We start from the raw sequence: 72,089 nt of genomic DNA on the forward strand, positions 1-72,089 counted from the left end.
CTTCTGGTGTTAGGAACTTTAGGGAGTTTTGTGGACTCCTATTTAGGGTATGCATAGAGTAGGCAACTGCTTCAGCCCAAAACTTCTCATCAAGAATATCAGATAAAAGACACCTAACCCTTTCCATAATGGTTCTATTAAGCCTCTCAGCAACTCCACTTTGTTGAGGAGTGCGTCTAAAAGTTCCATGCCTAATGATTCCATGCTCTTTACAAAAATTATTAAAGTCTTCCCCACAAAACTCTAAGCAATTATCAGTCCTTAGATACTTAATCTCTGTAGCTATTTGTTTTTCTATCATTACTTCCCATTCTTTAAATTTTCCAAAAACATAGTCTTTGGTTTTTAGGAAATAAAGGCAACTTTTCCTAGAGTAGTCATCTATAAAAGATAGTAAGTACCTTGAACCACTTAGGCTTGGAGTTGATGTTGGCCCCCATAAGTCAGAATGGATGTAATCAAGGATGCCATTGGTTGAGTGTTGAGCCTTGATAAATGAATGCCTTTTAGCTTTCCCTAACACACAGTGCTCGCAAAATGACATCTTGTTACTAATTTCTTTAGTTAGAATTCCTTGTTTAGATAAAGCTTCTAGGCCTTTTGAGCTGATGTGGGAGAGCCTTTTATGCCGTAGGTCAGCCTCTGATAGATTTGTGGTATAGACAGTGCTTGCTTCACTCATCATTTCAACACCTCTAACAATATACAAATTATTCACCTTTTCCCCCACTAAAACCACCTTAGAGTTCTTTAGGACTTCTAGACTACCACCTTCCAATATTCACATCCAAGGGAGTCAAGCATACCTAGGGAAATGAGATTTCTTTTAAGATTAGGGACATGCCTTACATTTCTTAGAAGTATCACTGTTTCATCCTTTAAATTTACTGAAACAGATCCAATTCCAACAATGTAGCATGCCACATTGTTCCCCATGTATATTGATTCCTCAGTTATCTCTTTGTATGTTTGGAACCAAGTTTTAAAGGGTTCATATGGTATGTACATCCTGAATCAAGCACCCAATCATGCTTGCCAAGGGGACTTATCAAGTCAGTTTGATCTTGAGTGGAGGCTAGTGCATCAGAATATATGTAAGACCCTTCAATTATGGATGCTTCAGGTTGTTTACCTTTTGCATCCTTTTCCTTCTCTTGGTTCTTTTTCTTCAAAAAGAAGCAGTATTGTATTAGGTGACCCTTCTTTTTGCAATATTTGCACTTCAACTTCTGTTTGGCTTTCTTTTCATCACGTGTATGTTGTTTATTCCCTTTCCAGTTATTTGTTTGTGGTTTAGCTTTAACAAATAGACCTTCACTAGTAGGCTTGTCCCTTTTTTAAGATTGAAGCTCCATTTCTCTGGTTTTTAGTGTTGATATGATTGTATCTATATTTATTGTTTCCCTACCATATTTTAAAGCATTTTTGACATCTTTATATGCTTTTGGTAAGGAGTTTAATAGAAAAAATGTTTCATTCTCTTTTCCTAGTTTTTCTCTAAGGCTTTTAAACTCTGAAGCCAGTCTTTTATATTCATCTAATTTGTCTGTCAAGGACTTTGATGAGTCCATCTTGTAGGTGAAATTTTTTTCTCTCAGATACATTTTGTTTGGTAGATCTCTCTTGGCATATAGTTCTTCTAGCTTTGTTCAGATCTTATATGCTATTTCTTCTTCAATTATCTACCTTAGCACACTGTCACTGAGATTTAGAATTAGAGTACCATATGCCATGGATTCCAAGTCTTCTTGTTCTTGAGCTATAATAGTGTTTAGAAGTTTTGATGGGTCAATGAGGGCCTTGAGAGCCTTTTGTTGTCCAAGAACAGCTCTGAATTTTTTCCTTCCAAAGGGTAAAATCACCCTTTCCATCAAACTTCTCAATTTCCACTTTTGCCACAACCATTACAAGTATGAACTGGGGATCTTGATTCTCCAAGAAATTAAATCTTGGTTGTTTAAGCGCTCTGATACCACTTTTTGTTGGGTTGCAGGTTGCTTACCAAGAATTCTGGCCTTTAAATATTAATTCAAATGAGGCCTAAGATTGGTTTGCTAGCCCACGATTGAAAATTGGGTCGGTGAAATTAAAGTAAGAGGTGAAGCCATGTCTCACCTAGCTTCTTGATCACTCATGTGGTTGATCTTTCTGATGCAACTCTGAGCTGATTGATTTTGGTGATGGAATCAGACCTACAACTCACTCTCTTTCTCTCTCGACTGAAACCCTCTATTTTCTCCCTGGTTTTTCTCTTCTCCTCTCTAATGGAGTTCTTTCTATTTATACCTATTTTGCATGAAGCTCATGCAGCTCAGTGATGAAGAATGAAGGGAGAGCAACAAGATACACAATATTTTTATGTGGTTCGGCCAAGAAATTGTGCCTACATCCACGAGAAGTCTCTTTTTGAAGATTAAAGATGATATGAGTATAGTTTACACTTTGTATTTTTCCTTTCCTTTTTCTCCTATCTTGCTTTCTAATTCTGAGAGCTCATACATGTATTTATAGAGATACACAGGTAGGTAAAAAACAAGAGGATGATAATACAAACATGTAACTGACTCTTGTACAAAAATATTACAAAGGTTGTATTTAGACTCTTTTACACAAGTTCAATTTGATTTGCGTTTGACTAATCCCCCATATACATGATATCCCTCTTCACCCATGTCGAGCAAGCGATGCTAAAAAATTTGCAACAACAAGACAACTTTTCTTTTTCTTTTCATTTTTAATTTTTTTCTTCTTTTTCTTTTCCATTTTTTTTTTTTTTTTTTTGCATTTCAAATAAAAAGACTAATCGATTCTTCTTTTTCCTCGTAGATTATCTCAAGAAAAAGGAAAACTCAAAGAAAAACAAAACAAAAGCAAGAAATTCTTTCTCAAGTAAATAAACGATCAATTTAAAAAACCAAGGAAGTTTCTCTCTACATCCCTTACTTTTTGTTCTTGGACATATTTACATATTTTAAATATTGAGGACAATGTTCCATCTTTAAGTTTGGGGTAGGAAACATTGCTTGCATGTTTTTTATATTCTTTGATTAGTATTTTAGGTTTAGAAAAATGAGCCTTACTAAAAATTTTGCTTTATGATAATGCTCGTTTGGAATCCTTGAGCACCTCAGCTTGGGTTAGATTTTGATTTTATCATTTTGATATTTTGATATCTTGATTAGGTTTTGTGACTCTGATTTGACATATCTTGATATATTTGAGGCTCTGGTACGTTTTGATAGCATAACGTTGATTCTCTGAGAACATACTATTGAATTCTTAATACTACAAAAGACTATTTTGCTATAAATGAATAAATGCATGATTGATTGAATGCATGAAACACAAAATAAAAGAATCACATTCATTTTGTTTTATATTCTCATTAGATTTTTACACAATCATTTCTTTCTTATCCATGAAAATTTTAATGACACACTCTTTTTAGTAAAGATACAAACAAAATTTTAGAACTTTTAAAATTTTCTAACAAAATTTTGAAACCCTTTTTCAAAAGAAAAATTATTTTCCTTTTATTTTCATAAAAAAATCGAATACTTCGTATTTTTAGATTTATTTAGAATTTTAAAATTTTTAGAAATGTAATGTCTACTTAATTTTCTTTGTTACCCCTATAGGACAACTTTTATTCTATGAATAACCAACCTGTTTTAGAATTAAGTCTAGACAAAGAGGAATAAAAAAGGTCTGATGTTAACAAAAAGAGAAAGTTGTTAGCAATAAAAATAAAGCAAGCTTGAAAAATCAAAATAACATAATTTTTACTAACGTGTGTACATGGATAGAGGTGAAAAGAGCTACCTCCATCGTGTCTTGTTAGGGCCCATGAGAAAAGAGTGATAGGTTCTCTGCGGTGTGAATGTGAAATCTATCCCTCTATGTAAAAGAAATGCCAATTAAGTTTTGTGTGCGTGAGTTTATAAAGGCACCCTTTTCTTAGAATTGTGTCTCCTTTTTGCAAGTTAGGTATATCTTAGACCAACAACTGGGCCAGTGTAGGGCGAAGAGGAATTGAAAGTTAGATGTCACCTTTCCATTAGTTTTGGCCTTTAAGTAAACTAAAACTTTGTAGTCTTTTCTTTTATGACTTTTCAAGAAAATACATTTTCTCTTCAAAAATAAGTTTCAACCTCTTATTAACTTTTTTCTTAATTTACTAAATGCCTATTTGCATCATTACTTCATTGATTGTTGAGAAAAGAGATGAGAATCAAATCTTTGTGTAAGTCAACTGAATGTACAAACAATTTGAATGAGTGAATGAAAGTTTTGAATAGTCTCAATAAATAATTAAAAAAAATTCACATTTTGCTTGAATGAATGCATGTTTCTATTTTTAACTTTCTCGAGACGACCAAGAGCTAAGTTGAGGGTATTTTGATAGGTCTTGAAAAGAGCTACATTTATAATGTTAAATCCCTCAATTCTATGTTATTTATTTGCTTAAAATGTCTATTTTGTATCCAATCCTGACACCTATGGAGTTATTACAACAAATTTGGAGCTAAATGGAGTTAAATTGAACAAAAAAATCAACTTAGAAGAAGAGGCAATGGCAAATTACCATTCTACCCCTGAAATGAACCAATTCTACATGCTCTCACCATAACTAGACCCAACGTTAGCTCAACACCATAAGATAGAATGCATCAAAATGCTGCAAAACAGAGCAACGTCGCAACGCTATACCCAACGTTGCAATGCTCCATATATTAACATAAAAATAAAAAGCGCACGTGCGCCTGCACGCAACACAACATCGAACCAATGTCATTGTAGGGTTGCAACGTTGCGACTATCAGCAAATAAAACTTCATTTTCCAGAATTCTTTAGCATGGGTGAAAAATCATTTTATGTTTGATAGAGAGGGAAAGTTAGAACAAATTAGATAGAAAAACCCACGAAATGATTTTGTCTTGAGAGATTTATTGTATTTCATCATGTATTTCATCAATTCTTCAGTGGATTCCTTCAAGAGTTCTTCAATTTATGGCTAGGTAAGTAATTTTCTTGGGAAATCTTTAGTCTAGGGTTAAATTCTTGAGATCTTTTGTGTATTTTCTTGAATTTTTGCATTCTTGAATGTTATTGTGTCAAAATTGAATAAAAATTAATGGAAAATTTTGGACGCTCGATTCTATTAATTTCTTGTATGCAAATCTTACTTGGCACTGTTGCATAATAGTAAGATAGGTTGCAAAAATTAAGTTTTCTTGATTTAATTATGACTTCTTTTCCCTAATTAATTCTTGAACTTCTTAATTTTTAGCATTCAAACAATCGTTCTTGAAATTAACTCTATAGTGTTTCTTGAATGTCATAATCATGAGAACCCTAATTTCTAAAGCAATCTAAGGAAAGAACCTGTTTTGCTCAATTTAAGTATTTTTTACTTAGATTAGGGCTAATTGGTATGGTACATGTTAACTAGCTAATAGGGTCTTTAGGGTTTTTACCCTATTGGATTATGGGATGTTGAATTTTCATGTATTTGTTCAAGATCAATGATAGAATTAACCTAGCTAATAAAGATTTCCCAAGAATCTCCCTCTATCGAATATTTACTATATATATATAATTTGTGTTACAATTCTTGTTACAATTTATTTTATTTTGATTTTACTTGGTTTATTTAAAACCAACAACCTCCCAATTGTTACAATTTGGAATTCAAAAGTCAATTCTTGCCAATTAATATAGGTTCCTTGTGAATCGTCCTCCTACTTCCACTATAACTACGTGTTAGTTTTAGTTGTTGTTTGAGCATTATAAATTTTATTTGTCTCCGTTAAATAAAATTTAACCAATTAATAAAATTTAAAATATGGTTCAATTTAGTCAATTCTTGCCAATTAATATAGGTTCCTTGTGGATCTACCTCTTACTTCCGCTATAACTACGTGTTAGTTTTAGTTGTTGTTTGAGCATTATAAATTTTATTTTTCTTGGGTTAAATTGAATTAAAGACATCGATTTCATCTCGAACAGGAGCCTAAGGTAGTATTGATTAAGAAGGGATTCTCACCCTTAGGGGGATCGTAAGGTAAGAAAAAGTTCTCAAACCTAGGGGGAACCTAAGTTCTTCAAGTGAAAGAGTATTCACAAGAAAGATGAAAAACAATTTCGTAGTGAGAGTGATCGAACCATAAGGGTGTTGAATCCTTTCGACCAAATTAAATAAAGTATGAGTCAAATCCATAGGGAACCTTCGTGTTTCTCAGTTAAAATGCTGAAATTAGAAGATAATCTTGGGGGGGGGGGGGGGGTTAATTGGAGTTGTAAACAATGGAAAATAAATTTTATGTGGAAATAAATGAGAGCAAGAGAGATTTGTAAAATTATGATTAAATAGATCTAGCTCGAGTTTAATTTAAAGTTTTTCCATTTAATTTAATTGATCAATAAACTTTAGCTCAAACTTTTTGTTTAAGCCTAGCCAAATTGATTAGAAATCCTAATCAATCGTCTTAATTACCTAATTAACCAATATGAGTAGAAGAATCCATTCTAAACACTTGAACCAATCGTAATAAGCTTAAGGAATTTTTCCAGGATGAATGATTTAATTTTCAAACGCCTAATCAATCCATTCAATACAATTTTACATCAAGGTTGATTAAAACAATACCCATTGGTGGACGAATTCACAACAAGCAAGTTAATCTAATCCTTGCTTTCCTATGATTTATTACCTTAATCAAGGATAAATCTAAAGTATGGAATTTCACAATCAATAACAAAAAATTTCATTCATAATAAAAAATTTTAGAGTAAAACCCATAAGCAAGAGTGTGGGAACAATGAGTGTTTAGATGACCCGACAATCCAAACAACCTGAACTTTTCAATCCACTCTATAAGGTTGGGTTGGGTTAGTTTTATTCTTATATTGGTTTGGGTTAAACTATTTCTACTTTCATCGAGTTGTATTGAGCCTTGCGTTCACTGTTCAAGGGAAGTACTCATGCATGAACTTCTCAACCATTTGTTCCCATGCAGTGATTTCGATTGGTTCAAATGAGTATGCCCATTGTCAAGTCTCATCTTTGAGTGAGAATGAAAATAGCAATAAATGGATCCCTTTAGGTGAGACTCTAGGGTCACAAATATATTGTAGCTTTTTATGAAGCTTTTCAAATGTACGTGTGGGTCTTTACCAACAGTACCTCCAAATTGGCCAGTGGTTTGGAGCATTTGTAATATTATTGGTTTCATTTGAAACCTGTTTCCTTCAAACACCGCACGCATACGCCTGGAAAGAAATCGTAGAGATTGGGCAATGCATACTTCCTTATGGCCTATTTTGATCATTGGCCAACAAGATGAGATTATATTATGCGTCTGCATTTCCTACTCGGTTGGCCACAACCCTTATATTCACTACATCTTGCGACAGATTATCATTGTTGTTGTGTTGGTCTGCCATGTTTTGTTGCCTTAGCCTTCGATGCCTATTCGCTCTTGCCATTTAATGAAAGGTTCGTTTAATCTCTAGGTCGTATATTAGCTTTGGTGTACTTCTATTGATCATATAACAATGGAAATTAATTAGAATAAGCCCTCAGCAACATCACAAAAACTTGTTGTGGAATTGTATACTGAGACAATCTTGCTATTGTTTGGTCGAATTATCTCTTAATTAGACACAAGTTTTCTCTAACTAATTCTAAGTATAAACTTAATTAAGGTGTTCTAGTGAGTGTCAGGGTCGAACCTAGGGACTTATGACAATTAATTAATGTTGGTCCTAATGATTTTCACACTTCAAGAATTAATCAATTACTCTAAGGTATGTCTAAACTGATCAAATGAAAGACTAACTAAAGATAAATAGAAAGAAAGAGAGGGTTAAGTGGAGAAAGTGATGATGGGAGTGTAGTGCGTTGAGGTTGCAATATGTTGAACATGGAGATGTGTGTGCATTATTGAATGTTGTGCAACACAAGTGTAGTGGGCTTGATTTAAAGGAATAACAATCAATGGGTAAAGTAGGGTTAGGAAGGTTCATCAATATTCATGCGAGTTTATACATAAGAGTTTATTCATGTCTTTAACTTAAGAAGGTAAGGCAACCACTTCTCGGTGTTTAAGCTACATTAATTTTATCTCTAAGATGAATGCTTAAGTTAAATAAACAAAAGGTTTTCTTTATTTCTAAAGCCATTACTTTCCTTATTTAATGATTTCCATAGCCACTTATACTCTCCTGAGTAGTTAGCTATTTCTACTAAAGCCAATTGATCAGATGGATTCAATTAATGAAGTTATGCACACATTAAACAAGATGAACTTTTGTTTGTGCAAAACTTGTTAGAAAGTTGATTTATTCTTCCCAACCCATTAATAATTTAGCTACTCATTGTGGAGAAAAGTAAGCATATGGATGGATGAGAGATGATAAAGATCAAGATTTATATTAAGCATGAAGTACAAATAAATTGTCAATTTCCTAATACAAATTTGAAATAGAATAAGAAAATGGATGAAAGGAGTTCGTTTAAAGAAATGACAGAAACTGGTCATAGTCTCTTATTCCGTTGGTTATCTTGATCAGCTACTACATTCATGCTGGTGAATGATGGATGCTTCTCTCCCTTTTCTTTCTCCTCTTCTAAAATTAAAGAATTTCTCCTCTAGAATCGAATAAAAAGAGAGCTCGAGCAAAAGTTAAGCAGAGTAAGTTCGAGGGAAGAAGAAGCTCAATAAAAAACTCAAAGTGTGTGAGAGTTGAGCTATTATAGTTTCATTTGATTGTTCTTTAGAGCTCTTTCTAATGATTTCTGATACATTTTGCATTAAATTCCATACTCTGCTACACTACATTCCTCATGTCATCAGTTTATTGCCTCTGTTCTATCTCTTTCAAATCAGCTCCCAACTTGCACTTTGATTAAACATATCATCTTTCATGTGTTTATCTTTTTCTTGCTACATACTTCTTTTCAACGCATGGTTCCACTTTCAGTGCATGGTTATGTTGAACCAATCTTCTTATGCATCTATCTATTCGAGCATCAACTTCTGTGCTAAGTTCTAATTCTTTGGTATTCCAAATCATGTATTTTTAAAGGTTAGAAATATAGTTTTCAAGAAAATTAGTTTTGCAAGTAATAAATGTAAAGATGTCCTTTTTGAATGATTTTGTTTTATTAAGTTAATGCATTTTCCACTGAATTTTCATGATTATTCTAAATAAGAAACAAGAATAACTTGAAATTCTACATGTTATCACTTTTCTTTTCAAACTTATTTGGAATGACCCATCAAGCTCGTCAGCTGATTTTAGTCTTCCTTTATCTGAAATGCTTCAGGATTAGTAATCCTTAGATTATCCATGGAATTACCCTATCAAACTTCTTAGGGCTGATTTTGGTTTTCCTTGGTTCATAAGCTCCAAGATTTTAAATGCCAAAATTATCCATGGAATGACCTTATCAAGTCCCTTGGGGCTAATTTTGGGCTTTCCTTAGTTTAAAGGCTCTAAAGTTCTCTAAGAAGGAAATGAATCTCAAGGAAAGTGTGTGATTACCTTTTGCTTTGATTTTCTTTTAGATAAGAATTTGGAAACTTGAAAACCTAAAATATATGCTTAAGCATAAATAAGGGAAAGGAAAAACAATACCTATGTAGAAACCTTTTCCTGCATTGCAAAGTTCTTCCTCCAATTGTTTGAATTCTCCTTTGTGAATCTCCCTCAAAAGGTCTTCCTTGCTATGACTCTTGGTAAGAAACCAACTAGTAGGAGTTTCTTTTTGAAAGATGAAGGAAATTGAGAGGGAGAAGTTGAGAGCTTTTCTTTATAAAGGTCTTATGTGTGAGAGAGAAAGGGGTTGTGATTCTTCAAGCAACAAGCAATCAATACCGAATAACTCCTATGTGAATTTGATGTAAGAGTGCAGAGTAAAAATCTCTGCCCATTTTCCCGCTCCCCTTTATAAAAGGGAAATTAATTAATTTAATTAAATTAATTAAATATCTCATATTTAATTGAATATATATTTGAATCATATTCAAAAGTTAATTTCTCTCTAAACCTATAATTTAACATGAATCTTATTCATATTAACTATTAATTGATGTTTTAATATGAAGCTCATTCATACTAATTTACTAACCTATAGTTTTAGTATGAATCTTCTTCATATTAATTTAGTATTGGAATCATATTAAAATATATATACATTAATTCTCCCATATTATATAGTTTAAATTTTAATTCTATTCATAATTAACTATATAATAATGTATCTTCATACATTACATTTTATAATAATTGTATTTGATACAATAAATATATTTTTCCTAAATTAGTTAAAACATTTCAAATTATTCTTTCAATACTTTGGTCCAGGTTAATTTGTTGTGTGAGTTAGGAAAGAGACCTTATAGACCTACAGATTATAGGATCTAATAATCCAAGATTAATTAGTTAAACTTCATTCATTAAATATGGAAAAAACCAATATAAACTCATAATTGCACTCTTATGCACTGTAGGACAAGTTGCATCCATGGATATAATCACTACATATAAATTGATCCTTCACGAGTTATTCATAATTACAGCTAGGCCAAATATCTATTTTATCTCTGTAATTACCTCTATGTTCTTAAGTACCATTGATCCTCTAATGAACAATTTTTTTATGGTGTAGCCATAAACCAAGTCCCTCTTGAGCCAATAAGGGTGGGCCCTATTACTCAAGTTCAAGAGTCAGAACTTAAAGGAATTGTTCATCTACCTACCCTATATAGAAAGATTAAAGAACAGTCAATTGATTAATTGACTTTTCCATTAGCTAATTGTCATGGTGTAGCCCTAATGTATGTTCTTAGGTTAATTAACTAATGTGTGTTTCATCGTTTGTTAATTGACATATGGTTTAATTAGGATGTAGGTGTTAATAAATAATTTAGGATGCTTAATGTCGGATTTTCCACTTAAATAGGTCACGTGCTTGAGTAGATTGAATGAATCCACTTTCATGAACTAAATGCATCGAGTCACTTTACCTTTCAATAGAACAACATTCTTTCTTTAGCTCGTTTATCCTTCAATTATCAATTGCCACTACTAAAACAAATTGTATTAGTTGACATTTTTTCTAAGTCAACTATCAGTGTACTTAACCTTTTAAAAAATGTAAAGTAATCCTACATCATGAATAAGAGTAATATTTTTTTACTAGGTGAAAGCGTCAAACTATTATTTACTTGATATATTAAAAATGTCAAGTAAATAAAATATGTTGACTTATTTAAACTGTTGAGTGCCTAAATTCTTGACATTATGGATCAAGGTTTTTTTATAGCTTAATAATTTTTACTTGTCAAATGTAACTTTTTCTTGACATCCAAAAATGACAACTTAATTAATACTTGATACATTTTGTTTGTCAAGTTCGCATATCTATATTTTTAATCTTTATTATTAGAAAGTACCTATAATTGTTTCTATTTTTAGGTCCAACAATGATATAATTTAATAGAAGAGGATAATCGTTTATTGACCTAATAAACAAACAACACACATATAAGAACAATTTAAGCATCAATCAACCCAATTTTTCTACTAATCTAACAAATTAAAGTTCATATATCTTAAACATATTTTCATATACTTACAACTTCATATTAACAAAAGTTCATAACAAAGTTCATATGAATAATTTTTAAGTTAGAAGACTATGAACCTCATATAAGCAACTTCAAAAAAGATGATCAACCCCAATATAAATTAAGTTCCCAAAAGAATATAATGATCAAACACATGTCTAAACAATTCCAAAAATTACACAATTATATATGTCAAGATTTCGTCTGCACCGACCTTCAAGTCTTTATCTCGTACTTTGGCGTGCTCCATGTGGTATAATATTCAACTATCAAACAAGATTAAGAAATAACATACATATTAAGCACATATACAAAATCATGAATGTAATATGTAGATAACAATAAGCTCAAAATCATAAAAAAAATTGAAAAAAATAACAATTTCAGAACCCACCGAGAAAATGTTTTTGAGGAATCTATATGCCTTCCCAGCTTAATCGTACATATGTTGAGATATTCTCATCCAAATCATTACTTGTATCAATATTTGACATATCATTGGATACTCATTGACAGTATAATATCGTATCTCCAAGTTCATCATCATTATATTAATCTTCAAATTCTCTTTCTACTGAATAAGTACAATTGACTATCTAACATCGCTTGGGTCTTCAACATAAAATACTTGTCTTGCTTGGGTTGCTAGTATAAAAGAATCAGACCTGTGACTTGTTTTATTTAAATCAACTAACACAAAACCAAGGTCATCTATTTTCATACCACTATTGTTCTCAACCCAATCACATTTAAACACATCGTCATTAAACGTATTATAGTTAAGTTCCCATATTTCTTGTTTCACTCCTTTAAAAGCCATATCTCCAATAATGGGACTTTTATCTTTGAACTAGATACTTATATTATTTTTGTCACTAAACTAACTCCACTATTTAGAACACTTTGATCCTTATCACAAGACTTTGTGTGATAACAACATCCATTAATGATGTAATTGTTATATCCAATCACAAAAAGATGAGGGTCATGAACAATCCACCTCAAGCTATCTAAAACTTCAACATTTCTCATCTCAAGCTCAGTTGCTACCTACCATGAAATTACCTTAACACATAATTGCAAAGTTAACCATAAAAAAACATATGTTGTAAGAGAGTAAGTTTAACATTTTACCTCTTCTCGTAACCAAGGTACGATTATGTTCGTCTTGAATCCATTTTTTACTTTCATCTAACATTCAATCCATCCTTACTTTTCCTAGGAATATCAAGAAGCATACTCAATATATCCATGCAAACATTTTTTTTCAATGTGCATCATATCTAGATAACTCATATGGAGTTTCAGAAGTACATAGCAATCTCTACTACGTATCCCCGGATCTAATTAGGCAACTGAGCATAGCTCACTTATCAACAAGTCATGTCTAATAGGATTTTGTTTCTTCTTTCTGATACACCATTCTGCTGAGGCGCTAGGTGCAGAGAGTTGGGACTGGATTTCTTGTTCTATCAAATAGTCTTGGAATCTCATGTCAATATACTCTCCACCTCAATCTGATCGAAGTGTCTTAAATGTTTTACCTAACAAGTTCTCAACTTCAGCCTTATATATCTTGAACTTTTCAAATGCTTCAGATGAATTAGGTAAACATGATCGTACTTAGAATAATCATCTGATGAGATATTCATACCCTTTTCGTGCTTTAACATTTCTCCGTCCACTAAGATCCAAATGCACGAGTTTTAAGGGTTCTTTAGTTCTAAGACCTTTTCCAGAAAAAGATCTTTTAGTCATGTTATCCTCAAGACAAGACTCACATGGAGGTAAAGAGCTATCTACTAACTAGTTTAGATGACACTTTAAACCAATCTCTTAATCCTATTAAGATTAATGTGACCAAATCTTAAGTGCCAAAGAAATGTACTCGAAGAAACATTTTTCCTTTTATTTTTCATTTCAGCCGTTTTTAAATATCTCGATATTTTAAAATAGCCTTCACTTTAGATCATTAAGCATTCTAATTCCTCAATTTTGACATCAAAATAAGCATGTTCATAGGGTATTAAGAGGGTTTCAACACATACTTTTGAAGATCCTCTTCAAAACGAATTTGAGCTACAATCTTCTCCAATTGAAGTCGTGGACCACCAAGAGATCTTCTCTACTATTCTCAGCCTTCAATTTCAATGGTGGAACTCACAATTGAGTTGAATTTGTGAAGGTTTTGGTACGAGTTTGAAGAGAGGGAAAAAAAGTTTCTACAGAAACTAGTTTTCTTTTAATCTCAAAATTGAAGAGTTTTATCATTCCCTTTCATGCAGGCACTCAAGAGACTAGCCGATGCCACTTCAAATGCATGGAATTAATGGGCAATGTGTGTGAATTGGCAGAATCCACCTCCTACTAAGAGAAGTTTGGATGTTTCCATTAACAACTTAATTTCCAATTTCAATTTCTAATTTTAATTAATTCCAATATTAACTAAAATCTAATTTGATTAATTCTAAATTAATTAAATTAAAAATTTCAAAATCCAATTTCTCAAATTGAATCAAATTGAAAATTAATTTGATTTTAATTAATTAAATAATAATTTAATATCAAATATTAAATTAATCACATACCTAATTTTAAACATGAATCATATTCATGTAGTTAATATTTAAATCAATATTTAAATATTATAAACTCTCCAATTTCGTTTAATTTCAATAAATTAAACGTTAATTAATTATATCGAGTATAATTATACAAACGCTAATTTGAATTTGAACTATTCAAATTTAAACCAAAAATTCAATTTGAACATTTCAAATTGAAACTCAATTTGAACAATTCAAATTGATATCATTGCAAATTCACGCAATTTACTAATTCAAAGTGTTCATGTTTTACGAGCTAGTAGAGGGACCTTATGGACCTACAGATCATGAGCTCCAACGATTTGAGATTAATTGGCAAAAACTGTTTAGACCGAATTAATCAATATTTCTTAACTATTGAGTCACACCACTATAGCTTGATAGTTGCACTCTCCTCACTGTAGATATATTTGTGTCCACTTGATTTAACCATAATTAGTAAGTCGGCCCTTCACAGGTTGTTCGTAATAACGGTTAGGTCAAATGTTGTTTTACCCCCAAAATTACGTCTTGCTTCTTAAGTTCCACTGATCCTCTAATGAACAATTGGTTTGTGATCCAATCACTAAACCAGATACCTCTCGGGCCAATGATTATTCAAGACCTAGATTCAGCACTTAGAACAACCTTCCTCCTATCCCTAAATCGGGTAGGTGTGAATTCCATCTTACACCCTATGTCCCCAACTATCTACTCGGTCTTATCCCCACAATGGGAGGTTATTGAGCGGTGTTGTTGGACTATTCTCACCTATGCAAATCAAAGGATAATCCTCAATAAACAGGAGTTCATAGTTAGCTCAGGATTAAGGTTAAGTTACTGAGATCATCGCTATGAAATAGTCAGTCTTAAACAGTAAACAACGTTATAAAGTAAAAATGACTTATTTCTTGGTCCGATCTTATGAAAACTCATTGCACAAGACGCCTCCACTCCTCATTTCACCACATGAACGAATCAGGATCACTTTGTTTGTAGCACTTTACAATTCTTTATAACAACTACAGAGTGGGCTGCATCTGATAGTGTTACCAGAATAAGGCACCCAACCTTATTTTTATACTATAGATCATTTTGACTATTTACTTGAACTTGACTTTTATGTCTCCACATAAATTTCAAGTACTCATATGGTAGTCATGGATCTTTTAGTTTATTGGATCTATTTCTTAAAAAGTAAGCAATTCATAAATTCAATAACAAAATTATTGAATCAAACTTCAATAATAATTGTATTGAATTTCAGAATAAGTTTATTGTTTACAAACCACGAGTTTTAGAACATAAAACCAACAAAATTTTTCTGTCTGCAACTTTAGCCTTGCCTTTATGATCAATAGTAGTCTTCCCTTTCCCCTTACTCTTGTTCATTGGAACATTATTGCTATTCAAAGAAGAAAGGCCATACTTTGTCCTAGAGGAAAATTCTTTGTTGACTTTATTCGTGGTGGCAACATTTACCTCTGCTTCTTGTCCCTTAGATTTCAAGAGGAATTGATAAGTCTGAAGCTCATTGAGAAGAGTAGTCAAGTTATATTCTATCTTGTTCATCATTGAATTTGTGCGGAACTGTAAGAAGCTCTTCGAAAGCTACGTTTACTTCTGCCACATTGAAATGGACCATCATGTACAAGACATGTTTTCTAACAGAGGTCCCTTCTTTCATACGATAGTTATAAACATACTTGATGGCTTCATGTCTAAGAGAGAAGGACAGATGTCCAAACATCGCCTGCAGAGATTCCATAATCTCTTTAGCGGTATGTAAACCATCGTGTTTCTTAGCCAAAACATTAGATTTGTTGGCAAGAATGTAGACTTTGGCTTTTTCATTCGCCCTTATCCACTTGTCATATGCATCGTGAACAGTTCGGTTTGCGTTTGAGCTAGGGTTTGGAGGACACTCCTCAGTTAAAAAAAACCTAAGTTCATCAATTACCAATATTATATTCAAATTTGATTTCCAGTAGCACAATTGTCCCCACTTAGTTTCTCAAAAGCAAGTAGTTGTACTAAAGAGCTAGTCATGCTGAAAATTAAACAAATTCTATTAGTGAATTTCTATAAACCTTTTAATAATATCCAATCAGGTTTAGCAAAAAAAAACAATGTACCCATCATTATTCTTATTGCAACGATACTTCAGAGGTTTAGAGCAACATCTACTGAGGGGTAGTCTGCTACCCCTCCTTTGAATTGAGATAATCTCAGCTTCGCTATTACCAAAGTAAATCATACTCCAATAGATCTTTTAGCTATCATTTGTTTGTCTAGAATATACTAACTCTTAGTAATTCTCGTAAGTGTGACTCACCATTTTCAGACTCCAGAGGTCGCCCACAATAATGCTACCGAATTGGAGAGTCAATGATGGGAATTGTCTTAAGAGATCCTATTGATTTTTTGAGTTTGAGTTGTTCCGAATCCCATGTTACAACCCTTCGAGGGGATAGATGCTGGCAAAACCACTAGCTTATGTCGCCTAAAAATGACAAGCAAGCGCAACATAAGAATCTCACAGTCCAATCTAATGGAGGAGACCATAGGATATGTTGAGACATTTCCTTCACCCACCGACTATGAATTACTTCCCCGATTCATCTTGATATTGACCCATGCAAAAAAATTTTGAATGGAGGTCACTCCCAAGGTGGCTCGAAGCCGAGCATGAATCACATGGTGTGAACACTTAGGGACGTGAGAGCTAAAAAAATTATATCTTATATATTATAAATCTCCCACTAAAATGTTCTAGATGATTTTGTGTAAATGTTTACTTAGGTATATTTCGGCTAATAAAACATACCCTAAGTTTAGGTTATTTTTCTGAGTATAACATTTATACTGTTGGGTTATATGTCATAAAAATCGCAGTTTGTAATGTTGAACATATTCTATATCAATAAAGATGTTATTGACGTTTATTCAATAAAACTATTATTGAATATGTAAATTGCATTTGTAAAGACTAAATCCAATAAACTAAAAGATCCATGGTTATTATATGAATACTTGAACTTTATGTGGAGACATAAGAGTGGATCAAGTTTAGTAAATAGCCAAAATGGTCTATTATATACGAATAAGGCTGAGTATGTTATTCTGGTAACACTATCGGATGCGGCCCACTCTGTAGTTGTTACAATTTGTTGTAAAATGCTACAAACGAAGTGATCCTGATTCGTTCATGTATTGACATGAGGAGCGGAGGTGTCCTATGCAATGAGTTTGCATAAGATCGAACCAAGAAATAAGTCACTCTTACTTTATAATGTTGTTTACTGTTTAAGACTGACTATTTTAAAGCAATGACTTAGGTAATTTAACCTTAATCCTGAGCTAACTGTGAACTTTTGTTTATTCAGGATTATCCTTAAATTTTCATGGTTGAGGGTTAGATTAATAGCACCAGCTCAATAAGCCTCCCATTTCAGGGGTAAGATCGGTTAGATAGTTAGAAACATAGGGTGTAAGATGGAATCCACTCCTATCCACTTTTAGGGATAGTAAAGAGGTTGTTCTCTTAAGTGCTGACTCCTAGTCTTGATCAAGGGGTTGAAACAGTCTTTCTGAATGGCTATCTTGAAGAGAGTATCTATATATCTCAACCAGAGAGGTTTATAGAGCAGAGTCAATTGCAAAAGGTTTGCAAGCTTAAAAGATCCATTTATGGGTTGAAACAAGCATCTCGATCATGGAATATGAGATTTGACACTACTCGACGTGACATGAGCGTGAAAGGGGTTCAAGAATAAGTTTATCACATCTTATGGCTTTGAACAGAACATTGACAAACCTTGTGTTAACAAGAAGATTGTCAATAGGACTATAGCTTTTTTGGTTTTATACGTTGATGATATTCTACTCGTTGGAAATGAAGTAGAATTCCTAACTGACGTTAAGAGATGGTTGGCATCGTAATTCCAAATGAATGATTTGGAAGATGCACAGTTTGTTATTGGAATCCAAATAGTTCAAAATCGCAAGAACAAAACACTTACATTATACCAAACATCTTATATAGACAATATGTTGTCTAGGTATAAAATGCAAATTTCCAAAAGAAGTATGTTACCTTTCAAGCATGGAGTTCATTTTTCTAAGGAAAAATCTCCTAAGACACTTCAAGAGATTGAGGTTATGAAATGAATTTCCTATGTGTCAGTAGTTGGAAGTTTGATGTATGCTATGTTGTGTACACGTCCTAACATATGCTATGTAGTTGGAATAGTCAGCAGATATCAGTCCAATCGTGGATATGATCATTGGACTATTGTTAAGAATATCCTCAAATATCTTCAGAGAACGAGAGACTATATGCTCGTGTAAGGTGCTAAGGATATGATCCTTATAGGATACACTGATTCTGATTTTGTGGATTCTGGAAAATCAACTTCAGGATCATTATTCACTCTAAATGGAGGAGCTATAGTATGGAAGAGTATAAAGCAAAGTTGTATTGCTGACTCCATAATGGAAGCGGAGTATGTAGCTGTATGTGAAGCAACCAAGGAAGTAATATGGCTTAAAAAGTTCTTGACCGATTTGGAAGTGGTTCCAAATATGCATCTACCGATCACCCTCTATTGTGATAACAGTGGAGCAGTTACAAACTCCAGAGAACCAAGAAGCAATAAGCACGGAAAGCACATCGAGCATAAGTACCATCTCATCAAGGAGATAGTACATCAAGAAGACATAATCATCATGCAGATAGCCTCAGAAGACAATTTAGTTGATCCTTTTACAAATGTCCTTGGGGCTAAAGTATTTAAGGGTCACCTAGTGGGATTAGGACTACTAGATAGATCAATCTAGGGCAAGTGGGAGAATTAATGGAATATGATGCCCTAGTTTATTGTATTTATTCTCTCATACTCAACATTGTATGTATTTGTATATATGTAAACTCACTGGAGTTTTAGTCCAAGTAGGAGTTTGTTGGGTTTTATATCCTAAAACTTGTGGTTTGTAAAATTAAACATATTATATTTTCTATAAAGATGTTATTGAGGTTTATTCAATAAAACTATTATTGAATATGTAAATTGCACTTGTAAAAACTAAATCCAATAAATTAAGATCCATGGCTATTGCATGAGTACTTGAACTTTATGTGGAGACATAAGAGTGGATCAAGTTCGAGTAGATAGTCAAAACGGTCTATAGTATACAAATAAGGTTGAGTATCTTATTCTGGAAACACTATTGGATGCAGTCCACTTGGTATTCAGTATAAACAACGTGATCCTGAATCGTTCATGTGAAGACATGCGAGTGGAGGTGTCTTATGCAAAGAGTTTGTATAAGACCAGACCAAGAAATAGAGTCACTCTTACTTTATAATGTTGTTTACTGTTTAAGATTGACTATTTCAAAGTGATGACCTAGGTAACTTGACCTTAATCCTGAGCTAACTATGAACTCCTATTTATTCGGGATTATCTTTAGATTTTCATGGGTAAGGGTTGACCCAACAGCGCCGGCTCAATAAGCCCCCCATTTCAGGGGTAAGACCGGGTAGATAGCTAGGGACAAGGGGCCCCACCTCTCTTTGGCCTGAAAGAGACTCGGTTTGGTGATTGGATCACAAATCAATTATTCATTATAGGATCATTAGGACTTAAGGAACAAGATGTAATCTCGGGGATAAAAGATCTTTTGACCCAACCGTTATTAAGAACAACCTGTGAAGGGTTGACTTACTGATCATGGTTATATTAAGTGGACAAAAATATATCTACAGTGAGAGGAATGTAACTACTAAGCTTTAATGAAGTGACCCAGTAGTTAAAGAATGTTAATTAATTCAGTTTAAAGAGTTTGTTGACGCCGATGATTTGTAGATCCATTAGGTTCCCTAGCTCACAAATGGACTAAACCTTAGAATAGTGTGATGAGAAAATTTGAAAAGTTCAAATTCGAATTAAGAAAATTATTAATTATATACGATATAATTAATCGTTTAATTATTGAATTAAACAAAATTGGAGAATGAGATAATATTTAAATTTGATCTACATGAATATTCATGATTGTGGAATTGATGATTTAATAATTTAATATTGGATATTAAATTATTTTAATTAATTTTATTTAAAATTGAATTTTTGAATATTATGAAAATTCAAATATTTAAATTAATTTTATTTTTGAAAAATTAAATTAAAAATGAATTTTACTGAAAATTCAACAAAATTTTATTCTAGTTCAATTTAAATTTTAAATTAGTTTTAGTGGGTTTTTCCCACTTTGGACAATAAATTCCCACTGTTAAAGAGTTTTTGTGTAATTTATTCATGAATTCTGAATGCATATTAAAAGTTAATAAAAAACTGGAATCAATTGGCTGAGAATTGATTCATACATTTTGTTTTTTTTTAAGAAGAACAAGAAGTTGTTCTTATGTTCCTCTCCTAACACCAGATATCTTCTCCAGTCTTCTTTAATTCAAATTCAATTTTGGATCCTACAATCCAATCTAAGGGCCTAGAGAATAGTAGAGAAGATCAAGTGGTGGTCTAGAAGTATTTGTGGTGAAGATTCGAGCTAGATTTTGAAGATTTGAAGAGTTCTTCAAAAGTAAATTTTTTAAGATTCTATTTCTCTTTATGAACATGTTTGCTTGTTTGCTAAAATTGATGGAATTAGAGTACTTAAGATTCTAGTTGCTTCTACATGTTGAATGTCAACACCGTCACTTTTTTTCTCTAGATGTTTTCAAAGAAAGAGGTGGCTATTTAAGCAATATATTAGGAGTCACTATCAAAACTGACCCTGGATGTTATCTTGGTATTCCTTCATCGTTCTTTAGAAATAAGTCTAGAGATTTCCATTACATTGTGGAGAAGGTTTGGAAAGTCATCAAATGATGGATCAGGGCATTCTTTTCAACAGCTAGAAAAGAAATACTGATTAAAAGCATTGGCCAAGCCCTCCCAACATATGACATGAGTGTTTTTAAACTCCCCAAAACAATTTGTGATGAAATAACTCGTTGCTTCTTAAAATTTTGGTGGGGTTCATCATTGGAAAAAATTGGATTCCCTTTGCCACCCTAAGGTCCTTAGTGGTTTAAACTTCCATGATTTAATTGGATTTAACCAAGCCTTCGTTATTCTCAAGAACCCTTCTTTTCTTGTAACTCGCCTTCTGAAAAGTATTTATTTTCCTAAAGAGTCTATCTTAGAAGTTAAATTGAATTTAAACTCATCTTACCTTTGGAAAAGCTTACTTTGGAGTAGGAATCTTTTGCTACATGGATTGAGAGTTCGTGTGGGAAATGGCAACAATATTATGATTTTGATCAAAGCCTTTGAAGATCCTTGGATTCCTTAGTCAACTACATTTAAACTAGTTTTAATCCTCAATATGGTGAATTTTCAGTAGTTGATTTTATATCCTCTTTTAATTCATTGAAGATTGGCAAGTTGAAGAATGCATTCACTCTCGAGGAGGCTGACATAATTGGGAAGATCCCTCTAAACACAAGACTTAAGAATGAATGATATGACACTATCAAAAGAAAGGGTGTTACAATGTAAAGAGTGGTTATAAACTTTTCATGAATCTAAAAATATGTACAGCACCCTCCAGCATCAATACATATTGAAAATAAATATTCCTAGAAAAATCAAGTTTTTTTTGTTGGAGAGTCATCAATGGTATCATCCCCACTCATTATAATTTACAGAGAAGAGAAGTTGAAATATCACATGTATGCCTTGTCTTCAATGCTGAAGCTGAAACAACTAATCATGCTTTTTTGACCTACAACTGTATCAAACCATTATGGACTTCCATCATAAATTGTTCTCTGGCAATAAATAATTTCAATGAAAGCTTTATTGACATATCAGTGGCTGAATCCAAAATGTTCACAAGAGGAGTTAAACATTATTGTCGTTTTTGTCTGGACAATTTGAAATGGCAGAAATAACTTCAAATTTGATAAACTTGTGCCACCAATTTGATAACAATATGATTTCCTTTTTCGATTTTTTTCAAATATTATATCTGCTTTAATATATATATATATATATATATATCATCCAAATACAATTTTAGAATTGTAATCGGTTTAGGATGTTATCTATTAATCATTTTTTAAGGTTTATGAACGATTTTTGAATTGTATGGGTATTTTGATTTTTGAATCTCTTTGTTATTTTTGTTTGATGGAGTATTTCAGTCATTTGCTATTTATTAAAAAGTAATCCTAAAAATCGATTTATCATTTTTTTCTGATTTCTAAAACTTCTTGTCATTTTTCAAATTGAATCTTTTAATTTGTCGTTCTCTCTTGTCACCTCTTACTCATATCCCTATCAAATAAGTTTGAGAAATATCGCATTGTGAAACAAAAGAATATGGGCCGCATTAGTATGCATCTTTCTTAAGCCCAAGTGACAGCAACCAATTGAAGTCCATAATTTTGCAAACCTATGGCCCTTATTTTTTATGGATATGGAGCAACTTTGTTTCACATTTTTTTTCTTTTAATTTGAAATATTAGAAATAATTTTTAGAATATTTTGAAAGAAATAAGTGAGCATAAGCTTGTGATAATTGACCTCGTATTTCTCTTGTAAAGGTAATTAGAAATTTAAATCTAAGAAACGAAGATTAATAACATGGATGAAAATATCTTTGTTTATGAGTTTGATCAGAAATCTAATGGAGAAGTTATTATTATTATTTTTTTTATTTATTTAAAAGTTGGTCCTTCAATAATTCACCGTGTGTTATCATTGATTCTTTTTTATTTATTTATTTATTTTTTGTTCAACCATTACAAAAGTAAACAACCAAATTATCAATAGATGATAATTGTTGACTTATTCACAAAACTATGCACAAATTAGCACCGTGAGAGTATTTTGTCCAATAATTCTTCATACAACATGTTCGTCAATGAGCAATTTGAAACAATTTTATTTGAAGAAATATTATTTTATAATTATTGAAGTTTAGTCGTATATATATCATGATTACTAGTTCAATGATCAAATTATAGCTAACTAATGACTATCCTACGTTTAATATCTTCTTTGGAGGAAAAATAATTCGCCCAAAATCTTTTAATTGACGACCAAGCCATTCAATATTTCCTTAATGAAAAAAAAGTCAGTCCACAAAGTGGTGATAAAAGGTATAACTTGTACAAATCTTTCCATTTTCCAATTTAATCTGATCCATTCATTCGTCGAGCTATTTACTCAATCGCAGACATTTTTGGACCACCTTATTGGTTGTATCCGAAGACATGGAAAGAGATGTTTTTATGTCAGCAACAGAATTTTCAAATTTCTTAAACTGCAATGAAATCTTTCAATTTCTTAATTGACTATGTTCAACTCTATGTATTCCTTGAGACGTAGAGTACATTGAATGTACAGACATGGCTCGAGCTGGGGTCGAAGGGAATAAAACAAAGCTAGTTTGGCTAAGATAGAGAGGAGGTAGCAAGCTTTTAAAAGGCCGAATAGAGAGATGCACTTAGGTACTAAAGAGATTTCATTTCACCTTTAACTTTAACAGAGATCAGGGATTCCTAATAAGCAGATAGTTAAGTTCGAAAGGAAAGAAAGAAGTCATAGAAAAGATAGCAAACCCCATTGAAGAAGAGAGTGAGGTATAACAAGGCCATTTTTGTCCACCGTCCTTCTCGTAGAACCTATGTGGACGTTACTGCTCATACAACTCCCAGCCAGCAAGCAGTTAACCTTCCTCTACAAGGAATGGAAGTGCGGATGAATCGACATCACATTTGACAATTTGATGGAAACATATTCTCTAACAAAAGAAATCACCTAGACTAAACATCTTTTATTGCATCAAGAGGAAATCTCGATCCCACATTTGAGAAAGCTTAGCTATGCCCACAGCTCTTTCAAAGGAAAGCAAATGTTGTTTACTGAAGGAAAGAGTGGGATACTTAGCTAAAAGGGTGAACAAGGTCGAGCGTGTTCAAACGTTGCTCCGAAGGGGGAAAACGAAAGGTGTTTTCTGGTCCCCTTTGAGCCGAGTGATGCTTGTGTGGGGGGTGTGCCACGATGAAACAAGGGAATGAAAGGTCTCTTTGCGTTGGAAGCTCTTTACCCTCCCCATAATGAGGGCTTTGTAGTGACGATCTCCACCAAGATTCAATATTTCTTCAGATTCAGGTAAAACTGGTCAAATACCCATTCTTGGTTTACTCACCGGCACCACAGAGTGGTGTTTCACCTCTAAGCATCCTTGCAGCTTCCTTCACCAGCCAAGAATAGAAGTTGACTTTGTTGACCCGGATTGAGACCAAGAGGATACCAGTATATCAACAAGATTTTTGGGTCGATATTAATCCAATCAATATCTTTGACTTGTCTTGCATAGATGAAAACAATTCCCGTGAAACTCTTTCATTTCATACAAGTTTATTCTTTTCTTTCTTACAAAGCAAATAACATTTAGGAATAACGAAAGCATCTTTAAATACTCAAAATTTCATATCGAAAGCAAGTTTTCAAGAAACTGCTCGAGTTTTAGCAAAAGCCGCCCTCCGAGGTCGTATCGATTGGTTGAGAAATTTGAAAGAAAACATTGTTCTAGGAGAAATAATAGTCATTGATATTGGATTCAGAGAGATTTTGGATTAGAATCGAACAAAGCATCAATCTGCGGTTGAGTTTGGATTAGAATTTTCATTAAATTAAAAAGTAAGACTATTTATTCCTTGTTCTAAGACCAATAGTTCTAGTGGTCGACTCACTTCTTTCAAATTATTCATATTAACAGCAACTAACGGAGGAATATTTTCATGCTGTAAAAACTAGTTAACAACAAGCTTTCTAGCTCCATAATGTTTCAGGTTATGCTCTTACATATTATTTGGATATACTAAGAAAGATGTACGGTTTAATGAGAAATGTCGACCACTACATAAATAAGTCACTTGTTACTGAGAGAAAAAGCGAACATCACCTTATCTTGTATAGGTTGGGCGGAGCTTGAAGAAGCGAGCCCAACGTAGAGAAAGCCATTCCATGCGAGCCAAGTTAGCTAGCGTTTTTCAGCTGGCTATTAATAGTTCATTTTAAGAAGATAAATTTCCACCTTTATATTGTGTCATATATATTAGTAACCCTATCCCCTCCATAGAAATTAAATTTTAAATCCTTGGAAATTTATGCTAGATATAAATAAATGCGAAAAAAAAAATTATATCTCAAATTCCTACTTCACAAGTTAGAGTCAAATAAGTAATCAATCATAAAATAATAAATAATAAAATGGAAGGAGAAAAAGGAGAACAATACCGAAAAAATATATTAGTTTGTCCCAAACTTGGAACTACGTCCCGTCTTTTGCAACTGCAGTTCTACTGTGATGAAGATTGCAAAGACACCCAACCTCACATTACAAATCTCTCCTAAATAGTCCAATAAGAACTATTTGAATCTAGTACCATAACTCGATATCTTGAAATAAAATAAGAAGAAAAATCTCAATCTCAGTCAGGATAGAAATACACATGGTATTTTCTAAAACACACTTACTGCCTCACAAGAAATAATACACTGCAAACCGGCAGAATAAATTCTTTTTGTTAATCACGACAGCTTTCACAAATCAAACAATACACATATATATAATGTGTAGCCAAATGGGCCAAAGCCCATTAAGTCATTGAAGAAATAAATTCCAGCCAACATGCCACTGCCTTATTTTTCCTTCTTTGTTAAGCCATGCGACCTATCCAATAACCAATTACATTTTTTTTTTTTTACTTGTGAGTTAATTATCAATGAATTGGGCCTCAAATTAAGTCTGGGCTCCAGTTTTGTCTCCACAAAATGACAAAACCTAACATTCACTTCTGGTGAAAGATCTCTGTTCTTTTCATTTATTATAATTCTTTTTTCACAAGTATCATTGGAAAGCAAGTAAAAGAAATCCATATCACACTATTAAACGTCAGAAGGGCTGGGAAAAATTAGAATTCATTTTTGTTAGATAATTTTTAAAACGATGGCATCATTTCCCTTGGGAATTATATTTGAGAAAAAGAATTACAAGACTAAAGATAAAAAAGTTTGTACTTCTCTTCACTTCACTCCCCTTCAAACTCAGAGTGAGTGAGTGTTTAGAAATAAAATTACGTACATTCATTAGTTTGTGGGAAAAAGGTATACTTTTTTTCCCTTAAATTTTAGGTTTAATTTCCATTTGATCCTATGGTTTTGAAATAATGTCATACTTTCAATCCTTAAATTTTGAATTAGATTTTAATTCGTACCTTAAGTTTCAAGATTTATACTTTTAATTGTTAGCATAATTACTTCACATTTGTATTGAATAGATTAACCCTATGATCATTCATGCGAAATTATCAAGAATAATTAACATATAGGATTCCATTGAGAGATTGATAACAGCTTTAAGAGGACTATTGTCTTCCTCAACCAAAACTCTAAATGCCCTTAGTGAGATCTCTCTAGATGAGATTCAAAAAAGTCTGAATGCACATTGTTTTGGTATTTTGGGGACTATAGTCCTAAGATCCTTTAATATTCTAGTTCAATTAGGGTTCTCATTAAACTCTAATTAACTAGGAATGAGCTTCTACCATACTCAATTTGGAATCTAGGGCCTTAATTAATTAGATTACATGATAGGACCTAATCTAATAAGATAACCCAATGTGATAAAATATTAGTCCACACACATAGTCTATACTTTAATTATACGTATTATTATTTAAAATACGTATAACAATCTCCCACTATGTTTGTGTACCTGATGTAATTAAATCACATAAACCTTAAGCGCGCATAAACTAGTTATTTCAATAATAGAATTCCCAGTTAGTTCAATCTGATCCATCTCCTATATTGACATGGAATCAGGGCGACTTTTGTCACTACCCTTGTAACTAAATCTTCCTCGATTATCAGTTCCAATACATTCAATAACATAGATCAAGTATGAATGGATAGCATGAAAACTACATGTAAAGTGATCTAGATCATGCATGTTTCCAATTGGTCTGAATTCCTTAGTGAGATCATTCTTAAAAAACTTTATACTAAATCGCATTTGCAAAACTACATGCATGGTAAATAAGTTCAGTAATAAAACATAAACCATCAACTTTATTCTATATAGAAAATAAACAAATTAAGGTCAAAGAACATCCTCAATAACAAACTCCCACTAAACCAGGGAGAGTGACTAACACCCATGTGAGCAACATGCTCACGAAATAATTTAGGTGGTAAACTTTTAGTTAATGGATCTGTCACCATAGAGTTAATTGCTTTGATACCAATTGAAGGAACTCTTATTAAAGAGAACCCATGAGTGGAAGCAAGATCTTTCCAAGCCCATTGCGACAGAATTAAAGGCATTCACAAACATACCGAACAGTTATCCATCTTTTAACAAATTACAACATGCTTTCAAAATTAAATACAAAAGGAGTGAGAGACTTACCTTTGAAGAACATGTCTTCTGAAGATCTCTCGCTTTCGTGAACAAATGGAACAACAACCTCTCGTTGTCCCTACAATCGCCTAGCCAATCGCTTGGTAATCACGAACAATCTTCTTCAAGAACAAGCAACCTCTTGAACACCACCGCTCAGTAACCTTGGTATTCTCAGACTGAGAATCCAGGAGGTGTGGACTTTGTTGGATTTGTTAGAAGGATAGAGGAAAACAACGACTGAACTATATGATCAAGCAAGTGGGAGAAGGTAATGTCTATCACATAGACTGTAATGCTTGATCGTTTAGTAAAATCAGTAGGTACACGATCATTTAGAAAAACACACTTGATCGTTTAGTAAATCTCGCTTTGCATGCGATCGCTTAGTAAATCACGCTAGATTGCCTACACGATCGTTTAGTAAAAGACACTTTACACGATCGTTTAGAGAAAGACGCTTTACACGATCGTGAGCTAAAACGATTAGTAAAAGCACTTAATGAAGCGATTATTTGAAAAAATGAAAACTCTTTTCATTTTATCTTTCAGTTATGAAAATTGAACATAATCTCCCACTTTCATGCACGGTTAAAGGAGAAACCACCAACAATTATCATATAATTGTTTTAATTATAAATAAATATAATAATAACTTATCATATTATATTTATAACCTATAGTTTTAATATTACATCATATGTAATATTTAAACCATATTTCTTTTCTCCTTAATTTAATATAAATTATATTTATATCAATTCCTCCAATTAATGTATCTCATACATCATTTCAATCATATCATATATAATTGAACTAGTTTAATTATATCATCCTTTTGTTAATTTGAATACTCCAAACTAACCCAAAAGCTGATTCTCAACTTATCCATTGAGCTACCAAGGGGACCTTATGGACTTGTAGCTTGAAGCTCCAATGGTACATGAATAGCCGACTAAACTCTTTAATCACGAGATCCACCATCCGATAACTGTTGGGTACTCCATTAAAGACCGACAACTGCACTCTTCTCACTACAGATATATTTATGTGTCCATCGGATATAACCAATCAATAGTATAATAACTATTCACAGATCGCTCGTAAGTACAACTGGGCCAATTTATTGTTTTTCCCTTGTAGTTATATCTAACTTCTTAAGTACCACTGGTTCCTCTAATGAACAATACATCATAGTCCTACTATGAGTGGACACCTCTCAGGCTATGAGAAGGTGTGTGACGCCACATCGTTCAAGCCTCGGAATCAGCCCTTAAGAGAGAAATCTATCTACTTATCCCTGCTTCGGGGAAGGAGTGAATTTCATCTTGTGTAGCTGAGTTCCCAACTCCCTAATCAGACGAATCCCCAAAGTGGTAGGTTTGAGTCGGCAATCTGGCCACTCGCATCTATGTAAATCAAAGGACCACCCTCATAGGCAGGCGTTCCCAACTCACTCAAGATTATGGTCATGTTACCTATGGTCATCTTAGTAAAATGAAAGTCTCTGTCATGAACGACGTTATATAATGAGACTAAACACTTCGTGGTTCGTCTTATATAAACTCCTTTGTATAGGACACCCTCGCTCGCATGTCTCTACATGAATGATCAGGATCAGACCATCTGTAGCACTTTACAACACTTGTAACATCTACAAAGCGGGTCATATCCATAGTGTCACTAGGATAAAGTTTCTCTCCTTTATCCATATACTACAAACCATTTAGGTTATCACTTAAGGCATGATCCATCTGTATGTCTCCACATACATGCTTAAGTTACAATAACAACCATGGATCTTAATATATTGATTTATGGTTAATGCAAATAAAATATCTCATATTTCATAGAAAATAGTGAAGAAAAATATCTCATATTATTACATCACAAGCGTTTGTTCATACTGGCATTTACAAACTATAGGACCCTACGAGATTTAGGGCATCAACCCCAACAGTTTCTATATGTTCTATCAAAATTTGACTATTTTGAACTTTTTCTTTCAAAACCCAAAACGTCTATATGTTTTGACTTTCTATTGCTTCTATTGTTGTTGGAATATATCATTGTTGACTTATTGTGTCAAAATGATTTTAGCGGTCTTTCTATGGTAACCACTATCTGCAGCTCTGTGATAAAATTTTGCAACCATATTCCATGATTAGACACCTCATAACATGTTATAAATTCCACAACCATGGTACAAGAAGCCATAAGTGTTTGTTTAATACTTTTCTAAGATATAACTCCTCTAGCCAACATGAAGATATAGTGATCCAAATCAGAATACCCAATGATCTTTAAAACTTCTGATCTCTGATAAGTGAACATATAATATTTTCTTCTTTGTAAATACCTCATAACCCGTTTAGCTGCTTTCCAATTATCCATCCTTGAGTAGCTCAAATATTTGCCCAACACTCTAACTATGAATGCAATATCTGGATGTGTACATACTTGAGTGTACATTAGACTTCCAACAACCGATGTATGGGGAGCCTTTTACATCTTCTTAGTATCGAGTATGGCCTTAGGTCATTAATCTAGATGAACTTTATGACCTTTAGTGATAGGGGTATCTCTTGGTACACAATATTTCATGCCAAATCTACTCAAAATCTTTTCAATGTAGTTATTTTTTACAATCTCACAATACCTTGAGAAAAATCTCGCAGTATTTCAATTTCTAATACAAAAGAAGCATCACCAAGATCCTTCATCTCAAAATTCGTTTTGCAAAACCTCTTAGTGTCGTGCAATAAGCCTACATTATTACTTGCTATGAGTATGTCATCGACATATAACACCAGAAAGATTGAATTACTCCCACTAAACTTGTGATATACACAATCTTTCACTATATTCACTTCAAAACCAAAGGAGGTAATTACTTCATGGAATTTGTGATACCATCGATAGAGGCTTTCTTGACACCATTGATGGATTTCTTCAATTTTCATGCCATAGATTTTAAATTACCAGTTACAAAGTTTTCTGATTGCACCATATAAATCTTCTCATCAATGTTTCTATTCAGAAACACTCATTTTACACCCATCTGGTGTAGCTCTAAATCAAAGTGAGCTACAAGTGTCATGATTACTTTGAAAGAGTCTTTCGATAAAATTGAAGAGAAAGTCCCTTTGTAATCAATGTTTTCCTTTTGAGTAAAATCCTTTGCAACAAGACGAACCTTATATCTTCCATTTTTTCCTTGTAAATCCCCTTTGGTTTTAGATATCCACTTACAACCTATGGGTTTCACTCATTATGGAAATTCGACAAGTTCCCAAACGTCATTGTGTTTCATGAATTTTACTTCCTCTTCAATAGCATTTATCCACTTTTGAGAGTTAGAACTTTTTAGAGCTTATTATAAGTTGATTGAATCATCTTCTATCATGCTTATAACATCCTGATGTTCTTGAAGAAACACAATATAATCATCTGGAATGCACTTCTTCTTTTTCTAGTAGATCTCCTTAGTGACACTTCTTAAAGTTGTTGAGTTTGAATTTCAAGTTCAACAATGGGGACTTCAATGTTGTCTTTTTTTATAATTGGTTCAATACTCAAGTCAAGACTTTGAGCCTAAACATCATCTATAACCATATTAGGAAAAGAAACTAATTCATCTTCAAAAACAACTTTTCTTATGTTATCTTCCCCCAAACTCAAAATCATCAAGAAATTTGGCATTTTTCATCTCAAACAATGATATAAAAGCGGGATCATAAAACTTGAAGCCCCAAGAGCGCTCAGAATACTCAACAAAATAGTAGCTAATAGTTCTTTAAGTCCAATTTTCTTTCATTAGGCCTGTAAGTTCTAGCCTCAGTTGTTCAACCCCGGACTATCGACAACTCATAAGGGGTTTTAACTACCACTTTAATAGGTATCCTATTGAGGATATATGTTGCAGTCTTTAGGCTTCACTTAAGAGGGACTATGGTTAAGAAGAATGATTAATCATACTTCATACCATATCCTTAAGTGTTCTATTTCGCCTTTCCGCCATATCATTCATGCTGGGTTTCCCGCTGGGTTTTCCTGGCATAGTGTATTGCGAAACAATTCCACATTCCTCTAGGTATTTGGTAAAGGGCCTTAATATTATTCCCCTAACCCATCGTATCTACCGTAGTATTCACCACTACGATCAGACTTGACAACCTTAATTTTCTCTTTGAAAGGTTTGAAAACTTCCAAAGATTGAGACTTCTCATGAAATAAATATAGGTACCCATATCTTGAATAGTCATCTAGGTACCCATATCTTGAATAGTCGTCTATGAATGTAATAAAATATTGTTGTCCATTCCAAGAAGCAGTGAGGAATGAACCACAAATGTTTGTATGTGTTAGTTCTAAGATGTCTGAGTATCTGTTAGCACCTAATTTACTTATATTTGTCTGTTTTCCTTAATACATCCACACAAACGTCAAGTTACTTAAATTAAGGAAATCAAGAATTTCATCGAACATAAGTCTCTGAATTCTTTGTTTATAGATGTGACCTAAACGTTTGTGCCATAACATAGCTAAATTCTCATTTAATTTATGCTATGTACCACATGAGTGAGATAACATGATCTGTTAAGTGAAGCAAAATAATCAATCATATATAGATAATCAATAAAAGAACCAATACTAATAAACTTGGAATCTTGAAAAATAGAAGCTAGCTTTATTATTTCCAAATGAACAAGAAAAAACAAATTTGTTTAAACTAGAAATAGAAACATAATAAGGATAACTCCAAGAACCGCTGGCATAATCGATTGGCATTTCACCAATACCCACGCCGGCAAGACTAGTGATGACAAGAGGTGCCGATTGCTCAGTTGGCACACCCACCGTCGGCGAGTGCCTTTGTATTGAAACCCACGAACTGCACAACAGGTGAAACCCTCTATCGGCAAGAACCGCACGCTACCACCAGTGAGTCCTGCAACGTAACGCACACACGCTACCGGCGATACCTATAGCGGCAGAAATCGAAACCCATGGCCGGCAATAGGTTTCTTTGGTTGTGATATTCGTGCCGCAACGGAGATTTCTCTCTTCTTTTTATTCTTTAAATAATCTTTAATCATTTGACCAAAATTAATATTGAATCACAATACCAATGAAAACGAATGCAAATTAATAATTCATGATGAAATTCATGCTCTGATACTCCAAAATTCTTTTATAATCTATATTGAATAGATTAATCATAGGATCATCGACACTAAATTGTAAATAATATACTAGATTCCATGCTTCAAGATGACAATAGCATTAAGCTATTGTCTTTCTCAACCAAAACTTCCAATATCGATCTCTCTTTAGATGAGATTCAAGAAAGATGCATATTATTTTTTTATATTGAGGACCATAACCCAATTTTCTTTATATACTACTTCAAATAGGTTTTATTAAATCTAATTAACCCATTATGTTAATCCACATATAGTTGATACTTTAATCATACATATTATTATTTAAATATGTTTAACTTTCATTTTTTCTTGTTAATGCTCATTAATTAATTTAAAAAAATAATCTTAACTCATTCGGTTTCACTATTTTTTACCAACTTGCCATGGGTTTTCAGAGGCCCAATCGAGGAATTGTAGAATTTCAAATGGTTAAACATCAACTCACACACTGAAATCCCATAGGAGGCAGAGGACGTTGATGAACAGAGTTATCCCATAGGAAGCAAATGTCAAAACAGAGATGTGGAAGACAATTTGTTAACCATAGGTCGTCGTCTGCAATTAATCCTTATACTCTAGCTCAATCCGATATTCCCACTCTCACACAACCTCTGAAATATTAAGCTATCTGATTCTGATTATCTCATTTGGAAGAATCAGCTTCTCAACCATATCATTATGATCGGACTGGAAGGATTCATCAATTGCTCCATACAGAAGCCTCTGCCATTTCTCGATGTGGCTCAAACACAGGTAAGTCCCACACATCTTAGCTGGCAAAAATGTATTTATACGCTTATGAGTTGGATTTATTCTTCAGTGAATGAGGATAAACTAGGTGAAATTTGGGAGAACATGCGTACTTTTTATGGGTCATCTTCTACTGCTCGAATAATGTGATTAAGATGTCTTAATGTATCTCAATATCTTGCCCAAACTAAGGATATCGTGGATAAATTCTCAGCTATTGAAGAACCTTTGTCCAATCGCAATCACCTTCGGTATATCCTTGAGGGCTTGGGTACTGAGTAAAATATTTTTGTCACCTCCATCCAAAATCGAATAGATCGCCACCTCTTGTTGATGTGTGCAACAATCCTATCGCTTATGATGCTCAGCTTGAGAAACAAAGTTATATCGATCACCTTAACCTTCAAGCAAATTTTGCCAACCTTACCACTAATTTTGGCAACGTCGATCAAACAAGCTATTGGAGATTTCGTTTTGATTGGCTAAATATTTTTCAAAATCTTACTTTCTGCAGATGTTGCATCAAAAGTCTTAACATCGAGTTTAGACATTATAAAATTTCCTGCATAATATTTTTTTTCCTAATCTGAAAAATTTTGGCAAATTGGTTTTCTCCGATATTTTCCTTTATTGCAGCACGACTTGTTTTCTCCTATTTGGGAGATGTTTCCTTTTCTGGATTCGTCTATAAAAAGAGGTGTCTTGGTATGCTGTCTGGTGAGAATGTTTATTACGTTGAGTTGGTTTTTGAGAGTAAGACGAGTACTGCAGTTCAACCAAACTATTCTACATCGCATTCTTGCTTGTTTAGTTGTCATTCCTCTATGCAAGTTCTTCATCCATTGATTGCAACACTTTGAAGATTATCACGGCTTAGGGGGAGCCTAAGCCTTAACTTCCAAAGAAGGGATTCTCAGCCTTATGAGGAGCCTAAGATCAGCTTTGGAGAAGAGAGTTTTCCATCTTAGGGGATCTTAAAATTCATCAATGAAGGGATTTTACTAACTTTAGGGGAAAATATTATAGTGAGAGGAGTCTCATCACTAATATCAAGCTTAAGGGGAGCCTAAGTACATTTGAGAGGGAGTCTCACATCTAGGGGGACCCTAGGTGATCTGAGAGTTGAGTTCTACGTGAGCCATTGCTTAACTCATCACTATTAGTGGATTATCTTTCATGGTCACACAACCCCCTAGACATAGGTGGTTTATCACCAAAATGGGTTACTAACTCCCATGTTCATTTACCTTCATTATTGTTAGAATTTTGTTGTTACAATACTTGTTAGTGCTTTCTGTTTAATATCCGGATTTCATGTGTTGAGTCACCCTAACGCCTTTTCAATTGGTATCACAGTGGGTCACCTTAATCTTAGGTACTTCGATTATGGAGGATCAAAGAAGGTGGCTCTACCACTCGTCTCTCGATCCTAGACAGAACAAACTATTCTAATTGGAAAGCACAAATGACTGCCTTTCTCAAGTCAATCAATAGTAAAACATAGAAGGCAGTGATAGTTGGATGAACTCATCCTACCATCAAAACTGGTGATGGGAAAGAAATCCTGAAGCCTGAGTCACAATGGATTGAAGAAGAAGATGAAGCTTTGTTAGGAAATTCTCAGGCCTTGAATGCCATATTTAAGGGTGTGGATCGAAACATATTAAGACTTATTAACACCTGTGTCTCGGCTAAGGAAGCATGAGACATTTTATCAGTTGCGCATGAGAAAACTTTGAAAGTCAAAATGTCAAGGCTGTAGTTGTTGACATCAAAATTTGAGAACTTTAGAATGCATGATGATGAGTCCATTGTTGATTTTAATGTCAAACTGTTAGATCTTGCAAATGAGTCCTTCACTCTTGGAGAGAAAATCTCAGACGAAAAACTTGTCTGAAAGGTGCTTAGGTTTCTACCTAAGAGATTTGATAGGAAATTTACTGCTATTGAGGAAGCTGAAGACATAACCAAGTTGAGAGTCGATGAACTACTTGGTTCTTTGCTTACTTTTGAGATGTCTCTGGATGGAAGGATCGATAAGAAAAATAAGGGCATTTCTCTTCAGTCCACTGTTAGGGAAGAGCTTGTTAATTATGATAGAGAACCAGAAGATTCTCTTGTTGAATCTATATCTTTACTTTAAAAAGTGTTTAACCATGTTCTCAAACGGTGTGGCAAGAGGTCTGCCACATACAACACCTACAAGTTTGGTGGTTCTTCACCTTCCAATTAGATCAGACATCATAATAGCAAGAAGGAAGCTGAAAAGTCTGGTTCAGTTAGGTCTAAAAAAGAAAGGCACATTAAGTGCAAGAGTGTAGTGGTTATGGTCACATTCAAGTTGAATGTCTCAATTTCCTCAAGAAACAAAGTAGAAGGCATGTCCTAACTCTGTCTAATACTAAAATAGAAGGTAGTAGTGATCCAGAAAAAGATGTTAAAGCTCTTGTCAGCAACATTTTTTTAGACAACTCATCCTACGAGGTCTCTGAATTTGACGTTAATGTAGAAAAGTCTTCTAATGCTATGAGTCCAAAAGCCTCAGATCCTTCGTATCATGCTCTATTTCTTAAATGGCAAGAAGATCAGAAAATCCTTGATATACAAAAGGAAAGAATTGAGACTCTAATTGCTGACCACAAACTAATGACCACCATTGCAGAATTTAAGCGAGAACACTCACAAGTTAACTCTAAAAAAGAAACAATGAGCAAGAATGTGAGAATGATGGATACTGATACTGAGATTCTTGAGAAAATCCTAACAAGAGAGAAGACAAGAAATGACAACTTTGGACTCGATTTTCCAGCAGGCAGTAGCCAACCTACTAAACAGTCTACGGGGAAGCAAAAGATTGAGTTTGTTAGAGCGCAAGACCCAGAGTCTTATGAATTTGTCACTACTGTGGCAAAATAGGTCATAAATGTCCTTTCTGTTACCAGTTATTGAAAGATCTCCAGAGGTTCTCTTTCCACAAAAATATTGCTCACTTTCTATAGAATTACAAACCTAGAGAGGGTACGATGAAACAAGTGTGAAGAGAAAAGATCATTCAGAACATATGCAATGTTGTCTTTGTTGGAGTTAGCATTCAATTAGCAGAAGCAAACAAAATCATTAATCACTCTAATTCATCAATTTTAGCAACTAAGAAAGCATATTCATAACAGAAAATAGGGTTTTGAGAAGTTACCTTTGAAGACCTTCTGTAATCCACGAAATTCAGCTTCAATCTCCTCAACAACAAGGTGTTGACCACCAATTGATCTTCCTTATTATTCTCTTGAACCTTATATTAGATTGTAGGATCCAAAATGAATTGAAATTTAAGGAAATTTTGAGGAGAGAAGGCAATTTTTGTTTGGAGTTGAAGAGTTCTTCTTCTTCACTAAAACCAACAAAACGTTTTCTTGGCATACCCTTTTAATTCTCAACAAAACTTTTCTCTTTTATCAAAAGCCAGCATGCAACTCCCTCAAACCTTCAATTGACACCACCACCTTAACTCATTAAGGTGATTGTCATTAGAATGATGACGTGGAGGAAGTGGGACCATTTCTTTCCAAATTTTACTTTATTTCAAATTTTCAAATAAAAATTCAAAAAATAATTTTATAAAATATTAATTTCAACAATTAATATTAAATAAAATTTATTTAAATAATTAATTAAATAATTTAATATCAAATATTAAAATTATTAAACACAATTCCTTAATCATGAATCCCTATTCATGTAATTTTAATATTTAAATAATATTTAAATATTATCCAATTCTCAAATTTTGTTTAATTCATCAATTAAACGTGTAAATATATCGTATATAATTACTGATTTCCTCAATTCGAATTTGAACGTTTTAAATTCTCTCATCATGCTATTATAAGGTTTAATCCGTTTATGAGCTAGTAGGGGGACCTAATGAACCTATAGATCATGGGCTCCAATGATCCGAGATTAATTGGCTAAACTCTTTAACCCATACAAATCAACATTCGTTACCTACCAGGTCACTCCACAAAACTTAGTAGTTGCACTTCCTTCACTGTAGATATAATTGTGTCCACTCGATATAACCATAATCAGTAAGTCAATCTTTCACAGGTTGTTCATAATAACGGTTGGGTCAAAAGTTGTTTTACTTCTAAGATTATATCTTGTTTCTTCAGTCTCACTAATCCTCTAATAAACAATTGGTTTGTGAACCAATCATTAAATTGACACCCTCTCGGGCCAATTAGAGAGTGGGCCCCTTGTTGAAGACTTGAAGTCAACACTTAAGCGAACAACCTCTCTTCAATCCTTAAAAAGTGGGTAAAAGGAAAATCCATCCCTATGTCCCCAGCTATCTACCCGATCTTACCCCTGAAACGGGAGGCTTATTAAGCCAGCGTTGTTGAGCCAACCCTCAATAATGATAATTTAAGGATAATCTCGAATAAGTAGGAGTTCATAGTTAGCTCAAGATTAAGGTCAAGTTACCTAGGTCATCACTTTGAAATAATCAATCTTAAACAGTAAACAACGTTATAAAGAAAAAGTTACTTTATTTCTTAGTCTGATCTTATACAAAATCTTTACATGAGACACCCCCACTCACATGTTTCCACATGAACAAATTAGGATCACTTCGTTTGTAGTACTTTACAACAATTGTAACATCTACAAAGTAGGCTGCATCCGATAGTGTCCCCAGAATAAGATACCCAACCTTATCTGTATATTGTAGACCATTTTGGCTATTAACTCGAACTTCATCCACTCTTATGTCTCCACATAAAATTTAAGTACTCATGTAATAGCCATGGATCATAGTTTATTGGATATATGTTATTTATAAAAGAAATGAGTAATTCAAATATTCAATAACAACTTTATTGAATATAACTTCAATAACATCTATATTGATTAATAGAATAAGTTTATTATTTACAAACCACGAGTTTTAAGACATAATAGCCAACACACTCCCACTTGGACCTTCAGTGGTTACACACATTTGTATGCATAATGTTGAATTTTTGAGTTTTAAGGGAGAAATACAATAAACTAGGGCATCACATACCCATAATTCGTCTTTACTAGGTATCACATACCTATGGATTTGTCTCCCACTTGCCCTAAATTATACAACCTGTAGTTCTAGACTCACTAGGTGACTTTCAAACACTTTAGCCGAGAGGATCGTTGAAAACATATCAGTATACAATGAACTTCTAATTATTTAACAAGTAAGGAATGCATTTTATACTCTCAACTTCTTGAGTCTCGATGCCATCACCAAGTATTGGTGACGTGAGTTTTACTAACCATGTTATGGCTATGCTGTCACACAACCCTCCAACTACATCGAGACATTCTCGAGTATTTGAGAAAGATGCATCTGACCAGTGTTGAGAACTATTGTTTCAGGGCCACCTTAATCAATAACTCTTGTTGATTTTCTATAACTACTATGAAAACTTGATACAATAATTTATGATCTCTCATCTATATTTCTTCAAGTAAAGTAACATTTGTTGTCACAAATATTTTATTTTCTTCTGAGTTGAAAAAGTATATTATTTTTTGTGTAGCCTACAAATAGGTATATTATTTTGAACATGTTCAATTTCTTAAGGTTCAACACCAGCACATGTACCGGTCTTTCCCAAATTTTGAAATATGTAATCATCATTTACTTATTATAAACAACTTTTATGACCTCTCCATATCTCATATAGAGTTTCAGAAAATATTTTAATGGAATGATGTTCAAAAAGTATATAACAGTCACTACTGTGTATTCCGAAAACGATTTAGGCAATTGAGCATAGCTTATCTTTCAACCGAATCGTGTCCAATAGGGGTCTGTTTTTCTTCCCGAGAGAGTTGTGACTGGATTCCATGTTTATCAAATAGTTCTGAAAATCTCAGATTTTATGTATTCTCCACTTTGATTTGATCGAAAGGTCTTTGTTTTATCTAACAATTTTTCAAACACCTTGAACTTTTCAAATGTTTTAGACTCATGATAAAGTTAGGTAAATATAACCGTATTTTGAATAATCATCAATAAAATCGATGAATATTCATACCCTTCTCATGCCTTGGTATTTCTTAGACCATATAGGTCTGAATGTGTAAGCTTTAAAGGTTCTTTTGCTCTAAGACCTTTTCTTATAAAAGATCTTTTGGTTATCTTATCTTTAAGACAAGACTTACATAATTTTAAAAGGTTGTCTTCTAACTGATTTAGATGACCACGTTTAACCATTCTCAAGCCTATTAAGATTTATGTGATGAAATCTTTAATTGCCAAATATAAGTACTTGAAAAAACCTTTGCCTTTTGTTTTTCAACCGTTTTAAATATCTGAATATTTGAAATGACCTTTTCTTTGGTTGGTTTTAACATAGAAATTATTTTATAGTAGAACATATAAAAATACTTCTTTTGCTAATGAACACTTCATTGATGTTAAAAGGATACTTTTATACAATTTTCTTACAAATGATAGATATAAAAATTTTCATTACATAAACAAGATGTACATTATCTAAATATAATGGATCTATATTTTGATAACAACTTCAAGAACTCCCACTGATTTTTCTGAGATAGCCTCCCTTGTTCACAACTTTGAGAGTTATCTCTTCATCTACAAGCATTCTTTAGAAACTAATTTGCTTATTTTGCTTTTTCCACTTTCTTTTCCGAAGATACTTCGACAAGTTTCCCTTCTAGTGCCTATCTTCGTTGCAGTAGAAACACTTTCTTTTGTTTGCAAATTTAGCCTTGGCTTTGTGGTCAGTAGAAGCCTTCTTTTTCCCCTTACTCTTTTTCATCTGAACACTTTTGTTCTTGGAATAAGAAGAAGAGTCGTACTTTATCTTAGAGGACGATCTTTTTTTATCTATAGTGGCAACATTTGCCTCTGCTTCCTATCCCTTGGTTTTCGAGAGGAACTGATAAGTCTGTAGCTCATTGAAAAGAGTGGTCAAATTATATTTATCTTGTTCATCATCGCATTTGTGCGGAATTGCAAGAAGCTCTTCGGAAGAGATTCTAGAATAAAACTAACCTTACTTTTATTGTCTATGACAACTCTGTTTACTTCTGCTATATTGAAATGGACCATCATGTCTAGAACATGTTCTCTAACAGAGGTTCCTTCTTTCATATGACAGTTATAAACGTACTTGATGACATTATGACTAAAGGAGAAGGACGACCATCCAAACATCCCCCGTAGAGATTCCATAATCTCTTTTGTGGTATGCATGCTATCATGTTTATTTGCCAAAACATCAGATATGCTGACAAGAATATAGGCTCGGGTTTTTTCATTTTCCCTTGTCCAATTGTCATATGCTTCCCAAACAGTTGGGTTTGCATTTGAGTTGGGGTTAGGAGGACATTCCTTAGTGAAAACGAACCTTAGATCGTCCATTACCAGTATCAATTGTTCGGTTGGTTTGAATTATATTGAACTTCCTTTCTTCGAAGTTCCAATTCAGAGAGTGTAATATGATCATGCTTTTATCATTTTAATCACATATTATTTACAAGTTATGTTTGTGTATTGGTCTAGAGTATAGAACAACACGATCATCGTAGGCTTTCTTTATTGTATCCCCTTATATCTAATCTACATTTTGCACTTGAGTTCTGCTGAATGTCTATTAATGTTGATTGTGGCATTGAGGTGGGTTTCTCTTACATTCTGATTATGCAATTCTTTGTTGTATTTGCAGTTTTTGGAGACAAGTCCTGAATTAGGAAGTCGTTATAACGAAGTGATCGCACCTCAGGATGTTGCAACATATGGTGGTCTTTGTGCACTTGCAACCTTTGACCGCTCAGAGCTTAAGGCACATATTCTTTGCTTCTTTTTCCTGCTAGTCATGTTCCCTATGGAATGAAAGGCAAGTGACTCGCTGATTTTTCTGACTAATTGTTTTAATCTGGCAGTCCAAAGTTATAGACAATGTCAATTTTCGAAATTTCTTAGAGTTGGTTCCTGTAGTCCGAGAGCTGATCAATGATTTCTACTCAAGGTTTGTGGAGTTATTGTACATTGTGATAATCAGTAGTCACTAATATTTGTAAAGACATTTTCTATCTCTAGCCTTAGTCACATGAAACCATCTTTTCAGTTTTCATGAATACTAATTTTAAATTGGATCAGACATGGTTTTAAGGATACACATAAATTTAATCGCAGGTGAATGCATTTTTTCAATCATTGAATTCTTCTAACTTAACATATTACTTCAGATATGAAACTTTCTTGTTAATATTTTTTGTTGCTTATAAGCGAGTAAATTTTGGATACCTCAGATCTTTTAGCAATTGGTCATATGGATTAACTTGCATGCTCTGATGTTTCTATATGACCCACTAGTTTGATTGGTAGAGATCTGTTTTTCTATTTTTTTTCGTTATGATGAAGTATTCATTTTTCTTTGCAGCCATTATGCATCATGCTTGGACTACCTTGGGAAACTTAAGCCTAACTTCTTGCTTGACATTCATATACATGACCACGTCGAGACGCTTTACAATCAAATACGTCACAAGGCTCTCATCCAGTACACACTCCCATTTAGGTAAGTTTTGTAATTTATTTTCTTCTTCTTCTTCTAGTTTGGCTGCCCATTAGTCTATCGATTGCTCACCTTAACATTGATCTTACCAATTACAATGGCTACCGTAGAGAGGATATTTTCTGCTATGAGTATTATAAAGACACAGTTACGTAATCGAATGGGAGACCAATGGATGAATGATTGTCTTATAACATATATTGAGAAAGATTTATTTGATAAGATAGGTATTGAAGTTATTAGTTATTGACTTCAAAAGATGAAATCTCGTAGAGGACAATTCTAATGTACGAAAGTCAGTAAATTTATAAATTTTAGAACTACTCACTTATAAATTATTTTTATTGAACTATAAGACCCTACGTCAACAAAATTTCTGGATCCGCCACTGCTAGGGATTATTATCACTTGTCACAAAATTTCAATCCTTGAGGGACATATAATTCACTTTCAATTAGCTTCATATCAGGCAGAAGCTTAGTATCTGCAAGTAGATGTTCAAACATCTCATTCTTCCTCAGACTTGTACATTGGTCATGTCTATCTATTGGATATAGGAATGGGATCATTTCCTTGCTTGTTTGAGGGATGAACCTTGGCGAATCTCATTTCTACTGTTCCATTTTACAAAAATTTAGAAAACAAAGAAAATACATAAATAGAGACTCTCTAATTGGTATGCATATATATCATGCATTCAGTTGAACAAACCTTCTAAATTTGGCTCTAAACTTAGCAGGTTTTCTCAAGTTACAAGGGAAGGGAAATATGTTCAATCAGATGTTCCACGACAACTAGTTTATGGCACTATGGTATCTGTTAGAAAGATGATTGTAGTTGATTTTCCAAACTGAGATTTTCCAATGTCAGAAATAGCTCTGACGGGCCAAACGAAGAAGACAATTCACTAACCTTTGGAGGAGGTAATTCTGGCAGTGCCCATTTCATCACCTTGCTCTTTCCTCGAGCGTCGTCTTAATGAGTCCGAACAACGACTTCAAGAATTTGAACGACAAAGAAAAGAATCTGAACAACAAAGAGATGTTGAGGTAGAAGCACTTAGGCGTCAAATAAGCGAATTAGAAAATCGTTTTGAGGATAGATTTCAAAAAATGATGGCAGAGATGCGTAAAAAATTTGTTTCTAGTTGATCAATTGTAGTTTGATGTTATAGAATTTCGATAGCCTTTTAGTATACTTTTATGACATATAAGTTTACTTCCATCCACGTCATTGTCTATTTTTTCTATTCTATTCTTATACTTTGTAATTCGGGGTACTACATGTAGATGAATTAGTAAAAACAACCTTCCGAGATTTGTCAATAAATGTGCTAAAAGGTTTTGTAAGAGAATTTTCAAAGGATATACAATTGTTGATAAATAAGTTTTTATGAAGATTTTAAAAATTTTGAAAATAACATGATAAGCCTTTAAAAATAATGAAAACCTTCCAAAAAGACTACTTGATAATAGACAACTATCGATAAATAATTTGACAATTATCGAAGATATATAACCTTTGAAAAATAATAATTTTCGAAAGTTAATCAACCTTTGAAAAATAATATTTTTCGAAGGTTAGTAAACCTTTGAAAGTTTTTTCGACGGGATCTATTTCAACACTTTTCAAAGGTTGAGATAACCTTTGAAAAAAGATGTATCGAAGGTCTATTAAATGTTTTTCGAAGGTTTTGACATTTGAAAAAGGTCAATTTTCTTGTAGTGTACGAAATGATTTATCTCTCTTTATAACACCATCGACTAAAGAGATTAACATTTCATAGGATGACATAGGTAACTCGACCTCAATCATGAGTGAGTTATGACTCCTGTCTATGAGGGCAGCCCTTTGATTTACATGGGTAAGAGTGACCCAACTCACCAAATCAATAAACCTACCATTTTGGAGATTTGTCTGAGTAGAGAGCTTGAAACATAGCTACACAAGATGAAATTCGCTCATTCCTGTCTTTTGGATAAGTAGATTAATTGCTCGCTTAACTGCTTACTCCAGGTCTTGAATATGAAGCCCCTCCATCTCGGGAGGGTTTTGTTTATGATAGGACCATAAACATGTTGTTTATTAAAGGATCAGTGGGACTTAAAGAGTAAAAGGTAAATATAGAGGTAAAATGGTAATTTGACCCAAGTGTAGTTACAAGCAATTTGTGAAGAGTTGACTTACTAATAATTAATTATATTCATGGACGCAAAAATATAGTTAGTGAATGTTGATTAACTTAATTAAAGCATTTAATTAATTAATCTTGTATCATTGAAGCTTTTAACTAGAGATGTCCAAGGGGCAGGATAGGGATGGGGAAGTCTTCTCCATCCCCATCTTCGCCTCCTATTTCAATCCTCGTCTCCACGAAATTACCCACGGTAATCAGGGTGGGGATTCCCCTGGGGAAAAATTTCTCGCTTATTTTTTCTTATATAATTTAATTATTTTTAACAACTTTTGAATTTATTTTTGTTGGAGGTTTGTTTAATTGGCTTTATATTTTTCTAAGGCAAGTGGTTTCCTTATATGTCTCAAATAAATTCTTAACATCTGTACGTGACATCGAAGTATCTTCTAGCAGAATATTTTCCTTATCTGGAAATATCCGGGTGTAACATTTTATTCGATATTTTCCTTTATCAAAGTGCAACCTTTCTTTTCCAAATGGGGATTTGTTTCCTTTTTTGGGTTCGATTATTAAAGGAGAATTATGTTGATCTTTAGGGTTGCCGCTTTTGTTAATCAAGCAAGACTATTTTTGCTTTACAGCCATTATTGTGTATAGTTGTGTTTTTTATTCTTGCTCATCATTTTGCTATGCAAGGTTCTCGTCCGTTGAAGTGCAACATTTTGAAGTAAATCACGGTCTTAGGGAGAGCCTAAGCCATTCCTACCAGAGAAGAGATTCTCAATCTTAGGGGGAGCCTAAGATTCAACTTTGAAGAAGGAGTTCTCCATCTTAGAGGGATCCTAAGATATTCAGTGAAAGGAGTTCACTGACTTTAGGAAAAATAACATAGTGAGAAAGAGTCTCACTCATCGTCGAAAGCCGAGGTGATCAACACTAATATTGTCATCCTTAGGGGGAGTCTAAGTACAGTTGAGAGGGAGTCTCATATTTAGAAGTAGCCTAGATGATCATTGAGTTGAGCTCTACGTGAGTTACTATAGTGGTCGTGTATTACAAATAAGTACTGCGTTGTAAACTACTTAGTTCTTTAATATTAGTGGATAATCTTTCCTGGGCACACTGCCCCACAAACATAGATGGTTCATCATCGAACTGGGTTATCAACTTCTGTGTGTCTCTACTTATTTACTTGTTGTTAGTATTTCTGTTTTTTTAGTGGTTGTCAGTGGTTTTCATTTAACCTCTGTATATTGAGGGACAAGTTATCCTATCACTTTTTCAATCGGTATCAGAGTGAGTCACCTTTACCTTAGGTGTTTTGATCATGGATGGGATCAAACAAGGTGGCTTTACCACTCGTCCTCCGGTCCTTGATGGAACAAACTTTTCATACTAGAAAGCTCGGATGACTGCCTTTTTTAAGTCAATTGACAGCAAATCTTGGAAGGCTGTTGTAACTGGTTGGTCTCATCCCACCATCGAGTCTGATGATGGAAAATAAATCTTGAAGCCAGAATCCCAGTGGTCTGTTGAAGAAGATGAAGCTTCGTTGGTGAATTTTCATGTCTTGAACACACTATTTAATGGTGTAGACCACAATATATTCAAGCTAATTAATACTTGTGTCCCTGCTAAGGAGGCATCAGATATTTTATTAGTGTTGGGTTTTTATGTCCTAAAACTCGTGGTTTGTAAACAATAAAACTTATTCTGAAAATTCAATAAGTTGTTATTGAAAATATGTATTGCTTATTTCGTTTTAGAAATAAATCTAATAAATTAAAAGATCCATGACCATTACATTAGTACTTGAACTTTATATGGAGGCATAAAAGTGGATCAGGTTTGAGTAAAAAGTCAAATGATCTATAATATAGGAATGAGGTTGGGTGCCTATTCTGATAACACTATCGAATGTAACCCACTCTGTAGTTATTACAAGGAGTTGTAAAGTGCTACAAACGATGTGATCGTAATTCGTACATGTTATGACATGAGGAGTGGGGGCTTCCTGTGCAATGGTTTTGTATAAGATTGAACCATGAAATCAGTCACTCTTACTTTATAATGCTATTTACTATTTAAGATTGTCTATTTCAAAAGCGATGACCTAGGTAACTTGACCTTAATCCTGAGCCAACTATTAACTTCTATTTATTCGGGATTATCCTTAGATTTTCATAGGTGAGGGATGGCTCAATAGTGCCGACTCAATAAAGCTCCATTTCAGGGGTAAGACCAGGTAGATAGCTGGAGACATAGGGTGCAAGATGGAATTCACTCTTACTCGCATTTAGGAATAGTAGAAAGGTTGTTCCCTTTAGTGTTGACTTTGGGTCATGAACAAGGAGCCCCACCCTCTCATTGGCCCAAGAGGGACTCAGTTTGTTGATCGGATCATAAACCAATTGTTCATTAGATGATCAGTGAGACTTAAGGAACAAAAGGCAATCTCGGGGTTAAAACAAACATTTGACCCAATCGTTATTATAAACAACATAGAAGGGTTAACTTACTAATCATGGTCATATCGAGTGTGTTGGGGATGATTCCCTAAGTCTCCTACACAAAGAGTTTGTATAGACCTGACCACGAAGTGTTAACGTCTCGTTATATAACGTCGTTCATGAAAAAGACTTCACTTCACTAGGATGACCATAGGTAACATGACCTCAATCCTAAGTGAGTTGGGAACTCCTGCCATTGAGGGCGGTCCTTTGATTTGCATGGGTGCGAGTGGCCAAGTCGCGGACTTAAACCTACCACTTTGGGGATTCGTCTGATTTAGAAGTTGGGAACTCAGCTACACAAGATGGAATTCACTCATTCCCCCAAAGCAGAGATAAATAGATAGATTGTTCCCTTAAGGGCTGATCCCGGGGCTTGAATGATGTGGTGCCACACACCTTCTCATGGTTCGAGATGTGTCCACACATAGTAGGACTATGTTGTATTGTTCATTAGAGGGATCAGTGGTACTTAAGGAGTAAGATGTAACTACAGGGGCAAAACGGTAACTTGGCCCAGTTATACTTACGAGCATCTGCAAAGGGTTATCATACTGATGATTGATTATATCCGATGGACACAGAAATATATCTATGGTAAGAAGAGTTCAGTTGTCGGTCTTTAATGGAATGTCTGACAGTTAACGGATGGTGGATCTCGTGGCTAAAGAGTTTAGTCAGCTATTCACGTACCGTTGGAGCTTCGAGCCATAGGTTCATAAGGTCCCTATCTTGGATACAAGTTGAGAATCAATTTTTGGGTTGATTTGAAATGTTCAAATTGACAAGAGGGAGTTCGATTATATATGATATAATTGAACTAATTAATTATATATGATATGATTGACTTTATGTATGAGATACATTAATTGAAGGAAATTGGATATAAATATGATTTATATCTAGTGGAGGAGAAAACACTATGGTTAATATATGATATCAAACTATAGGTTAATGAATATAATATTATTATATTTATTATTTTATTAATTGGACAGTTATAGGATAATCGGCCACCATTTTCTCCGTAACCATACGTTAGTGGGAAGTTCCATTCGATTTTCGTAACTGAAGAATAAAATGGAAATTTTTTCATTTTGCAAAAAACACGGTTAATAGTTCACGGTGTGTTTTGCTTTCTATCGTTTAATAAAGCAGAGTCTATACGATAGCTTGTGTTTACTAAACGATTGCTTACACGAGCATGTTGCTTACTAGGCGATCCCTTACCTTTTCCTAAATGATCGCTTAGCGCCCGAGCTTTTAGTAAACGATCGTATAGAAGATCGCTTACCTTTTCCTACACGATCGTGTACCTCACCTAAACGATCAAGCACTTTGTCTATACCATAGACTTAACTTTCTCCCACTTGCTTGATCGTTGTATACGATCCCTTTTCCTCCTCCCCTCTACCAAATCCAAAAAGAGTCCACTCTTTGGATTCTCACTCCAAGAATACTAAGGGTTCCAAGTGGTGGTGTCGTCCTCATTCTTCGTCTGTTCATGTGGAGTCCGTTCATAGTAGACGATTAGATGTTGCTGAACGATAGCTTGCGGTTCCAGTGAGAGCGAGAGCATCTGTTCATGGAGAGAGCAAGATTTACCAAGAAGAAAGTCTTCAACTGGTAAGTGTCCTTGTTCTCTTGGTTATTTATCTTCTAGCTTGCCACTAATTTAGTAGATTAATGCATATATATATGTTTGAATGTAAATGTGGTAATTCTGTCACGATGCTTTTGAAAAGATCAGCTTCCCCTTAGAGAGGCTCTTGTATAAGAGTTCCTTCAGAGTGGACATAATATATCTACAGTGAGGGGAGTGCAACTATGAGTTTTAGTGGAGTGACCCATTAGTTAACGAATGAAGGTTAATTTGGTGTAAAGAGTTTAGCCAATTAATCTCGGATCGTTGGAGCCCATGATCTGTAAGTCCACGAGGTCCCCCTACTAGCTCGTAAATGGATTAGCTTTAAAGTAGCGTGAGAAGTTAATTTGAAACGTTCAAATTATAATTGAGGGAATTAGTAATTTTATGTGATATAATTACACGTTTAATTTTAAAATTGAACAAAATTGGAGAATTTAATTAATATTTACATATGATTTAAATATTCAATTCATGAAGGTGAAATTTGTGTAAAATTAATTTAATATTTGATATTAAATTAATTAGAATTAATTAAATTGTTTAATTAATTAATTATTATTAATTTTATTAGACAATTAATTTATGAAATTAATTATGTAAAATTAATAAAGTTTTTATTTTTGAAAACTAAATTGATTTTAGAAATCAATTTACAAAACACAAATTTGAAAAAGATTGGAAAATGAAAAGTTGGAAAACCCCATTTTCACAAACAAGTAGCTCACACTAAACCCACTTGAATTTTGCTTCAATTCTCCAAGCATGAGTTGCAGGCTTCTTTGTTGCATGATTGTCTTGCAATAAATAGAGAAGAATGAAGTGGAAATTGAACATGCATCAGTTGAGTTTTTGCTGAAAAATTTGAGTTGAAGAATGTGTTCTTCAAGTGGGTGCAATAGTGTGTTTTCCAAATTCCATTTATTCAAGCTCCCATTGAGTCCCACAACTCAATCTAAAGCTCTAAGAGAATAGTAGGGAAGATCTTGAAGTGGTTCACAAGAAGAATTGGAGAAGATTTACAGCTGAATTCGAGATTAAGGAGGTTCTACAAAGGTATTACTTGAAACCTCTTATTATTGTATGAGTATGCTTTATTTACAACCAAAATTAATGAATTAGAATGCTTATTGATCCTTATTGCTTCCACTTCATGCTTATATACTCCTACATTTAGTTGCTCATGAAGGAATTTCTAAATTCAAGATGTCAAGTTTATAATTGTTGACATTAAAGTTTGTGAGCCTTAGAATGCATGATGAAGAATCCATTGTTGAGTTCAATGCTCGGTTGTTAAATGTTGCAAATGAGTCATTTGCTCTTTGGAAAAAATTTTCTAAAGAAAAACTTGTGCGAAAGGTGCTTAGGTCACTACCTAAGAGGTTTGAAATGAAAGTTATTGCCATTGAGGAAGCTCAAGATATAACAAAATTGAGAGTAGATGAACTATTTGGTTCCTTGCTTATGTTTGTGATGTCCTTAAATGGAAAGACCGAGAAGAAGAATAAAAAATTACTTTAAAATCCTCAGTTAAAGAGGACCTTGTTGGCCATGATAGAGAGTCAGATAATTCCCTTGCTGAATCTATATCGTTACTTTCAGAACAGTTTAATCATGTTCTCAAAAGATTTGGTAAGAGGTCCGCCACTTATAACAACTACAAGTTTGGTGGTTTGCCTCCTCCCAAACAATTCATATCTAAGAATAGGAAGAAGAAAATTGACAAGTCAGGTGCTTTCTTACCTAAAAAGAAAAGTATATCAAGTGTAGAAAGTATGGCGATTATAGGCACATTTAGGCTAAATGCTCCAATTTTCTAAAAGACCAAAGTAAAGGTTATATTTTAACTCTATCTGATGTTGAATTTGAAGACAACAGTGACTTAGACGAGGATGTCAAGACACTTGTTAGTAATATTTCTTCTGACATCTTTTCATGCAAGATTTCTGAGTATGACATGTATGCAGAAAAGACTTACGATACTGTAATTCATGGGTCCACAGATCCTTCTTATTATACCCTATTTCTCAAATGGCAAGATGATCATAAAGGCTTTGATGTACAAAAAGAAAGAATTGAAACTTTGATAGCTGACAATCACAGACTTATGTCTACTATTGCAGTATTGATGCATGAACTTTCTCAAGTTAAAGCTGAGAAGTTGTCACTGTGCAAAAATGTCAGAATGTTGAACACTGGTATTAAGTCTCTAGAAAAAAAATTTGACAAAAGGAAAGGCAACTTATGACAATTATGGGCTTGGTTTTTCAAAAGAAGGATGTCAGTATAATAATCAGTTTAATGGAAAGCAAAGGACTGAGTTTGTTAGAGCCTAGGAACTAGAATCCTATGGTTTTACCTGTACTTCATCAATTCTATTGAGAAAAGAAATCGTGTGTTCAGACAAAGATTGATTTGTCACTATTTTGGCAAGGTGGGACATAAACGTCCTTTTTAGTATTAGTTATTGAAAGTTCTTCATAGACCTATTTATCCCATGAGGGCTCCCTACTTCTCGCAGAATTACCGGCAAAGACAAATAAAAGTAAAACAGGTATGAAGAGAGAATAACGTTCAGAAAAAATTGTTGGATCGATATGGAAACCCTAGAGGGGGGTGAATAGGGTTTAATTAAACTTTTTTTTTCTAAATTAACCCAATTAAACTAATTAATACACTTTTTATAAATAATAAGAAAAATTCAATTTATGCAACAAATAAGATGACAAAAATGTGATAATTTAATTCTATCAAATTTTAGCAAATAAATAAGACAAACTAAAACATACAATAAATTGCTTAAATTAATTGTAAAAATAAAAAGGAAAGAGTTAGAGAAGAAGACACCGTAATTTTTATAGTAGTTCGGTCAAACTCGACCTACTCCACTCCCCAAGCACCTCTTGGAAATTTGAATAAAATCTTTCCGACTCTTTCCACGGTTAGAGCCCAACCATTACACCACCGCTCCTTTACGGGTTCAAGAGCAAACCCGATCCTTTCCACGATTTAGGATCAAACCGTTACAAATATTGGAATTTTTGAAAGAACACAATACAACTCTCACTAGAGTGGATTTACAAGTTTAAGCACTCAACAAGTTTATCCTCACAATACAATAGCACTCTCTCAAGAATAACATGAAAAAAAAAATTTGGGAACTTAGAGAGAGCAACAATGGAACTTTTGAGTTTTGGAGGATTATGAAATGTAAAATTAGTTAGTTTAAAATTTGGAGAGGAAGATGATTTATATAGAGATGGAAAATTTTTAGAAACAACAATTAATTTGGACCATTGAATTTTGGAAAAGAAAAATCAATAGTGGAGATTTTAAACTAAACTAGTCGTTAGAACTAAAACAAAAATATAATATATAATTTCTTTTCTTTTGAAATTCATTTTCTTTTTAAAATTAATTCAAAAAATAAAAAAAACATACCATGTGTCAAAAACTAGCCGTTAGACACAAGCATAAAATAATATTAAATTCATTTTCCTTTTAATTCATCTTCTTTTAAATTCATTCTTTTTAAAGTCAATCCAAAAATAAAAAATACCATGTATAAAATATACTAGCCGTTAGACACAAACATAAAATAATATTAAATTTATTTTCCTTTTAAATTTCTTTTAAATTTCAATTTTTTTATTTTAAATCAATCCAAAAATCAAAAGTCCATCATATGTTAATCTCTTAATGATCCACCATTCAAGCAATATGCTGCCACATGTCTACATGCAAATGGTCTGGTCATGCCACGTCATCCACTACGGTATTTTCTCTATAGATTTGTTTCGGTCATATCGTCTTCGTTTTAGCTCCGATTTGAGTGATTCAAGAGGTGTTGGAATTGTTTTTCCGAGCTCTACGCTATGGACTAGTAAAACACTAATATTTTCAGTAATTAAAAAATGAGTTTGTTATCATCAAAACATTGATTAATTAATTAATTTGAGATTAAGGACCAAAAAGCCAACACAAATGCAATGTTGTTTTGGCCTCTCATAGATCTTCTACCAAAGGAGATTGGTACTTTGATAGTGGAAGCTCTCGTAATATGATTGGTGAAGAGAGTTATTTGTCTAATATTAGGTCTGACAACTCAGGAAAGGTCACTTTTGGTGATAGAGCTTGTGGTAAGATTATTAAGAAAGGAAAGCTAAAGTACTTGGGTCTTCCACAATTGAATGATGTAATGCTGGTTGAAGGGCTTACAGTCAATCTTATTAGTAGCGGTTAGTTATGTGACCAAGGGTTGAATGTGAGTTTTACCAGGGACAAATATGTTATTACAGACGATGTCAAAACTCTTGACATGACAACTACGCGCTCTTTTGATCATTGTTATTTGTGGAGTTATGACAATTCTTCCCAAGTATGCCATCTTTCTAGGCAAGATGTGCTGGGATTGATGCCCTAAATCTCGTAGGGTCTTATAGTTTGTAAACATCTTTATGAACAACATTATTGTGATTTATAATATGAGATATTTTATTCACTTTAGTCTATGAAATATGATATATTTTAGTTGCATTAACCACAAACCAATAAACTAAGATCCTTGTTATCGTTGTAACTTAAGCATGTATGTGGAGATATACAAGTGGATCGTGCTTTAATTGATAACCTAAATGGTCTGTAGTATATGGATAAAGGAGGGAAACCTTATCCTGGTGACACTACGAGTGTGACCCGCTTTGTAGGTGTTACAAATGTTGTAAAGTACTACAAATGGTCTGATCCTGACCATTCATGTATTAGACATGCAAATGGGGATGCTCTATACAAAGGAGTTTGTATAAGACCGGACCACGAAATGTTTAGTCTTGTTATATAACGTCGTTCATGACAGAGACTTTCATTTCACTAGGATAACCATAGGTAACATGATCTTAATCCTGAGTGAGTTGTGAACTCCTACCTATGAAGGCGGTCATTTGATTTGCATGGGTATGAGTGGCCAGATCGTCGACTCAAACCTACCACTTTGGGGATTTCTTTGATTGGGGACCTGGGAACTCAGCTACGCAAGACAAAATTCACTCTTTCCCCAAAGTAGGTGTAAGTAGATAAATTGCTCCCTTAAGGGTTGATTCCGGGGCTTGAACAATGTGGCACCACACCTTCTCTTGGCCTAAAAAGGGTTTAGTCATAGTGGTACTATGATGTATTGTTCATTAGAGGAATCAGTGCTACTTAAGAAGTTAGATGTAACTACAGGGGCAAAACAGCAAATTGGTCCAGCTGTACTTATGAGCGATTTGTGAAGGGTCAATGTACTGTTGATTGGTTATATCCGATGGACACAAAAATATATCTGTAGTGCGAAGAGTGCAGCTGCTGGTCTTTAGTGCAGTGCCTGGTAGTTAACGGATGGTGGATATCGTGATTAAAGAGTTTAGCTAGTTATTCATGTACCGTTGGAGCTTCAAGCTACAGGTCTATAATGTCCCCTTGGTAGCTCAATGGATTCATGTTGAGAATTAGTTTTTGGGTTAGTTTGAAATGTTCAAATTAACAAGAGGAAATTTGATTATATGTGATGTAATTAAATTAGTTCAATTATATATGATATAATTGATTTGATATATTTGATACATTATATGATTGGAGGAATTAATATAAATATGATTTATACTAAATTCCATAAAGGAGAAATAGAACTATGGTTTATATGTTGCATATGATGTGATATTAAAACTATAGGTTATAAATATAATATGATAAATTAGTTATTATATTTATTTATAATAAATTAATTATGAGATAATTGATTTTCGATTTTCTCCAAATAACCACCTTAGTCGGAGGTTTTAATTGCTTTATGGCAACTTTTGGATAAAAGATGAAAATTTATTTATAGAAAATAAATACATTTATCTTAAAAATGTTTATTACATTCCTTCTATGAAAAGGAATCTAGTATTTATCTCTTGTTTGCTAGAACAAAATTATAAAGTTTCTTTAAAAAATGATGAATTGTTCATCAATGCAAGAAATAACCAAATTTATTCTGCAAAATTAGAAAATAACTTATATTTGTTAAAACTGACTGAGGTTAGAGCTGTTTTGAACATAGAGATGTTTAAAACTACTGAGACTCATAAGAACAGGAAAGTTTCTCCAAATGTTTACCTTTGGCACTTGAGACTAGGTCACATAAATCTCAACATGATTGAGAAACTGGTTAAAAAGGGTCATCTAAATAAGTTAGAAGATAGTTCATTATTGTCTTGTGTATCCTATCTTGAGGGTAAAATGATAAAAGGATCTTTTTCTGGAAAAGGTGTTTGAGCCAAAGAACCCTTAGAGTTGGTACATTCAGATCTTTATAGTCCTCTGAATGTTAGAGCTAGATGAGGGTATGAATATTTCATCAACTTCGTTGATGATTATTCTAGGTATGGGCATATTTACTTAATGCACCAAAATTCCGAAACATTTGAAAAGTTCAAGGAATATAAGGCTGAGGTTGAAAACCAATTAGGTAAAAAGATTAAAACACTTCGATCAAATTGAGGTGGTGAGTATATGGACTTAGAATTCCAGAACTATTTAATAGAACATGAAATCCAGTCTCAACTCACTGCCCTTGACACATTTCAACAAAATGGTGTGGCAGAAAGGAGAAACGGAACCTTGTTCGACATGGTTCGTTCCATGATGAATTATGCTCATTTACCAAATTCTTTCTAGGGACACGTAATTGAAACTGAAGTGTACATCTTGAACATGGTTCCCTCGAAAAGTGTTTCTGAAACGTCTTACGAGCTCTGGAGAGGACGTAAAGGAAGTTTGCATCACTTTAGAATTTGGGGTTGCTCAACACATGTGTTGGTGCAGAATCCTAAAAAGTTGGAATGTCGTTCAAAAGTATACCTATTTGTATGATACTCAAAAGAACGAAAGGTGGTTTCTCTTACTATCCTCGGGAAGACAAGGTACTTGTATCGATAAATGCAACCTTCCTAGAAGAAGACCACATGAAGAATCATCAACCTCGCAGTAAGCTAGTAATAGAAGAAATGTCCAAAGAAACGAAAAATGTTTCAACAAGAATTGTTGACAGAGCATGTTCATCAACAAGAGTTATTAATGAAACTGGTACTTCACATTCTTCTCAAGAGTTGAGATTGCCTCATCGTAGTGTGAGGGTTGTACAACAGCCTGGTGCATGGGCTTAATTGAAATTCAAGTCATCATACTAGATGATGGCTTAGAGGATCCATTGACTTTCAAACAAGCAATGAATGATGTGGATAAAGACCAATAGATTAAAGCCATGGATCTTGAAATGGTGTCTATGTACTTCCATTCTATCTGGAATCTTGTAGATCAACCTGAATGAGTAAAACCCATCGGTTGCAAGTGGATCTATAAGAGAAAACGAGACCAAGCTGGTAAGGTGTAGAAAAGCAAGACTTGTGGCAAAATAGTTTACCCAAAGAGAGGGAGTAGACTATGAAGAAACCTTCTCTCTGGTTGCCATGATAAAGTCAATTATAATATTCTTATCCATAGCTACATTTTATGATTATGAAATATGGCAAATGGATGTCAAGACAACCTTTTTAAATGGCTATCTTGAAGAAAGTATCTTTATGTCTCAACCATAAGGGTTTATTGAATGGGGTCAAGAGCAAAAGGTTTGCAAGCTTAATCGATCCATTTATGGGTTGAAACAAGCATCTAGATCCTGGAATATGAGATTTGACACTGCGATCAAATCTTATGGCTGTGAACAAAATATTGATGAACCTTGTGTTTACAAGAAGATCGTTAATAAAATTATCGTTTTTCTGGTGTTGTATGTTGATGATATTCTACTCATTAGAAATGAAGTGGAATTTTTAGCTATCGTTAAGAGATGGCTGGCTACGAAATTCTAAATGAAAGATTTTTTAGAAGCACAATATGTTCTCGGGATACAAATAGTTCGGAACAGCAAAAACAAAACTTTAGCACTATCTTCAGCATTTTATATAAACAAAATGTTGTCTAGATATAAAATGCAAAATTCCAAGAAAGGAATGTTGTCTTTCAGACATGGAATTCATCTATCTAAGGAACAAAGTCCTAAGACACCTTAAGAGGTTGAGGATATGAAACAAATTCCATATGCATCAGCAGTAGAGAGTCTTATGTATGCCATGTTGTGTACATATCCCGATATATGCTATGCAGTTGGAATAGTCAGCAGGTTTCAATCCAGTCCTGGATATGATCATTGGACTGCCATTAAGAACATTCTCAAGTATCTTTGAAGAACAAGAAATTATATGCTCGTGTATGGTGTTGAGGATCTAATCCTTACTGGATACACTGATTCTGACTTCAAACCGATATTAATTCAAGGAAATCAACTTTCGGGTCAGTATTCACTTTGAATAGAGGAGTAGTTGCATGAAGAAGCATCAAGCAAAGTTGCATTACTGACTCTACAATGGAAGCTGAGTATGTAGCTACAGATGAAGCAGCAAAAGAAGCAGTATGACTTAGAAAGTTCCTGACTGACATGGAAGTGTTTCTTAATATGCACCTACCTGTCACCTTCTATTGTGACAATAGTGGAGCAGTTGTAAATTCAAAGGAACCTCGAAGCCATAAATGAGGAAAGCACATCGAACAAAAGTACCATCTCATCAGGGAGATTGTACACAGAGGTGACGTGATCGTCACACAGATAGCCTCACAAGACAACTTAGCTGATCCATTTGCGGAGACCCTCTCGGCTAATGTGTTCGAGGGTCACCTAGTAGGATTAGGTCTACAAGATATTCGTCACTAAGGCAAGTGGGAGAATTTATAGGTATCTAATGCTCTAGTTTAATGTATTTATACCATTTATTCTCTCAGTGTAACTCAACATTGTACATATTTATATATTGGTCCATTGGAGTTTCAGTCCAAGTGGGAGTATTGTTGGGTTGTATGTCCTAAAATTCATAGTTTGTAAAATTAAACATATTCTATTATCAATAAAGATGTTATTCAATATTTCTCCAATAAAGTTATTATTGAATCTACTATTTGCATTCATAAAGTCTAAATCCAATAAACTAAGATTCATGGCTATTATATGAATACTTGAACTTTATATAGGGACATAAAAATGGATCAAGTTCGAGTAAATAGCCAAAACGGTCTATAGTATATGATTAAGGTTGGGTACCTTATTCTAGTAACACTATTGGATGCGGCCTACTCTGTAGCTGTTACAAGTTATTGTAAAGATACTACAAATGAACTAATCTAGATTCGTTCATGTATTGACATAAGGAGTGGGGGCATCATATGCAATGAGTTTGCAGAAGATCAGACCAAGAAATAAGTCACTCTTACTTTATAATGTTGTTTACTGTTTAAGATTGATTATTTTGCTTAGATGACCTAGGTAACTCGATCTTAATGTTGAGCTAATTATGAACTCTTGTTTATTCAGGATTATCCTTAGATTTGCATGGATAAGGGTTGGCTCAAAAACACCGGCTCAATAAGCCTCCCATTTCAGGGGTAAGATCGAGTATATAACTGGGGACATAGGGTACAAGATGGAATTCACGCCTACCCGATTTAGGGAGAGAAGAAAGGTTGTTCTCTTAAGTATTGTATCCAGGTCTTGAACAAGGGGCCACACCCTCTCATTGGCCTGAAAGAGATTCAGTTTGGTGATTAGATCATAACCCAATTGTTCATTAGAGGATCAATTGAAACTTAAGGAACAAGATGTAATATCGAGGGTAAAATAACATATTGATCCAACCATTATTACGAACAACCTGTGAAGGGTCGACTTACTCGTTATGGTTATATCATGTGGACATAAATATATCTACAGTGAGGAGAGTGCAACTATTGAGCTATAGTGGTGTGACTCGATAGATAACGAATACTGATTAATTCTAGCTAAAGAGTTTTAGCCAATTAATCTTAATTGTTGGAGCATGATCTGTAGGTCCATAAGGTCCCTCTATTAGCTCGTAAAACCTGAACAACTTGAATTATTAAATTGAGTGAATTTGAAATGATATCAATTTGAATTGTTCCAATCGAATTTCAATTTGAAAATGTTCAAATTTAAATTAGTGTTTTGAGTTTGAATAAATTCAAAATAAAATTACAGTTTGTTTAACCATATTCGATATAATTAACGTTTAATTTGTTGAAATTAAACAAAATTGAAGAGTTTATAATGTTTAAATATTGATTTAAATATTAATTATATGAATAAGATTCATGTTTGAAATTAGATGTGTGATTAATTTGATATTTGATATTAAATTAGTTAATTAATTAAATATGTTTAATTAATTAAAAATCGAATTAATTTCAATTTTAAAATCAATTTGAGAAATTGAATATTAAAATGTTGAATTTTATTAATTGGGAATTAATCAAACTGAATTTATTTAATTCAGAATTAATTAGATTTTTTGAAATTAAGGACATTGAAAATTTGAGAAAGTGGGTTTTTTTCCCACTTTTCTCAAGCATGAGGTGTGTTCCTCATGTAATCACATAATTCCCACTTCAATTATTGAAGCAATTGCTGACCAATTCCATTGATGAAGTGCTTGCATGCTGAAGGTTAATAAAACACTGAATTGAAAGAAGGAATGAAAGATTCAGCTGGACAATACTTTTCTGTGACTTCTTCTTCTTCCTCTCCAAACCCACAAAGAACACCTTCACAAATTCACTCAAATATGAGTTCCACCATTCAAATTCAAGGCTGAGAATAGTAGAGAAGATCTCTTGGTGGTTCATGATCGATTTGGAGCTGGATTAACATGAAGAGTAGTTTGGAATTGGAAGAAATCATCAAAGGTATTTTCATCTTGAAACCCACTTCTGAAAATGTGTTTTAGCTTTCTTTAAAACTCAAAACTAAATGTAATTAGAGTGCTTATTGATTCTGTTTGCTTCCGTTGCATGCTTGTGTATTCCATCAATTGGTATCAGAGTGTGATTTAAGCATTCAATTAGTATTAATTTGAGTGTTGGTGGGTGAATTTCTAAAGTTGCATATTTTGGACTGATATGGACGATTTTTTCAGCTTTGGCATTAGATTTCTCTTTTATTTCCAAGTTAAATTTGTAACTGGCTCTTGATTGATGAGCTTATATGTATGCTCTACAATCTATAATTTATTTGGAGTCATTAGAGTCCAAATTAAGCTGTAATTCGGAGATTGAAGCAAGCAAAGTCGAGGAGAAATTTTCTATAGAATGCCTTTTTTTCAAGCAGCGTTGCAATGCTGCCCTTGAGTGTTGCAACACTATTCTTCTTGGCTGCCCAGACCGTGATGTTCTTCTACAGCGTTGCAACGCTAGGATGCAGCGTCACGATGCTGTTCTTCCCAACCCAGATCCTAAGCGCACGCTTGAACCAGTTCGCGCGGGGTTTTTTTGGTTCTACCAGTTCAACTCTTATTCGGTCTGCTTTGACCATTTTTGGACCAGTTCAACCCATTTTGATGCTTTGGAGGTCCGGTTTGAGCGGTTCAGGTCGGTTCGGGTCGTTCTACACTAAATTGAAGCTCTTTTTTATCCTAATTTCTAATAAATTAGTTGTTTTGCTTGATTAGGATGCCCAAGTTGAACCATATCGGTATAATTTAAATATTTATGCATGTGATGTATGTTGTATTTAAATTTAAACATGTTTGTGCATATCGTGCCATTTAGATTTAAAATCCCACCTCATGAAGCATGTTACATGCACTATGTCTATGTTATAATTTGTTATAATGTATAGAATGCATGTTTAGGGTTTCTATTATTTAATGTAACTGTTATATTAAATTTGAATGCCTTTGATGCATATTGTGGATGTAAGAGCATGTCTATTTTTATCAGTTGTTACAAAATCGAGTTAGACATTAAAATCCATAACGAAGATAAGTTGCATGCTCATGTAAATTAATCACCCGTTTTAATTAGTTAAAATAGGTCGACATCTTGTAAAACATGGTTACAAACTCAACCGATATATAATCCTGTCTAAGGCTGGAGGTACTTAAGTTGATGGTCTACAGAACACCTCCTACCTAGGGATTATGGCTGACTAATTAAGCGTTGTTATCCGGTTTTATAAAGCATACGTGAATGGTGTGAGGTAATAAAGCAGTTTATCACCTAGACATCGTAGGTTAAAAAAATCAAATTATAAACGTTATACTTAGATAAACCTCATTGTTAGGTTTTATGTCCTAAAAACTCGCAGTTTGTAAAATGATAAACATTTTCTATAATCAATATACTTGTTATTGATTTCATAAATTGTATGAAAGTCTAAATCTAATAAACTAAGACCCATGACCATTGTATGAGTACTTGAACTTTATGAGGAGACATAAGAGTGGATCAGGTTCGAGTAAATAGTCAAAATAATCTATGGTACATGAATAAGGTTAGATACCTTATTCTGGTAACACCATTGGATGTGGCCTACTCTGTAGTTGTTACAAAGAGTTGTAAAGTGCTATATACGATATGATCCTAATTCTTACATGTTATGACATGAGGAGTGGGGGCGTTCTATGCAATGAGTTTGCATAAGATCAGAACCAAGAAATAAGTCGCTCTTACTTTATAAGTTATTTATTGTATAAGACTGACTATTTCACCTAGATGACCTAGGTAACTCAATCTTAATTCTGAGCTAACTATGAACTCCTGTTTATTCAGGATTGCTCTTAGATTTGCATAGGTGAGGGTTGGCTCAACAATGTCGGCTCAATAAGACTCCCATTTCAGGGGTAAGACCGGATAGATAGTTGGGGACATAGGGTGCAAGATGGAGTTCACGCCTGCCCAATTTAGGGATAGGAGAAAGGTTGTTCTCTCAAGTATTGAATCTAGATCTAGCCCCACCCTCTCACTGGGCTGACAGAGTTTGGTTTAGTGATTGGATCACAAACTAGTTGTTCATTAGAGGATCAATAGGAACTTAAGGAATAAGACGTAATCTCAGGGGTAAAACAGATATTTGACCCAGCCGTTATTATGAATAACCTGTGAAGGGTCCACTTACTGATTATGGTTAAATCATGTGGACATAATATATCTATAGTGAGGGGAGTGCAATTATGAGTTTTAGTGGAGTCACCCATTAGTTAACGAATGAGGATTAATCTGGTCTAATGAGTTTAACCAATTAATCTCAGATCGTTGGAGCCCATGATCTGTAGGTCCGCGAGGTCCCCCTACTAGCTTGTAACAAACTAGCTCTAGAATAGAGTGCTAAGTTAATTTGAAATGTTCAAATTTGAATTAAAAGAATTAGTAAATATATGAGATATAATTACATGTTTAATTTGAGAATTAAACGGAATAGGAGAATTTATATATTTAAATATGATTTAAATATATATAGATGGATTTGTGTAAAAAATAATTTAATATTTGATATTAAATTAATTAAGTTTTATTTAAAATTAATTTATGAAATTAATTTTACTTTTCAGTTTTAAAATCAAATTTTTATTTTTGAGATAAAATTGAAAAAGAGAAAAACAAAAACACAAAATGGAAAAAGTTGATTTTCGATTATCCATCTTTCAACTTGCTCACTCAAATGGTATTCTCTTTGCCTTATCTTCTCCAAGCATGAGCTGCAACTCATGCAACTCTCTCCTTTGCATGTTGATCTGCAATATGGTGAAGAGATTGGAGTGAAATTCGGGCATGCAATCTATAAAGAATTTTAGAGAAAATTCGGGTTGAAGAAAGGGTTCTTCAACAATATTACCGCAGTGAGCATTTCTCTTTCATCCCTTGATTCAAGCTTGTTTTGAGTCCCACAACTCAATCTAGAGTACCAAGAGAATAGTGGGAAGATCTTGAGGTGATCTGCAACAAAATTTGGAGAAGATAGTAGCTGGAGAAGGAGCTTTGACGAAGTTCTACAAGACGTATGTCTTGAAACTCACTTGTTTTCTGCAAGAGCATGCTTTATATTTTGCCAAAATTAGTGAATTAGAGTGCTTAGATGACCCTTGGGCTTCTGTTATTGCTTATATAATCCTATACTCATAGACTTAGGGTTTTTTTAATTAGCCGAAATTAAACCTAAGTATAGATTTACCCAAATTAATGATAGAATACTTCAGTGGGATTTCAGTAACTTATATGATAAAGTTATTAGAACACTCCAATGGGAGATTAATAATATATATAATACGTTTTTTTTTAGCTCTCACGTCCCTAAGAGTTCACAATCGAGATTTAAGCGGTACTTCGTGTCACTCTGAGAGTGACCTCCATTCGGAAAGTATTTGCATAATTCTAGATTCCGGTGAATAGGGGGAAGTCGTTCAAACATAAATAAAATATATGATACATAGATTTTAACTTCCACGTCTTCACATAGTTCACACCGTGAGATTCATATGATGCTTCGTGTCACCCTGGAAATGACCTCCATTCGGAAAGTGTTTCTATGAGTCAATAACTAGGTAAACAGGGAAAGTAGTTCATAGTGAGTGGGTGAAGGATATGTGTCAACGTGTACTACGGTCTTTTCTGTTAGTTTGTTTAATGACCCGACCCCCTAGGACTTAAGTTAGGCCGTTACTAAATACATGTAGGAACTTAAAATGACACCCTTTTATGGTGAAATAAATGCTAAATAAATAAGGTAAGTTCAAAAGTCCTTCATTAAATTCAAATATTATAACAAATAATAGGGTACCCATAAATCATAAATGATAATAATAAGTCTGAAAACAATTCTTAATAGTAAGTTTCAAATAGCAAAACTGAAAGTTGAAAAAAACATGGAAAGAAATCTAAATATCATGAGTAGAAGCATAAAACTGGTCCTAGTGGCTCGATCAAGAATTTCGCTTGTCAATCGCCGGTGTGTCACTACCTTTACCTAAAACAACAGCATGAGAAAGGATGAGTATAAAATACTCAGTAAATAACCCCACTACTGGGGTCGAGCTAGGCATCTATGTCCTCTAGATTCCTACCTCTAGTCCTCATGGGACACATATATACATGAAAAAACTTATTTCTATCCTACTGTAGTTAGTATGCCCACTACCTCTGGTGAATCCCGAAGGAAACCTAACCCTTGGTGAATCCCGAAGGAAACATAAACACAACCCCTAGTGAATCCCGAAGGAAACACAACCCCTGGTGAATCCCAAAGGAAACACAATCTCTGGTGAACCCCAAAGGAAACACAATCTGGTGAATCCGACGGAAACACAATACCTGATGAATCTCGAAGGAAACACAATATCTGGTGAATTCTAAAGGAAACACAATCAAACGAATTTCGAAGGAAATACAATCTAGTGAATCCCAAAGGAAACACAATATCTGGTGAATCCCGAAGGAAGCACAATATCTGGTGAATGCCGAAGGAAACACAATATCTGGTGAATCCCATAGGAAGCACAATATCTAGTGGGCATTTAACTAATCAGTAAAGACACTATCACAGTCTCAACATCACAATGATCAGAATATGGTTCTATAACATACATATACACCTCAACATCATGGCTATAAAACATGCATATATGCCTCAATATCCTTGTAGCAAATACAACCTCAGTGAATCAAGTATCACCTCTTACTAGCATGCAAGTATCTACTGCACAAATAAATCTTTTAGATTCTCATACAAGAACATATATCAATTATACTAGACTATCCATCTATCATATTATCGTTCTGTCATAATATTCATCTATCATGCTGGTATATATCTAGTGTCTAGCCCATGGGCATATCCAGTAGTAAGATTACTTACCTCAAAGTAAAATTCCGATATTAATCCAAACTAATGATCTCCAACAAAATAAATCCTGAATTAAGTCCCCTAATACAGACATAATACTAAATTTCAAACTTTGGAACTAAAACCCAAACATGCAAATTTGGTTCAACGATCACCACTTAACTTACCCAAACGAAACTTGATTAACGAACACTCGCAAGATTTCGACTCCAAAATCTCCTCTTATCAGATTTTAAAACCCAATGGATGACGACTTGGAACCTTCAAAATATTTAAAATTAAACCATCATTTAGTCCAATAATCAATAGGTGCTCAACAACAACAACAAGGATCACAACGCTTACCAAACTACTTGCCGAACAAACTCAAATCTGCTGGGCAGCACGTTGCGCAGTCTGAAGTACTCCAATCTTGGATGTAAATTCCAAATATAATCGACATCAACAAAAAAGGAATCTAAAATTTAATGGGAAACCAAGAACCTTCCAAAACTCAACCGCTCTTACCCAAATCTAAGAGTCCGACGAAGATCAAAGCGGACTCAACGCGGCAGAGACGACGGCAACCGGCAAAGGTAGTCTGGGGCGACGGACGCGCGGTTGGAGGGGATCTAGGTGGAGGCTCACGACGGTCGCTCAGCGTCTAATCCAAGTGTGTTCGGCTTCAGTGCTCGGGTGGTTCGCGACGGCGGCTGGAGGGCTACTTGTGGCTCGCAGACGGAACAATCGGCTGAAAGGGCGACACGTTGGCATTCGACTTCATATCCAACGAGTCCAGACAACAGTGGTCAGTGGCGCTTCAAGGTCGTCGATTACTCGTCGGTTTTGGGCTCGGCAAAAAGCGCGGCTGTTGGGATGTTCAGTGGCGAGGGTTTTCATGGTGGGGGGGGGGGGCGTGAGGAAGAAGGAGAAGGGAAATTTTTTTATATATATATAAAAAAGAAAATAATAATAATAAAAAAAACTAAAAAGGAAATAAAAATTTTATACTTTTCCTTATTCCACTTTATTTTATTAACTTCCTTTCTTTCCCAAAAATGAAATTAATTCCTACCATTAATTTTCAAATTGAATAATTTAAACGTCAAATCCATTAATTTCTTGCAATTATACTTGAAGTCTAAAATTTCAAAAATGTCCTCAAATAATAAAAATTATTGAAATTGCATTAATAAAAAAAATGTGAGGTGTTACCTTCTTCCTTCCTCAAAGAACTTTCGTCCTCAAAAAATCATTCCTAAAAAAGCTCCGGGTACTGGGCCTTCATCTCATCCTCTCACTCCAAGGTAGCCTCCTTGAACTGGTGATTCTATCACAGGACTTTCACAAATGCAATTTCCCTGTGGCGCAATGTCTTTACCTCTCTGGCAAGAATCTCTACAGGTTTCTCCTCGTAGCTCAAGTTGTCATTCAACTGTAAGGGCTCGAAGTCAACTACATGGGACGGGTCTGTCACATACTTCCTCAGCATCGAAACATGAAAGACATTATGAACTGAAGGCAGTGTTGGGAGTAATCCTAAACGGTAAACTATGGGGCCAACTCGTTTCAAGACCTCGAAAGGTCCAATGAGTCTCAAACTCAACTTTCCTTTCCTGCTAAACCTCAGAATAACTTTCATGGGTGCCACTTTTAAGAACACTTTAACACCAATCTCAAATTCCAGGTTCTTACGTCTCACATCGGCATAGCTCTTCTGTCTACTTTGAGTTTTTTGCATACGAGCCCTGATCTTCTATATTGCCTCATTCGTGGTCTGCAATAATTCAGGTCCTAGCAATTTCCTCTCTCCTGCCTCATCCCAACACACAGGAGACCTGCAACTCTTCCCATAAAGGGCCTCAAATGGTAACATCCCAATAGTGGACTGGTAACGATTATTATAAGCAAACTCCATCAAATGCAAGTGAGCATCCCAACTTCCTGAAAACTCTATGGCACAGCCACACAATATGTCTTCCAATATCTGATTCAATCACTTTGTCTGCCCATCAGTCTGTGGGTGAAAAGCTATACTGAAATCCAACCGGGTCCCCAAAGCTGCCTGAAGACTCTTCCAAAAGTTAGACGTGAAATGAGGGTCTCTGTCTGACAAGATTGACAAAGGCACTCCATGCAATCTCACAACCTTCTTCATGTACAACTATGCCCACTTATTTACTGAAAAAGTGGACTTTCCAGGTATGAAATGTGCTAATTTTGTAAGTTTGTCTACCACAACCCAAATTACCGTGAAACCTTTAACTATCTGTGGCAAACCTACGATGAAGTTCAGAGACACATCCTCCCACTTCCATTCTGGCACACTCAATAGTTGTAACAAGCCTACTGGCTTCTGCCTCGTGGCTTTCACCTGCTGGCACACCAAACACTTACTGACAAACTCCGCAATCTCTTTTTTCATATCATTCCACCAGTAATACGTTTCAAGTTCTGATACATCTTAGTTCTGTCAGGATGCCTCTGACAACAACTCTTTCTTAATATCATTATCTGTTGTCAAGTAGAAACGTCCCTGATAGAAGAGACCACCTTCCGCTGATTGATGCGTAGTGAATTGTGATGCAATTATGGTGTGAGTTTGCGATGATGTATTATGAGGTGAACATGCAAGTTTTCCTAATAAGACCCAAATATAAGCCTCACTAGGTTTCCTGCTAAGTCCAGGGTCGAACACAGGGACTATTGAGTAAATATGCGACAATTACTTTGATTTTCTTACGGTGGTGAAAACAAATGAGTAGGATGGTGTTTTGATTAAGAATATTTCCTATGCGATGGAGTTTGAACAGAGAGTTGATGAAATAGAGAGTTACAATGAGTATGCGATGAAGGGGTTGAGAAGGGGTTTAGCTAACATTTCCTAAGATTACATACAAGTTTTGTGGTCATGCTACACACAAACAACAACACGTCATCTCTCAATGCAAATGCCATAATTCCTATTTCTAGGACGCATGCGATGTATACGAAAATGTTGATAGGACTTATGTCTAAGCCTCTATTCTTGCCTATGCGATGATGAATGTTGCACACATAAGATAAGGTGACCGCATACAATCATATCTTATTTCTAGGGTGCATGTGATGTGTAAATACCGATAGAACTTATGTCTAAGTTTCTATTTCTTGATTATGCGGTTCTAATCTAACTCTCTCAAGCCTAGATTCTAATAAGTTAGTCTAGATTCTATCTTTAAAGGGTGAATGACGCAAACATAAGACAAGATGATCGCATAAAATGTAAATCTTAGTTCATGCTAGCTAAGTACTTCTCAACCCATTCAGAAATTTAGCTATTCATGCGAAGTGTGGAGAGATTGAACATAGATTGAAATGAGATTTTCATTTTCTATAAATAAAATGCTGAATACAAAATAACAAATGGAATTTAGAGATAAGAAGTCTGGTAAGCAATGTCTTACTTCCTATGGCCTTTTACACTGTCGTTTTCACTCCAACTCTACCCAGATGAATATTCTTGCTTTTGCAAGTGTTGGCTCTCTCTCCCTTTGTAGTGCTTTCCGACAGTCTCTCAATCTGTCCGGGAATGATCTCTCGGCTCCTCGTCTCTTTGCTCATTTTTGTCTTCTAAGTATAAGTATGAGTATGTATATGAACAGACTAACGACTTTCTAACTTGTATATTCTATGATATCTCTTGTTAACCTTTTTACAATGGTGGCCTTCAGTATTTATAGAGCTCAAGTGAAGCAGTCTTTCTCTTTAACGATTGCAATGATAGGCGGTCATTAAATCTCCTGCTCTGATGCACTGATTAATAGTCACCAAAATTTGAGTGTACTTGCTACAATGTGGCTTTAACGGCTTGTCAAGTAAATTCGGATTCGACCGTCATCAGCTTTCCGTCCCATCATGATTTATTATGTTGTCACCTTGATGCCCAGTCTTTATGCGGCCACCTTTTTGAGCAACTTCTCATGATCGCATCCGATCGCAATCTTCCAAGCACGCTGACACCTAATTCCTTTGGATCATAATTTTACTTGCGCCAACACATTTTTCCTATACAAAATAAGTAAATTATCTGCTTATATGCGATGGGCGCATGCGATCGCAATCTCTTCAGTTTAGCACTTTTGGACATGATATTGCTTATTTTTACCGTTGCATTCTCTCATTGTTTTACTTATTTGAGCTGTAATAACGTATATTTCTACCCATTATCATACTCCCAAATTTAAAACAATGCTTGTTCTCAAGCATAAACTAAAGATTTTCTTTAAAAAATCAACCGTTTTTACCCTACCTAGACTTCTTGAGGTGCCTTATTCAAATTTCATGAACCAACGCCTTCTTAATTTCTATCCTGGTCTCTTTCTAAAATATTTCTAATCTTTAGGGACCACAAGTTTAACCTTAAAAAAACCTTTACTCGTTTCCAGGACATTGCATGATTTATTTCAAACTTTCTTCAACCGGGGTGTTTCCAAGTGATTTTTACCCTTGTGCGATTTAGATATTCTTTTTGTGATCTTGCGCTGATCCAAGTGTCCAGCCTTCGTTTTGGCTTGCCCCCACAGGTGTCATGCGAGCATCCAACTACGAGCAAGGCACTCTTTCTCAGTCTAAACTCATGCCCATTTCTTTTATTTGGCAGCGGAGTTGCGATCACTTGATTTATGCGTTGATCACGATTCCTATCTTCGTTTTGGCTTGCCCCCATGGGTGTCATGTGGACATCCAACTGTGAGTAGGATTCGATCTCAACGTTAATTTTCTTTTTTTTTTAGATTTAAATTTCTAAAAGTAGCAAGGTTGAAAATAAATACTAGCAGCCTCAAATTTATACATAGAAATGTCTTCATTACTGATAGACTGAAATAACTCATGCGATGCTCTTAGGATGTTTTGTAAAAATCGTTTTGAAGGAAAGCTGGTGGACCACTAACTTTTAGAAATGTTTCATGAATTGACTGTCCGGAAATTAAGTTGACTCTAGTACATGCGGTCAGAAATAAAGGCATGAGTTTCATCATTGAAATCATAATTGGTACAGGGAAGAATGCGTTAACTAAATAAAGTAATCAAAATTCAATGATTGCGTCAAACTAAAGAGGATGCGATAATAAATTTTAGCAATATTAAAATGAGATGTGAGAAGTGCAAAATTTTGAATAAAAGAGTCAAGGAAAGATACAACCCCCAAATTTGCTCTGTTGCCCGCATCATCTGTGATCGCATCCTTGCTTATGGTAGGTCGATTCTTCAATTGCGATGGGCTGATTGAACTGGTCACGTGTTTTTAGGTTATCGCATAGCTCCACCACAATCATTCACTACAATCATTGCTAAATATCAAGAGGGTAAAAAGTATGAAAGACAGAGTTGGAAATTTTAAAGAGTAGTTTGTACAAAAAGTGAGGTAAGTTCATGAAAGAAAGATATAAAAAATGATACTAAAAAAAATTGCGTCCCTGATGAATTTGTGTCACATATCAATGTAGGGACTGCTTGTTTCTTCTTCAATCTGGATTTTTCAAGTCCACGAAGGTTTTCTCTCCTTTTCTTATCCTCTGGGATCTTGATCGCCTCAATCCTAAGCTTCTTCCTATTGATGCTCATCGTGATCTTTCCTTTGTGCACATCAATTCGAGCTTGACCAGTAGATAGAAATGGTTGTCCCAATATGATAGACACTTCTTCATCCGCTTCATGATCTAGAATAATGAAGTCTACGATAGAATGAATTTATCAATTGTGACCAAGACATCCTTCAACTCTCCCTTGGATGTACTAGGGACCTGTCCACAAGCTGGAGAGTCTCCGTCGTAGGCGTCAGTTTTCCCACATTCAATTGTTTCAAGATTGAAAGTGGCATTAAATTTATACTCACCTCAAGATCGCATAGTGTTTGACCGATGTAGACCCCTCCAATTGAGCAGGGTATCGTAAATCTTCCTGGGTCGGGATAGTATAGTATGACTATATATATGGTCTTGTAATGAGAATCTAAAAGATTCATTTGTAAGTGATATATTGCATGCTAGTAAGAGTTGAACTGATTCACTGTGGTTAATTTGATATGAGGATATAAGGCATATATATGTTGTATAGCCAATGTTGAGGTGTAATGTTGTAATACGACATATTTGTGATAATTGTATGTGAAACTGTGATAGTGTCTTTACTGATTAGTTAGATGCCCACAGATATTGTGTTCCTTCGGGATTCCCAGATATTGTGTTTCCTTTGGGATTCACCAGATATGTGTTTCCTTTGGGATTCACAATTTGTGTTCTTTGGGATCACAAATACATTATGTTTCCTTTGGGTTCAAGAAATTGTGTTTCCTTTGGGATTCAATGTCGTTCCTTCGGATTCACCAGATGTATTTCCTTCGGGATTCACAGGTTGTGTTCCTTCGGGACATCAGTGGGTTGTTTCCTTTCAGGATCACCAGGGGTTGGGTTCCTTTGGGATTCCAGAGGTAGTGGGCATACTTAACTACGTAGTAAGAAACAAGTTTTTCATGTATGTATGGTGTCCATGAGACTAGAGCAGTTTTTATTTCACAAAGGTAGGCATCTAGAGGACATAATGCCTAGCCGACCAAGTAGTGGGGTTACTTAATGAGATTTTTATACTCATCCTTTCTCATGTTGTTGTTTAGAAGGTAGAGACGCACCGACGATTGACAAGCGAAATTCGTGATCGAGCCACTGACGCCGTTTATGCTTCTGCTCATGATATTTAGATTTCTTTCTTCCATATTTTTTCAAACTTTCAGTTTTGCTGTTGAAAACTTATTATTACGAATTGTTTCATACTTTTTATTATCATATTGATTTATGGTAACCTATTATTTGTTTTAATATTTGAATTTAATGAAGGGACTTTTGATCTACATATTATTTAGCATTTATTCACTATAAAGGTGTCGTTTAAGTTCATGCATCATGTATTAGTAAACGCCTAACTTAATCTTAGCGGGTCTAGTCGTTACAGTTGGTATCAGAGCCCATGTTTTGGGTTCTGTAGATGACTACTACGTAAGTCTAGATAGTCCCTATGGCCCATAATGGATTCCTCGCCATCGCCAGGGTTGTCGTACTAATGAAAGTTCATGCATATATGAGATTAGTGATGTTAATGTATAGCTGATTTCTGAGAAAGTCCAGAGGTAGATAGCTAATTTATGCATCTGACAGGACATGACACCTAAACCTAGAGCAAGAAAGACTGTTAGATGAGGGAATGCAAGAAGGAGCTGAAGTAGCCAGACTGTCCCGATAAGTCCAAATCAACCTATTACCCAAGTCAATGAGAAGGCAATGGAAGAAAGAAATTAGTGAAGATGTTGCATCCTCCTAATGGAAAAAATTGCAAGAGCTGATCGCTAACAAGATGGCAGGTCAGAATGCCCAAACCAGGCTCAGGAGAACCCGTGCCACATGACAGCTACAGCAACCGACCGTAGGGTAGAGACATGCAGGGCCTGGCTCTTGAGGCTAAACATCTGAAGGATTTCAGAAGTTGACCCTCGCTTCTTTGATGGATCATTGGGGGACCCACCAAACAGAGATGTGGTTGTCATCTATCGAGACGATTTTTCATTTTATGAGGTGCTCAAGGAAAGCACAAGCTCCAATGTGTAGTTTTCATGTTGACTGGCAAGCCGTTAATCTATTGGTATTCAGCAGAGAAAATGATTGATATGGTGGGGAACTTAGCAACTGGGGTAGTTCAAGGAGCGTTTCTATGAAAAGTATTTTTCGACCAACACCCGGTAACACAAGTAGGCAGAATTCTGAATTAGAAATA

This window comes from Benincasa hispida, chromosome 1 (genome assembly GCF_009727055.1).
Source record: "Benincasa hispida cultivar B227 chromosome 1, ASM972705v1, whole genome shotgun sequence".
In the NCBI taxonomy this organism is placed as follows: domain Eukaryota; kingdom Viridiplantae; phylum Streptophyta; class Magnoliopsida; order Cucurbitales; family Cucurbitaceae; genus Benincasa; species Benincasa hispida.